Raw genomic sequence first — 72,089 nt, 5'->3', positions numbered from 1 at the left:
GTAGTACTTTCCACTCAGAAAGAAGATTTGCTCAGCATAAGAGACGGAAGCCAGGGGAGGGAAGAGTTTTTGAATTATTTCTAAAATTGTAAAAACATTTTATTTTGAAATTTTATAAATCAAATAGAGGCAGGAAGGTCAAGATTTCAATCTCAATTTTGTTCCCGAAGCCTGAGAGTCCCATCTGTGGTGAGGTTCCTGGAGTTGGAGCTTTAAGAAAGCTTTTCTGGCTCCCCAGTTGCCTATATTGTTATTATCCTTATCAACTTCTTTACCCTATTATTTTACACAACACCAAAGACTTCATTACCTCACAGATAAGCTGGGGTAAATGAAGATCTCAGGACTTAAAAAATCATAAAAGTCATCTATTCACATATAGTGTTTTTCAGCTCTGTCATAGTAATAATTTTTTGTTTAGTTATTTAATAAACAATGAAAATATTAACAATCATAAATAAATTTAACTGTAGGGATGGAAGTCTTTGTGAGAAGCTTTATTATTAATGATCTTCACTCAACCTCAGCTCCAAAGATTTCTCTGCAGAATATTTTATAGGAAATACTAGTCCTTTAAAAGCCTGGAAAGCCTAAGAAGCCACTGAAATCTGTAATTGAAATGCAAATGTAAAGCCCTTGGCACATCAAATCAATTTTGCTATTAATAAGAAGCGGAAATAGAATGTGACACGGAAAAGTCCTGATGCCCTACATAAAGGTAGGGTTTCCTAAGAGGCTTGGTGCAAAACAGAAATTCCTGTTTGCTGTAGTCACACTTCTAAATTGCCCCATTATCAGTGATAATGTGATGCAATTAACAGGCTCCTGCTTGGTTACAAAAGCCATTTTCTTCAAGGCACAAACCTCCCATAAGATCATAAAAAAAAAGGCTTTCCAAGCTCATGTCCACAGTGTCTGGCCTCTCAGTGCCCCAAACAAATTTCAATGCATGAGACGTGTCAGCTCTGTGTCTCGTTGCCCTGGTCTTACCCTGGCATGAGGATACCAGGGCCAGGAAGAACCTGGCTGTGCCCGGATTCGTTATCAACACCTGACTCTCATGATTGTGTTTCAGTGTTTGATCCAGAGATCATTGAAGTTAATGGAAAGATTCACCTTGACTTAATAATCTGTCCTGTAATGAGGGTGGGGGAGAGCAGAGAGGATTGACTTTTAAGGAACTGAATGATTCATGCTGTCAATAAATAAAATGAGTTTGCACGGTCAAATAAGGTATTATCCTGAAAAGTTTTAGAGGGAATTTTGCTTTCTATCTAAAAGATCTAAGGATAGAAAGTTTTGAATCAGCTGCAGCTTTTGTATGTTTTATTTGTTTTTCAAGAACCAGTCTACCCAATCTCATTTGAACTTAATCTGATCTACTATAATTTCATCCAGAGCAAAGACACAAAGCTAGACATTGATATGGATTTTCTGTTTCCAGTCAGAGTCGAGATGATTTACTTCCTAAAAAATAAGAAAAATGTTGTTTAACAAAACAGGATTTTATTTATTTATCTTTGATTGCAAAGCTGCCTTCTGTTGCATTGGTGTAAGAGCAAGGTGTGCACTGCTGTGTTGGTGAGAGTTCGGGCACAAAGGACCACGTCTATCTGTAGCAGTGGAGTTATCTCAGCCTTTTAAAGTTGCCGGAGAGTCAGCCTGGAGAAGTCCTCCCAGTTTCTGTCTCTTCCCCTGATGATGTTCAGGTCAGATGCTTGATGCTTGGCTGCCTTGTGTCCTGACGGCCCATACGCCTGAGGTGCATCTTCCCTCAGTTGTTGGCCATAATGCACCTTGAGTGGCAGGAGGGAGGCTGTGTTGCAACTTACGTCAGGCATGCGTATGTCTAGAAAATAATAAAATCTCTATAGAGTCTTATTTAAGATGCTGAGAGCTGGCTGGCATGTGTGACCTTAATGCACGAAATGCCAGCTTCACTTTTCCATCTTCCTCCCTTAATAGACAATAATTACATTAGTGGGAAATTTCAATCCAGGAGAAACCTGCTCCTCTGACACGAACAGAAGTGCTCTGGCAGTTTCAGCAGCTTTTGAATGCCCCTCTGGAAGCCTAATTCAAAAGGATGCTGAGCACCTTCCTCTGTGGTTGGCTTGGGTCATGTTTTCCCTGAGGATCTGAGGGAAATCCATGGCTTCTAGGGCATCAGTGTCAGAAAGGACAGCAGGGGGGTGTTGCCATGCTGGTGGCCATGTGCATGACCACCCCATGAAAACACCATGGCACAGATTTTCAGGTTTCACTATATACTGCTGGTGTGTACTCAGTCAGCCGGCATAAGCTGAAATCCTGGCTGTTACACTGAATCCAGCGAGCCAGGGCAAAGTTGACACAGCTGCGTTTATCCATGTGCAATCACGCCTTTCCTGGATGCACAGGCGTGTTTTAATTCTGTCATTTGCTGCTGGGGTGTTACCTGGACAGCACAGAAACAGCCTTTATTTATTGGTCCCGCTGATCTAGTGCCCAGGACTGATTATCTGATGATAAGGTTTATCTGGTATATCAAGTTTATTCGTATAAATTGCATAAAAGAAGTTTGTGATGGAAAAGGGGAAAGAAGAGGCTGAAAATGTCATTGTTTCAATCCTGTCATATTTCCAATATGAGCAGTATTTTACCTGGTAAATGGCTGTCTATTATGAACTGTGCTGCATGCATTTGCTCCCTCTTAGTACCAATTCAACAAACTAAATATCTTGCTGTGGGTTAAATGCAATGTTAGATCATGCTGTCTCTCAACAGAAATATATAAATGGGTGGTTATTTCACTGGAAAAATGATGCATGCTCCCAGGCCATTAGGGAAATAACACCAGCAAAAGTTCTATGGTATAAAATATATAGGAGCTGGGTTTGCAAGCCAATGTTCAATCACTGTAGCCTTGAACAGCAGGTTAAAGTCAGAGAGGGCAGTAAATCCAGCCATGGCTCTTTAACCAATAGAGCCAGAAGCATGGATCTTGTGCCAAGAAATAATTTAAAGGTGAGGAAAATCACTCCCAAAGCTTATTCACAGATAAATAGGAAAAAAATAAAAAAGCACACTACTATGTGTAGAGGTTCCAACCCTCACAAGCTGGCAGCTACGGATGTGGCTCTGAGCAGGTTCTGGGATATGAGTGAGGACTCAGGCACTGTGCTAAGCATCCTGCCCTTGCTCAGTACAGCATCCCAGAACAGCTTGGACTTTACAAGTCTTCATGATCCGGGGTTCAAATCCATGGGTGGAGATTTTTGGAAAAGTTAAAATCTGTCCCATTCCCAAAATATCCCTGAGCTGAAGTTTGTGGGAATAGGTAACATCAAGGCTTCTCCCTCTGTAAGTAAAATCTCTAGAATGAGTAAAAGAAGACCACATGGAAAAGAGGCATAAAGCAAAATTTAGCCCATCAGAAGAGCAGACCCATAGGTATCTCTGGGTCTGGGTCTTTTGCTGGAGATAAACTTACAGACAGCAGACAAGTGCCTTCTCTCTGACCTTACATTTGACCTCTCTTGCTGCCTCCAGGCCAGGGGACTTCTGGCCTTAGAGCTGTTTAAAGTGAGCTCCAGGTTGCCCGACACATCCCCACAAAAAGCATCCTACCTGGGAGCTCTACAGCAAACTGCTTTGCCAGGGTCTGTGCTATCCTTGACCACAGACCTATGGCTAAGCCCTGTGTATGTAATTAAATCAGCATTTTTGCAAGTCTAATTTGCAATGTTTTTTCCATGTGCTTTCTTTTAATGAAATATTTCCCTTTTGCTCGCAGCAAGTATAGCTATTCTGGAACCACTTAAATAATCCCTTTGCAATCAGTCTGAATACTGGTGCTAGGTATGAATGAAGGCCTTTTGGGGAAAAAGAAAATCCATTTATTTAGCTACACCTCATCAAAAGAACTGAGCTCAGTTCTTGCTTCATAAGCGTGCACACAAGAAGTATAATAATTTCCCTGCCAATACTGGGAAAATTCTGCAAACATGCACCTGAAATGCAGTGCAAACTCTGACCATAGAAACAAAGACAGGGCTGCAATATCCACTGAACACCAGCAAGGGGAGATGAGACTACTCCAAAGCACTCTCACTTCTTTCTGACCACTTTCTGACAAGGTCAGGCTTTTTGCTTTTGTTTGTTTGTTTTTGTTTTTGTTTTGTTTTGTTTTTCTTGGTTTCCCCTACAAAAACAAAACCTGTGGGTTGCACAAAGATTCCCTTTTGCACAGGCACTTGACAGCAGTTTAAGTGTAGCTAATACACAGTAAGAGTGAGCTTTGTTTTCTGTATTTCTGGGATCCTCATCCTCTCTCTGAGTGGAAAGACAGTCTGTCAGGTTGCATGTTTGGAGGCTGAATCTCAGATTATGTTCCCCATATATCCTCACCTCTCCATGCACATCGCTCATGGATGCTTGAAATAATCTTAGCACAGGGAATGGGCCTGTGGGTCTGCGGGGGCTTGGAGCATGTGTGCAGCCACACGTGACAATGCAGGGGTGTGCCACATGACATGTCCCTTTGCTGGGAACAATCCCATTGGGCACCCACTGGGACAGAGCAGACACAGCCCCAGCACCTGGCCCCACACCTCCATGGACCAGACAGGAGTCCAGAAGATGTCTAGAGGGTTCATGATCCATCAGCTCTCCAGTGCTGTATCAGTATCTCACATGTCTTGTACAAGCACAATAAGGCAGAGAAACTTTCAGTAAGCACTTTGTCACATGTGACAGGCTGCTCTGGGTCTGAGCCAACACTGCTGAGCCAACAGGTTGGGAGAAGACATCACCTGCTAGTGATGCATCTTTTCTTAAGGTCTAAAAGGCAATGAAGACTAGCACATAGACCAAAACCTGTTATATGTTTAGCCTAGTCACAGTTTTGCACAGATTTGAGTTTTCCAACTCAGATATCATGAAACAAGCTTTAACAAACCAGCTATAGATAGGTTTGTGACCCCTCTGTAGAGCTTATTCTGCAACAGTTGACAAAGACCTCTGGTATTTTCATCCTCATCAATTACTTATGAAATCCTGCAGGCACAGAGGGGCCTTAATGATTTGATGACAGCACAAAGTCTTGAATGTGTATCCTGATCTTTTATGTGCTAATCAAACAATCCAGCTTTGGCTCAATCCCTCATATCAGAATTGCACTACAAGAATATCTAATTCCATGGCAGCTTCCACAGTCTTCATTATTTGATCAGCACAGATTGTGTACATTATTGCAAGACAAAGAAAGCAATCAGTCAAGGTTTTATCTTTGTTCTCTTGCTCACACTGGTATCACTTCATCTCTCTGCATTTTCATGGCTGGCCCTCATAACAATAGCAATCTCACAATCTTTAATGTTCATGTCTTACAACAGTCTGGTGAGGTGTGACAATATTATTATTCCTATTAGAAGACTAACCACAGAGCAACAAAGTCTCATAATCACCAAAACTGTCCAAAGCCTTACCCCTGATAGCTAATACCCAGGGATATCAAGTAAAACACCACCAAGGTCACGTTACTTTCTCAAACAAGTTAGGGGCCTGAATACACCTGTGGTGGTACATGGACACAACTTCTCCAGGTCTCACCACGAGTTCTTTGTTGGAGCTGACAATAAGCCCAATGCCACATTACAGGTCAATCCATTGCCCACCAAGCCATTCTTGAGAACAGGTCAAGGTTAGCAAAATGTTCTAGTGTAAGGGAAGAAGGCATATATGACTCACCTGTGGCAATGCTCAGGGCTGGAGCAGCATACATATGGCCAGTGACTGTCATTAAAGGCTTTTTGCCTAGTTAGCATTCCCACTTGTGTGAAATCTTTGGGAACAAATGAAATTTTAGTGTTATCAGTAATTGTCACCATTATTTTAAAAGATAATCCCAGAGCCATATAGTGCCATGCTGCGTTGCTGAGGAACCTGTCTGTGTGGGGCTATGCACACACAGCAAATAGCTGGAAGGGTGAAAGAAGTTAATTGCAGAGGGAGGAAGGAAAAGAAGAAAGAAAAATGACCAAAAAAAAGAGGAATGGGATTGTGCAGTAAAGGTTCCACATGTGCTTCTGTGAGCTCTTTGCCACAGCTCTGTCAGATTCAGGGCAATTTCCCTTCCCCTAGTGGAATTCATCAGCTTCAGGAGAGGCCAATCCACCCTGCCAGACATTATGTGAATCTCACAGGAGGTTCAGTCCTGTGATGTACCTCAAATACTAGGCCCGGTAAAGTAACTGAGGAGCACACTTTTTTGTCCTTGTAATTTTAAAGAATTGCCTCTAGTGTCCTCCCTCACACCATTTCTTTACCTTTGTCCTCTATTAAGGAAAATCTGGGCTGTAAATTGTCAAGATAACACTGAGGGGTGAAGATGTCTGGAGTAAGCTCATCCTAAAAAAGCAATGTTTGCTTTCTGTCTCATTTTTCTGAAACCATTTGGTTTCAGCAGTGAAGCAATTAACCAGGGGAGGTAATCAGGCATCAGGGGAGGGGGGCACCGTGGACAGGGAGCAGGTTCAGCAAGTCAGCCCTGAAACAGGAGTACAGCTCCTCATTCCTACAAATGAAAGGCATCAGGGTACCTGTCTAATGGGACACCAGAGCTACCTTAACCTCCAGTTGTTCTCAGGGTTTGCATAAAGTGGCATGGCAGAGTAACCCAGCATCTATCTCAATTATTTGTATGGCATCCATGGTAATAGTAACTGAGAAGCCTCATGATCTTTCATGTATTTGTCCATACAGCAGCCAGATAAAGAGTTTTATCCTGTCCCTTATTATAGGAAGAAGTGCAGAGGAGATTGACAACATATCCTCAGCTATAGATTCAATACACGGGTGAGTTTGTATTTTCTAATTTGGACACATAACCATAATTTCAGGGATGTCGGTTTTACTTACTGAAAGCTTACCCAGTGCTCCAGGTGGAAAATACATTAAGATTTATGCTTGGATGTAATGCCAGTAATGCGAGAAGCATGGAAATACCTTAGCTGGATAGATGGAAGAGTCTTCTTTCCAGCAGGCATGTTATTAGTAAAGCTCATAGTGCTGCAGACACCCAAAACATGAAATATACTTACACAACCTCTACTCTGCCTCTGGCTGAATGGAGGCAGTACCTTGCCCAAGTTAGAAGTAAAATTTCCAGTAAATTGGAGAATTGTTCCCAAATCTTCCAAAACATCCAAACACCTACTGCATCTGAGCAAAAGCAGACAAACAGATCAATTTGCAGTTGGAGATACAGTGTCCAAAAACATTGCATCAAGTTTTTTGAATTCTCCTAGCTGAATAAAGCAGATTCTTGGTTATTAAATATTTATTAATTATCGAGTCCAGGTCACACATCTGGCCTGAATGTTTCCCTTGAAGCTAACCTTGAATATCATTAAAAACTTGGTCTCCTTGATTGAGCTATATTATTAAAGATGATAAAATTTGAGCAAAAGACATAATTAAAAGGCTGGTTGGTTACATGAATATTCCTCCCTGAAGTATTGTGATGACATTTCTTCTCTTAATGCCTGAGTGACTCTGTTGAAGTAGTTGACTATTGTCTTATGCATTAATTTACTGCCTGAGCTTGAGGGGGGGAAAGAAATGTAAAAAATGAAATCAATTTCCCCTTTCAAGCCCCAAATGTTTTCTGAAGCAACCTTACCTACTCTCTGAGGACTCTACTATACGCTAATAAAAAAAATATATATATGTGGGAGTCACTGGTTTAAATCCAGACATCACCCCACTGAGTTTTTAAAAGATCTTATCAGGAACAAAACAGATTTTGAATAGGGACAGGAACGCTCTGGATATTCCAGGACTAAACCTAATCAATTCTGCACACAGAAGATATAAGCAGCTCACCAAGCTGGTGTGTGTACAGAAACCAGCCCTAATTAACTGTATGTGTGAATTTTGGATTACTGAAAAAGCATGTGTTGTTAATTTAATAAATCTTCATTAATGGTGCAGGTAGAAGCGACCACCACAAGAACCATTACAAATTGACCCTTTCCAAATCCTCATAATCCTGCACTGGAGAGATATAACTAATTGGGCTCATTAAAAGTAAACATTGATTGACAGGACCACTGGGATCCTTAAAAGGGCTGTGCGGTCAAAGAGAATTGCTGTTTTCCCAATCTCTGGAGAAGCAGGTTGTTTGTTCCTTCTGCTGCGGTCCCCAAAAATAGAAGGAAACCTGCAACTAGTACATAAGGCAGCAAGGAAGAGTGTGGGGTTACATTTCCAGGTAAGAGTCCTAAAGTATGGAACATTTTCAGAATTAAGTCACATTCACTTCCATGTGTCTGGTGGGAAATGCATACCACAAATAAATACGGAGATAAGGGAATTAAGGACCTTTGAACTGTGATTGACTCTTGTTAAGACATTGGGACTGTTCCTCCAATGTTTTATGCTTTGTAAGTCATTAGCATCTGTGCAAAATGAGTGTAGGAAAACAAGGTCAAATCAATAGTGTATTACATAGGCATCAGTAATTACATAGCGGTGGGGAATTGGGCTTTGGGACTTTTCAATTATTTTCTATTGCAAGTGATGTTCAGACACCATTTGGGAAATCATGTGTTGGTCAGACAGTAGGTGTTTTGCTCAGTGTGGGTCAGCGTTATGGAGGTAATCAAAAAATATGGATCTTTCAGGCTTTAAAAAATCTATCAGTCTCTCAACCTCCATTTCTGAATCCAGGCCAAAAAAAAAAAAAAAAAAAAAAAAAAGGCTTAATACATAGATTGAAAGTATGAAAGTATTCTAGTATTCTGGCTGGAACACGTATGACAAAGTGAATGGTCAGACATTTCTTTAGAAATCTACTTCAACACACATCTTTCCTTGTGTAGTTTTTCTGTTTTGAAGTCAGCCTCCAGCATTTTCTTCCACAGAACATATAAGCTTATGTCATCTTTCTTCATTCCCGAGCTACATAGACACTTGAGCACTTTATTGACATCTGAAAAACTTGCTGCATGTCAAGCACATTCTGGTAATTGTTTATATAAATGTTGCTAATATGCAAAAAATGTATAATGACCTAGCGAGACCTAGTGTAGATCTCTCGGAAATCAGATACATTGAAGCATCTTCCAGTTCCCATGATCTATGACAACACACGAGTGGTTACTCTGGACCTGATAATGATCAGCAGATTGCTCAACTGCAGGTATTGCATGGTGTGTCTGAGCCCTCTGTATCACCTATTGCCTTAATTCTCCTGTATTAATACTCTCCTGAGTGCTCAGGAGTCCCAGGAGTTAGTCCACAGCAGCTCTGCCTCTTCCAGGACAGCCAAACACTTCCGAATGGGCTGCATTGGAGACATGGGAGGAATGTTATGTTTCGTTGCAACTTGAATGTGGTAAAGAAGTGGAAGTGTCAAAAAGGATTAGCGTGTCAGTGGTTAAAATGATAGTGGCATGAAGGGACTGAGGGCTGCAAAGCCAAAATAACAAGAAATTGTCTCTGAAAGCACTCCTGACACATCATTTTGACAGTTGTGCAGCTCCACATTAACAATAAGTTATATGGAATGGCAGACTTTTACAACAACCTTCTTGCCCTGGGACTGAGAGAAAATTTGGGATGGACTGAGCAGAAATTGTATTCCAAAACGTCTGTCTTGTTAAGGTCAGAGAAGTTTCTGACTGCTGCACCAGTGCAAGCTGATGGGATGGGGCTGAATGTGCAAATAGCACATCTTTTGCAGTTTTAGGGCCTTGCAAGATCCAGAGGTGTGAACATTAGCCACCACAATGAGGTTACCTTCAGCCTAAGAATACAGATTCACCTGCTGTGTGAGGGTCTGCACACCCACTGGAAAACATCTGGATGTTCACAGGTTGTAAGTTTGGAGACTCTTGCCAGGAGTTCACAAAGACCAACCACAGGCACCTGGCTGAAGAGGCCAATATTCCTTAGCTCCCTTTGGTGATGATGGAGGAGGAGAGATTTCCTCAGAAGTCAGTCCAGTTCTCTCTCAGAATTCAAACCTTGCATGAGAAGCACCAGGAAAATATTCCTACCTTGATCAAGCAGAAATAGCTTTCCCTTCCTGCTTTATTCACCCTGCTGCCCCTCCCAGGGATGCTGCTCCCAGCCGGCATCTGCTTTGGTCCAGGCTTACCTCTATTTCCTGCTCAGTCCAAGAGCAGTGGAGTTGTGTCTGATAGGAGCCTCACAATATTTGTGCTGCAACCCTGACCTGTGCTGTGCATCCCTCTCCTGTTTTGAATGGCCGGGCTTCAGAGCATTCACCAAGAATTCAATAGTCTTGAATACTGGCTGGGATAAATACATTGCTCTGACAAGCACCTTGCAGGAATCTGAAAAGGAAATAGCACAAAAAAAAATAAATAAAATCAAACATAAAAAGGTAAACACAGTCTTATAGGATTGTAGCTTGTGTTTATGCCTGATTTCTTTGGAGTTGGTTTCCTGACATGACAAAGTAGAGTGAAACTACGGTGTTAGATGTGCAGCACAGCCCATGCAGTGCCCAGACTGCCTGCTGCTTCATATATATTAATTGAGAAATCCTTGGGCAAATTGCCACTAGAACTACAACATTGTTGATAAACTCAGCAGTTGCTGGTACTCCAGCAGCATGCAAAGAAGCTGAACGAGACTGATTACGCAGCACAGCTATATCTGCAGAAGCTTGATTATATGGTTTGCTTCCTAATTAAACATCTAAACATCTATTTACCAAGGAAAGCAAAACTGAGGAATCTTCAATTACAGCAGGCTTATGTGGAATAAGAGAGTCAATGTGAAACTTCCTGGACTATAAGGACATTTTATGGCCAAGCTGTCTCCAAGAAGCTGGTTGGAGCTCACATGTGGTTTGGCACAATGAACACATCCTAAACTTTGTCATTCATTCATGAGCATTCATTCAGTTCAAGGGTGAACTGAAATCATGTGCAGAAGAAGCAGTGAAATGGGCTTCTATCCCAGCTTCTGTTTCATAACAGGACTGAGCAGGAGATGCCACAGTGTGGTGTCTGCTGGTGTCAGCACAGGGGCTGCTCAGAAAGGAGCAGTGACTTTCTGAAACAGTTCCTTGAAAAGGAAACACCCATTCTAGTAATAATTCCAGCAGATACCAAGGACCGAGTGTAACATGCTCACCACCTATCAGAGGCAAGGAGAGGTGGACAGAGGGAGAATTTCTTTTATAATTTCTTTTTTCCTGTTTTCTCACTACCTTGTTGCTCAATCAGACATTTGCAAGCATACCCAAACACAAAATTACCATATGGGCTCAGTAGGATATCTGGGGATGATTTTCCCCATCACAGCTACATATTAGGTCTCACCCCAATCTTTAGCATTTAACATCATTGTTTCTGATGTGAATAATTAAAAATCAAAATAAAGTGGCACTGCACTTTCTTCTGTGGAGGAGCTATGGCAGCAAAAGCATGTTGCCATGAGAATAAATGACTTTAAACTAGCCATCAATACCATTAAACATGATGATTTGAAGAAGAAAAAGTCTGGAAAATGCTTCTGATGGATGCTGAAGGCTGGAAGTTGCCACACTGTCATTTGCATTAAGGCTGGTACATTTAGAAATGAGATTGTATGATCTGATTGCCGTAACAGGGACTGGATTTAATGTCCAACTTATCCCCATGCTCCTAGGTCATCATTCAGCAAATCTTGAAGTTTGCTTCTTCACTATCAGTATTTAGGACTGTCATTTTGAGGAAAACACAATCTTCATAAATGGTCTTAATATCCTGTAGCTCATAAGGTGCTAGGAGGAAATAGTGACAGAAAAGTTTGAAAACAGAATAGATCACTTCATGTTGGAACAAAGAAAACATCTTGCTGGAGCAAAAACAACTTTTGATTTCATTTTCATTCTACTTGCATGAACCCTTGTCCCATTTCTTCTTCTTTATTGCTATTATTAGTTATTATTGTTATTATATTAAAATGAACTAAGTCACCTGCACAAGCCTGATACAGCAATGGAAATGGGATGGGTAAAGGGTTAATGGAGAGAAAGGCTGATCAGGATCAGCATAACTGACGGTGATCTTAAGAGAGGGGGGAGATTTGTTATGGGAGCAGTTTGGGATCCAGGGTAGGACTGGGTGAAGAAGATAAATCCTGAAGGTGTGTGACAGGCATAGTTCAGGTGAGAAACTGCTCTCCTCTGCCTTCTGTACCATTGGTTACTAAATATAACAGAAAAGTCCTGAAGCACTTAAATATATAAATACACACACATATACATATTAGCTATCCTTGGGTAATACCTGTCTTGTTTGTTTTTGTGTATGCCTATACCAAGCAGAGAGAGTGCCTTAGCTGGGTGCTCCAGCAGACTGTCTCCCTCCTCACCAGCCATCGGAGGTCAGCAGCTCATGCTATTCAGGTATGCATTTTATGCATATTTAAAAGCCAGTTTTGCTGTTAGTCTTTCTGAAATCATATTTAGTCCAATTTGAAGTAGAAACACAAACTTTGCACCAGCTGCTTTAAGATTAGGTTAGTATCCTCTACCAGACAATGCCTTATTTACCTGTATGAAGGAAAGCTAGTTCCTCTCTTACTGTTTTCTGTTTATGTGAGTATTTTGCTGTGTGATCTTACTCAAATTCATTTTTGGAAAAGCAGGTCTAAATTAGCACTTCTCATTGCACTTAACAGGTCTACATCCATTTGTAGCTGAGACCAGATGAGGATCTGCTGAATTGCTTCACCAAAGTCCACCTCTTACTTCTAACATATGATCTTACCTCCATTTTCCATATGACTCTTTGTTAGCAAAAAAAGACCACCGCAGAAACACAGCCCATCATTACAGTGTCTGAGGTACAACAGATGGCATTTGCAAAATTAAGGGGACAAGAGAAGCACCAGATGATTAGGACCAGACACAATCAATTCACGGGCATACACAGGCATACAGTTTAGCTGTGAATTTAGCGGTGAGAAGAAGCAGTTGCGCATCAGAAATGAAAAGAAATGACAAAAATAATTAAATAAATTACATGCTACTGGACTGTTAAATATTATTAACCTGCTAGCAGCCTGAAGTATGCAATATTAAGAGCAGTCTATCTGTGGCTTTCTATAAATGAAAAACACATGGTTTCAAGGAAACCATAGTCACTTAGAGTTATCAAGTTTATCTAAATAACAAAAACAGATATAATAGCATCTTAAGAGCAAGTTTCTCTAAGAATAAAGCAGGCCACAAATGGTTCAGTAATTCCCAAGGAGCTGGTTGGGGCTGATTGTGCTATTTAAGCGATGTGTCTCGGAGGTTACTAATGCGAGCAACAGTCTGCCTGCTGCGTTTTAAATTACCAGCCACTGCCAGCCCATTGTTTTATGCGATTCCCCCTCCGGAAAGATATATTTATTCATAAATAGCTGGCTGTTCAGTGAGTCTCCCTCAGCTTTGTCGGAGTCACTGCACAGTGTATTCCTGTAGCCAGCTTGCACCAAAAGTGCCCTATACAAGCTTGTGCGAGCTTTGCTCAGATGTACACAAGTGGGTCACTCTTGAAGCCTGAAAGAGGGTCAAGAATCAGTTGCTAAATGTTGTAGTTAGTCACCAAACCTCTGGTAAGAGAAGAAAAGCTACAGGGGTATTTGGAGGAGCAGTTTGTTCCAGGCTTCTCTCCTGTCTGAGGGCTCTGGTTAAAGACTGCCCTTGGGGATGTGGCACAGTTTGCCACAGGCTGGAGTCACAGTCATGGCACCAGCACAGTCCAAGCCTGACTGCATGCTGTAAAACACCATTGTCTGAGGTCATTTATTGCACACACACACACACACACACACAAAAAAAAAAAAAAAAAAAAAAGAGAGAGAGAGACTTTCAGCTCTGAGCAGATGGACCAGGAGCAGCACCAGAGCGAAAGGCCACCTCTCCGTCATCACAGAATCCAACAGAATCCAACAGGAAAGGGGATAAAGACAGGAAGGTGCATCCATCCCTCTTCTGACAACAGTGTTATAATTATTCTGATGACTCAGGAGTGACCAAGTAATTGCAGTACTGATGGGACGCTGCCAGCTGATGTCCACCACACTGACACCGTGTCCAGAGGTGAAAGCTACACAGAGCAGCAGAACACTTAACCATGGGATAAGTGTGCATGCCAGGAGCAAACCTTTAGGCAGAGAACCTCACAGCCTACACCAAAAAAAAAAAAAAAAAAAAAAAAAAAAAAAAAAAAAAGATATGATAAGACTAAGGTTAAATGTGTATTTTTTCTCTCTTACTTGTGTCCTCAGTTTGAGCAAAACTTGAAAGCTTTATAAGATGAAGACTTCAGCATACAGTGAATTTCTTAGCAGAGTTATTACCTCTGGTGCCTGGAGCAAAAGCGCCCCTTGGGGCATTTGACAGGATATAATGTCTGACTTGATGATGGAAGCAAAGAAGTCCTCTCCATGGCAGATTTAGTCTCTTGAATTTACTGATAATGCACTCTCCTCCAATAAATCATAATTCCACTTCACCCACTTAGATGTCTATTCTGTACGGTGCTGACATGCAACAAAATGTAAACCTCCCATAAAAGTAAAAGAAAATGTAAATTATAATTCAATAAACAAAGAGAGATTTCAGAACTGGGAAAAGGCCTTGGATTATATTTAAAACGAGCTCTCTGAAACAAAATTGCAGACAGAGAAAGATGTGCAGAGGTACCCAGGCAGGGCATGCACAGCCATGACCTCAGTAAGTCTGCAGCAGGACTTTGCTGTGGGCGTTCACCCCAGTAATTCCTCCTTGTCTTTCCCCTTGCAGCCCAACAAACTCACCGTGGGGAACTCAGTTCAGTGCAAGATCACTCCCACACCTCCTGACAGTACCTATTGAAATATCATTCTGGCTTTCAGGAGAACAAATTCTCTGCCCAAGCATAAGGTAGGTGTGATAGGGCCAGACAGAGGTGTCAGCATCCAAGCTGGTCCTTCCCATCAAGGGGAGAGGAACAGGATGGGACTTGTTCACTGCTGAAGTGGACATTTAAATTGGGGTGGATGAATTGCTCCTAAAGGCACTCCTTTGTCTCATTTAGCTACAGTGGGAGCCTGGGGGACAGCACTGAGGTGGAGGTGACAGCAAACATCTGAGGAGCTGAACGCCAATGGCAGGGATACCTGCTCTCTGGGACTGCCCACATCTCTCTGTGAGGACTCCAGCAGGTAACCAGGGCTCCCCGGTGCTCAGTGCATGGCTCCTGGAGCTGGTAGCTAGGGCAAGCAGTACAGATTAAAGGAAACCAGGCTGCTTTAATTCATCCCAGGGTCTCGGCTCTCCTTAAATCACCAATCTGTACAGTCAACCACAGCCTGCCTGAACATTCATATAAATCAAGCCTGAACAAAATATGGACAGAAGAGCTGAGTTTCATGCACTAATTCAAGAAGCAGCCTGGATGATAGAATGTGAAATTAAAATGCATCCTTCCCCCAGCTCCCTGTTTCACCCCTCTGTCCCATTCCAGCAGTAAACTCCAGCACAGCCAGCATCCCATAACTAGGGGCAAGGTGTGATGGGTGGACCCAGGCAGCACAGCCAAAACACAGAAATGTCCCCATCGCCTCCAGGCTCTTGATTTATGTGGGTGGGGAGCTGTCGTGTGAGACAGATGAGAGCTTCATGATGAGGGCCAGTTCTGTTGCGAGGGTCAGTGCTATTTCGATGGCTTCAAGATGCTCTAATTATAGTGCTGGGGTGGCTGGAGGCTGCCAGGTGAGGAACGGGAATATAGAGTCCTCCTGTGGCACAGGAACCGTGTCGTAATACTGCTTATTTCTTTGTTCTCGGTTGCTTAACCGACTCAGGGACAAAACCTTGAGGAAGGAAAAGCGACTTTAAGCTTATAATTGAGCCCCAGGAATGCTGCATGTATATATAATTAGACACTTAGGAAAAAGTCAAGGAGCCTCGTGTTTATTACGCTGGCTCCGTCTCCCGTGCTTTTGGCACAGGGGTTTTTCAGCTGAGCTCCAGGCAGTTGCCTGAGCTGTTAAATATCCTTCACCAGGATAAACAGCCGAGGAAGCCCTGCAGCTCACTCGAGCTCAGTGCCATTGGTGTCTCTTCCAGAGGGCTCAGGCAAGTACATGACTTTATATATACTGAGCTATTCCTCTCTGCTACCTGCTCCATGCTCTGCTTTGCCTCACTGCAAAACCACTGCGGGGTTGCGCTTTGGTGTTGCGGGTTCTCTAGCAGCTTTTCCCTTGGGTTTTATGCTCTGATTTCTCCTGGTGTGCTCTCTTGGAACAGCCAAGAGAAGCCTTTGGCAGTAGCTTCTCAGAGCTGTCCCCTGCCCCGGGGTCCCTGCGGGTTTTGGGGTGATCAGGCAGACAACCCCAGCACTCAGCTCTGCTGCTGGCTTCTGCAAGTTGCTTTGGTGCCTGCTGCCTCAGTTTCCCCTGCTGGGAAAAAAATAAATAAATAAATAAATAAAATAAAATAAAATAAAATAAAATAAAATAAAATAAAATAAAATAAAATAAAATAAAAAGGCAGCACAGAGCTAGCTGAAACAGGGTGAAACACGCTCAGGGACTTTGATGAAAACAGCAGTCAGCTATGGGAAACAGATTCCTTGCTATCACTAATAATCCGCCTCTCGGGACTGCAACCCCTCCCTTCCCTGCAGCAGCTTTCCCCATGCCTTGCTGCGCCAGGGTCTCCCAAATTACTCCAGAGATCCCCATGCCCTGTGACACACCTCCACTTCTCCTGTACTTAAGCAGCCTCTCCTCCAACTATCTTTTTCAGAAACTCAGAGGGGCACAATGCCTTCTCTTTTCTTTCTTTCTTTTTTTTTTTCCCCCCCAAGAAACTCCCCTTAGATGCTTGCTGTAGGCTTAGGATCCCTCCCCTCCTTACCTGCAGCAGTCAGGGCACTGCTGCTGGGAGCCCTGGGAGCACATCAAATGTCTGATAAATCAGTGATTTCCCTAGCTATTCCCACCTAGGGAACATGATGCTTGTTCCTCTTTTTTATCTTCCTTCTTTTTCTTTCTTTTTTTTTTTTCTGTAGTTGTCCAAACAATCACACCATGCGTTGTGATAGTTTCTTTCTTTCTTTCTTTCTTTCTTTCTTTCTTTCTTTCTTTCTTTCTTTCTTTCTTTCTTTCTTTCTTTCTTTCTTTCTTTCCTTCCTTCTTTCTTTCCTTCTTTCTTTCCTTCCTTCTTTCTTTCTTTCTTTCTTTCTTTCTTTCTTTCTTTCTTTCTTTCTTTCTTTCTTTCTTTCTTTCTTTCTTTCTTTCTTTCTTTCTTCCTTTCTTTCCTTTCTTTCTTTCTTTCTTTCTTTCTTTCTTTCTTTCTTTCTTTCTTTCTTTCTTTCTTTCTCTTCTTTTTCTTCCTTCCTTCCTTCCTTCCTTCCTTCCTTCCTTCCTTCCTTCCGCTCTTTTTTTCTTTTTTTCTTTTTTTCTTTTTTTCTTTTCCTTTTTTTTCTTTTTTTAATTAGAGTAATAAGGAGCTGGGAATCGATATCTGGTGTAATGCTAGTGCACTGGAGAAGTATCAAGGACACTTTGGGATCTGTTTGTTGTACCACTACTCAAGATGGAATCAATAGCCTAAAATCGGAGACACTGAAAACAATATAGTGTAAATGCAGCTAAAATCAGATACACTGATACCCTTTAATTCTAGCCAAGACTGTGTTTAATCAAAACCAGGCTAAATTTATCCCAGATGTAACTCCAGCAACTGCAGTAAACATCAGAGCAGAAAGGAGTTGAGCCCCTTTTCTCTTCCTTACTGACAAACAATTTATGGAAGCTGCAAAACTGCTGATGCAAGCACAAGTACAAGAGGGCAGAAATGCACAGCAGTCCCCTCTCAGTGGTCACCATGGCTGCTGGGCTTCATTCCAGTCTATTTACAAATTATTAAACATAGTGACCACAGCTTCATGTTTTGAAATCAGGAAGACAAAGAATCCATTTTTATTACTTTATTAACCTTTTTTATATTTAGCCGAGTAATAAAACTACTCAACTGTGTGTAGAAATCTCGATTAAAATTTGCCCTAGCTCCAAGAGGCACACAGACAAATGCTCCAGTAGTTATCTAAGTTGGTTTCCTGGTAAAAGCTTTGCTCTGCTATCAGATTCTGCTGTGCAGTACATAGATCCCTACTTTACAGGCAGCACCATTTCAGGAGGTAGTTTGAAAGCTTTCGGGCTCTCCCAATGATTGCTTTGCTTTTCTTTCACAGCAATTACAGCCCCTTCATTTAATTTCAATGGAAACTTTAGTGTTTTAGACCTTGCCCATGCAGCTGAATGATCATCTCTGGATCTTATTTCCAGTCCTCAGGAGGACCGGTTTTGATGACCTAGTCTGATTACAGCATCTTTGACAGCTTTAAAGGAATTTGCTCGGGGGAAGACGACAGCTGCTGCTCTGATGAAGGATTTTTCTGAGCAGGCCTCCCAAGCAAGACGTGTCAGCATGAAATGCTGCCTACGCTTTTCATCATGACCAACAGGTATGTCTAAAAAAGGTTTTGTGTTCTTGCCAGCTTAGGCTGGTGTGGAGAAAGCCTCTATCATAAAAACTGCTTCACCTGCTTTTGTCCAAACTCTGCAGCTTCTTGGCTTGCTTTTCCTTACATTTTATGTTCAGCCTCTCTGGAAGCTGAGGTCCAGACCTTTAGTCTTCTGTAAACTGGCATTGCTCCTTTGGTTTATAAAGTCTCTGGTGCAGGTACAGCCTCTTCACCAACATCTGTAACTCCTGTGTTGCCCTGGTCTTAAACAAGAGTAATGAAAATGAGCATATTATTTATGATCGATAATAACCACTATTAGGAGCAGCAATAAAGTTTATTTGCAGGCTTTTTTGAATAGAACCAGTACAAAGACAATATGGGAAGCTGCTCCTCTAGAGCCTGTTTTTTCATTAGTGTTTAGAATAACACAGGTAACAGTTCAGATCCACCCCCCCCCCCCAAAAAAAAATACACTTTGTACAGAAAGGAGGTGTGAGCCTCTCCCAGTGCATGGATCAGGAAAGCTCTATGTACCTTTCCTAGAGCCATTCCCAAACCCTGTAACTACCTTCCATTTTGCTCATGTAAAGTGTCTAGAGTGAATGTGTCATTATTTAGGTAGTTTTGCAATAGAAGATTTTGACAAGTATCTGAAATGCATAGTTTTATATATGCATCCTGGAGCAGCTGCTTTACCTTTGGGGAGAGCAAATTAATGAGTTCAGATACAAAAGGTTTGGTGAATCTTTTAGGTCGTGCACACTCCTTGGGCCAGAGCTGCTAGCGTATAGTCTGTTGGACAGAGCCAAGATTTGGGGAACTCATCCCCAAGGCATCACCACCCCTGATTTCATGCAAAGAAACTCCCCTGTTAACAGGTGGCTCAAAGGACTGAGGGCTGCTTCGTACATGGGACCACTGGCTTCTTCTCTCCAGGGCTAGTCCATCTCCTCTGCTAAACAATGCCTCACATCCAGCTCTGGGCTCACAAGTTTCAGTGACATAAACTACCAGTTCCACCTCCTTTAATTCCTCTTCTTTTTTTTCACCTCCCTACACTTCTTATTTAAGTTGTACTTCTCTAGAAAAAGGAGAAGCAGTGCTGTTTCTGTGTCTTGTGAGTGTTTGATTTCCACTTGGTGAATGCAAGGAGCTGAAGCTGAAGCAAGGAACATCCTTTCAAAGATGGCAGGGTTTTTTTTTGCTCCGCAAACCCCCACCTTTGATCAGCCTGACACTTAGTAAGTAACTCAGTAAGAAGAGATATTCTCTTATTCTTGTCTCAGGGGTGCTTTTTGGATGTTCTTTAGCTGAGGGACACTTTGTGCATCCAAGAAAAACTTACAGGCTTCAAGAAAGCCTGTCTCTCTCTATTTGCTCACCTATCAGAAACAGGAGAGGCACCCAGCATGGGGCTCACCCATGCTCTCCAGGAGCAACCAGGTCTGCAGCACTTGCTGCCACCATGGCAAGTGCCAGGTAAAGTCACTCAGCACATCCCAGAGGAACCTAGGCCAGATGAAGAGTGGGCAGGCTTCAGGGCTTAGAAATGAGAACCAGGTGTCCTTGTGCAGAGATTGCTGGATGTGAGGAAAATTCATTTAAAAGAAGGAAGTGTGAAGCAGACAGATACTTTCTTCACTCATGTACTGCAAGCAGAGTGTATTATTCAGAAGATTATGCTGTGTGTCGGTGCATTGTGAATGCCAAAATGCTGGAAATTCACTAGTTGTAATATGCTAGTGATAGCAGACAAGCCAGTGGGAATATGACAGATGAAATTACTTGGCTGCTTGGCAGAAGCCAGTAAAGCCAGAGTTCGAGAGAGCAGAGTGCCAACCTCACAGGCAGACTGTGCCCCTTGCATTAAAGTGACTTCAGTCACAGGAAAATAAAATTTATTGCCCTAATCAGGCAAGAAACTTGATATCTGTGTTTTGGATTCAATGGTTCCTTGCCCCAGTCTTTGTGTTTCTCATCACTTCATTTAACCAAAGAGCAAATGTTATACACATGCACTAACAAGTTTCCATTCACTGCAATATCTTTGTAGGTGTGTAAGTGGAAAGGCAGCTTGACCCAAAGCGCCCTAACAGATATGTTTTGCTTTTAATGGAGATTTATCAGTCCCACAGATGTGAGTAGCAGAGATGAAATCCTGCCTGGGTTCCACATGCAGAACTCTTAATTGGAATCAGCAGCACCCATGGTTGTACAATGGGGCAAGATCAGATCTCCTCTAATGCTCTTTTAAAGCTGATATAAAGATTTGTAGGGCAAGTATGCCATTCAAATAGAAGGAAACTGCTCTGTAAAGACTTATACCATCCCTTACTAATAGTATTTTTTGTTTTGTTTTGGGATGTCAAATACATCCATCAGGGAAGCTGACACAATTTTCCAGCTCCAGCACTATTAATGCAGCAAGTGACAAAGCTTGCCAAATCTGGAAGCATCAGGAAAAGGTATTTCAGTCCCATAGTCTGAAACTCAGGGCTGATGAGCTGGAGTCAGGAGAGCAAGAGAGGTCTTTTTCTGGTAAGGAGGAGTAGTGGCATCACCTTTCCATCATATTCACTTTAGAGCTAGAATGACTCTTTTGTGGTCCAAAAGGGGTCTAATTTTTTTCCAGCTCTCCAATACACAAGGAGAAATATCAGCCCTAAGTAGAGAGCATAAGGGCACTTCAGCCTCCATACTTGTCCTAGAAATGTTTGCTGCACAAGGTGTAATCCATGCATGAGAAAATGCAAGGCACTGAGCAGGTTTTGCTTGCATTAGGGAATAGCTATGTTGTCAAAATCATGATAGAACAAGAGCTCAGTTTCAGTCCTTCTCCCTTCAGACACCAGTAATTCACAATCTCTATAACTGTCCTGTGAAGCTGATTCCTTTCCTTTGCATTTACCTAGATTTAAAAGAAAAGGCATTGTAATGTCCACTCCTTCATTGAGGTGCCTGTTTGAAAGGCTTATACATTTGAGATTACGAAAAATATGCTGATGAAAATAAAATGCTCCATATTAAAAATAAAAATAAAAATAAAAATAAAAATAAAAATAAAAATAAAAATAAAAATAAAAATAAAAATAAAAATAAAAATAAAAATAAAAATAAAAATAAATGAAAAAGATGGTATGTTGAAAAAGAGTTGGTTCTTAGCAACATACTAATTTAAGGTGAGAGGCTTTCTGTTCCTATCGCAGACCAAATTTCTGATAAGAATTAAGTAGAGAAAAGTAGAAAAACAGAGAGGGCTCTAACTATTAACAAGGCAGCTAGTAACAGGCTGGTAAAGCTACTAGCAAGGGCATCTTCTCATAAAATCATCAAATGGCTTGTGTTGGCAGGGATCTTAAAGATCATCCAGATACAACCCCCCTGCCATGGGCAGGGACACCTCCCACTAGAACAGGTTGCTCAAAGTCCTTTATTTTAAGGATCTGATCCAAAACTGTCAGGGACCAAGGCTGGACCCAGTTCCACACTCGCCAGTCCAAGCCTGTCCTGTTCTTAGCCACCCTTCTGTAAGACACCAACTGACCTGGCACAAGCAGGTCCCCCCCAACACTCCTGCAGACATGCTAAAGGATGCTCTGCTTGGAACAAAACCACAATTGAAATCTTCAGCTTACTTGTGCAAAAAATAGCTGGCTTTCAGCCTGACTTATATATTCTAATGAGCACAAGTGTTCTTTGATCTACTGTCTGAATTTTTCCTTGTTTAGTTTCCTTGTCCCAGCTTAAATTGAGATCCAAGTGAATATAGGTTCCAGAAGCACTTGGCCAGATTTGGAAATTGTACCAATTATTCTTTGTTAAAACCGTTTGTTTTACTCTGAAAACACCATCCTCCAGGGTGTGGAGAGGTGGAGGAAAGAGTCTCACACGCTAATTACAAGAAATTAAATCCAAAACAAATATCAGCTTTAATAGACTTTAATATATTTAACATTACTGTAAAGTGTCTGCCAACGACAGCAGGATTTGACACTTGCTTTTTATATTCATCATGCAGTATCACCATCCAAGCTCCTTCAAATTCATGCATATTTCACTCATTTGGGCTTTTCTCATGCTTCGATCCATTATTCTCTCCAGTTTTCTGTTCTCCTTTCATGTCACTAATCTAATCTAATCCCCTTCCAAGGTGACACCACAAATGGAGCTCAAAAGCATTTACATCAGGGCTTTCAAATCATCTTATGCAGTGATGCCTGTGTCTAGGTGCTTTATGATTCCCTTGGCTTCTTCCCTTCCCACCGCTGTAAGTCCCACTCGCTGCCCTTCTCAGGACCAGTCTGGCATTAACAGCTTCCAGGTTTCTAAAATCCATTCAGAACAGACCATGGGCCTGCAGAAATCAACGGGAGCCTTTTGATATCTCTTGGATTTAGACAAGGCTGCTAATCCCCATTTTAGGCTATATCCTGCAATTATCCTAGTCTGATTTCTCTGCTGGTCAAAACTCACATGAGTAAATGAGGAATCATTACAGAAAGCCCCAGTCAACACAACAGAGAGCACAAAGTCATTGCTGCTGAAATAAAGCTACTGAAGATAATTCTGCTTTTGCTGTTTCTGGGGGTTTTTCTTTTCATTATATATTTATTTATTTATTTATAATTTTTGGCCCCTCTTTTTATTTCATGCCAGCTCAGCCATCCACCTGCTGGCTGTGGGTTCATGCTTCTCAGCCATCTCCTGGCTGGTGGCAGCCCTGCCATCAGCAACCACCCAGTTGCTTTAAGGAGAGGTTTCAGTTCCACTCCTTTTTGTTGCTAAAATATGATGAACGTGTGATAAAAGCTGACTCAGAATGACCTCACTCACTTCAGCTCTGTCTGTCTCCCACATTCAGCATCAACAGGGCTGACTGATATGGAAACACTGAGCTAACAGCAGTTATTAGCATTCGGTTACTTGGTAACTCTTATTCAATCAATACATGTTTTACCTTTTAGATCCCAGTGGCAGGATGAACAGAACGAAGGGGAAAACCTCAGGTGGAATAAACCTAATGGTTTATGGGATATTTCCAAAGTAAAAATGCATGTTGAATCACAAATAATGGCTTGGCTGTAATCTCAGGAGTCTAATTATGAAATGGATGTGGAATCATTCTGTAATTATTTAGAAAGTTCGTTTCAGCAGCACAGAAATTCTCTCTTTTTGCTATATATCATCACAAGTACATTGTGGTTGTTTGTAACATCTACCCAGAAAGACCCATGAATAAGAGAGGCAATTTTAAGAGATGGAGACAGATCCATGCCTTTATAAATCAATGGATTCATGCCAAGGATGAATTAAGACCAGGTTCCTCAACAGAGTTAAATCATTTCTAGCCAATTACAGCAGAGCAGAAATCAGTCTGCCCTGCACTTGGGACCTTCTCACCACAATGCAAAATCTTGCTATCTTGCTATGCATTTTGCATGGTGCTTGTGTATTTGCCCTGGAGAAGAGCTCAGCTGAAAAACCAGAGCAAGCTCCTGCACGCTGTAGATTTGGAACTGGTGCTGCAACCCCAGGTAGATGATCAGCACCCCAAGGTACCTGCTACATCCACAAACACAGCCAGGGTGCTGGCTTCAGAAGTAAATTTTGTTGTGTTGGATCAGACAGCTACATGTGATGTGACCATGACAAATCTAATTTTGGCAAATACTGGCAATCCATACCTGCATTTCCTGGATAAGTAGCCCCAGGTCTGCCTACCTGCTTCAAAGGGGAATTTACAGCTATAGGTCATTAGGAAAACTGCAGGGTAGAAATATATAAATGCAGAAGAGACTGTCTCTGTGGGAGAATAACCTTGTAGTTCCTTCATATAGCACCACAAGAACTGGAGATGCTGTGCTTTGGGCTGAACAAACTGCCCTTCCTGGGGGACAAACACACCGGGGTACACGGGACTCTGAGCATCACAAGAATTAGGGATTATATGAAAAGATAAACTGATTGCTATCAGTGCACCTGGCTACACACATATGACCATTCATTGCTCTGTCTCCATTGTGCTTCATGGCTGACTTTTTTCCAGTTCCTCAGAAACACCCCATTTTGGAGTGACCATCAGAAGACAGGCTAACCAAGACCCTTCTGTCATGGAATGCATATGGAAATGCACAGTCCAAAGGACTGATTTTTGTCTTGAGGTTGGAATTTATGCAGTGCTTTCCTTTCTGGAAGGTCTGAGGAGTAGAAACAGTGCCGTATGACACCTCATGGGTGTTCTGCACATTTCAGCAGTAAATCTGCTTCTCCAGAGGCAGAAAAAAGAAGAAGGAACACAGCTAATGATGCTCTGTGGGGCAATTCACCTTTTTATTTCCTGATGTATTCCCTGACTGGTGGAAAATCACTCTTGGCAAACACAAAACTTACCTTGCTGCCAAAAGGTGCATCTCTAAATTATTAATCAAGAGCACACAGAACCACGAAAGGTGGAATATTGAACAAAGGCTCAATTGACACTCTGGAAGTTGAAGAAGATATGGAAGACTTCCTTCTAATTTATTTATTCCTTTTCTGTTCTGTTATCCTGATATGCTGCTTCCAGTTACCATTGCACCCTGCACTGTATGGTATTACGTGATTTTGTTTTCAGATTGTTGGAGATAAAGTTACTTCATTATTAATATATATGCACTGTGCATATCCATAAATATTGAATATATATGTGTATGTAAACCTACTAGAAGTGTTAATAGTTAAGATAAACTAAGTCCATTATCACAATGAGTGACTATTTCTATGACCCTATTTGCAATAAAACCAGATTCAATGATATGAGAAAATTGCTAGGTTTCAAAATAATTGAACCAGGCCAGACGAATCCCCACAAAGGCATCATTTACAAAGTACTTTGCTTGTCTAAAATATTTATTCCTGCAGAAGGAAATGGAAAAAGAGTTCATATGGTTACACAGCTATCCTCTGAGCGTAAAATTGTTTTATCATGTTATGTTTATTTCCTAGACATCTTCCATTGGGGTGTTGCACGAAAATACTGGCTGTGCAGTTAGTTCCTTTGTGTGGACTGTTCGTACTTATTCACTGGGAAGTCAATCATGTTTTGTTCAGGCTTGTTTTATTTTTCTGCTGAGCAAACAGTTAAGCAACTCTTTTCTTGTAAAAACTTATTTGCATATACAATGTGAGCCATTCAAAGTCGGCACAACAGATATTTAACATGTCTTTGCTTTCTCTCTCATGTAACACTGGAAGTAGTAGAGTTTGTCCTCAAAAAGGGGGATTTGCTTATTAAGACTGCAGTATATTGGTCACGCTTAAGGGCTCCATCAGTAGTTACAGATCTTTTCAGTTTGTCTCGTATTAAAAGCCTGGATAGATTTTTACTATTAAATGGTCACAGCAAAATGCTTCCAAGCAATCTACAGACAAATAATTTCTCCCAGCAATTATCCACTGAATAAATCTGAATAATGAATATGTTCACAAAAGTCACTATGTATTTGTGAACAATTAGCAGAAAGAAATAGAGGTGACACTCCTCAGCTAACAATTCATTTATGAATTCTTTGTCCAGCTTTGGTTCTGACATGTGTTGCGAGAAATGAGATCAAAGCCTAGATGAAAAATTACTTCAAAAAGGAGGGCAATGTTAAGGGAAATTCTTCCTGCTTCCAGAGCAGAAATTGTTCCAGTATTGTAACTATTATTTTTTTACCAATGATTTCAGAAACTAGGAAAGTTATCTTCCCCGAATTCTTCACTTCATGCATGAAACTGTGCTTTATTCCTAATCTATATCCAATTTTAGGTGGTTAAATTGCAATCAAAAGCACTTAGCAGGAATGGATCCATCCCTGTTATGAGATTTGAACTCCTGACATCTTTATCCACTGGAACTTGAGTGCCCAGGTAACTACAAATTATTCAAGCATTTACAACTATCACTATCAATATAATTAACAGGTTGAGGAAAAAAAAAAAAAAAAAAAAGCAAAAAAAAAAAAAAAAAGCAAGAATGGTGCTATTAAATGATCATTCCTAACATTTAGATGGGAATCTTTCATTAAAATATTTATAAGATGCCTAATATTTTTTCAATCAAATTAATAGAAAAAAAAATGTACTTGAGGGGAATCTCTGGAACTGAAAAGAGTTCTGACATTGAAAAGTACAAATGAGCCATTTAGAATTAAAAACAGACAAACAATCAAACAAAAACCAACAACTTTTCTTCTGGGGGTTTTAAAGACAATCTCAAAAAATTCTGATTAAAAAAAAAAAAAAAGGCCTTTGTAAAAAGGCCTTTGTTTTCAATAAGATCAGATTCATTGAAAAAGATAAGAATAGGGTTTCTCATTCAGGTCTAAAAGATTTAAAAGATTATGAGCTCTTTGCCTCTGTTTTCAGGAATAAGAGGCTACAAAAGACCTTTTTTATGTGACTTGATGTATGACGCTAGTAAAAATGAATGAGACTATTCATGTAGGGTAAGTGAGAGGGAGATGAATATTAGGCTTTGACTTCCCTTTTCCCACCTCCACCTGTATTTTTGGCCACAGTAGGCATATAAAATCCTTCTTATATTATTTAGTAGCAAGTGATTATCATGATGGGAGCAAGGAGGAACCAGATAAGCTGGAGGGTCACCGTTTGAAAGGTTTTGTCACCTCTTTGTTTAGGATCTACCATGAGCAAAGTTTTGAAAAATGACTTTTCCCTACCAAAAGCTCAGCTTAGATATCCCAAAAATAACCGATGTGAAACACTTGCAGGACACACCAGAAAGGGGATTTTGAGAACGTTTTACAAGCCTTGCAGCTGTGAGCCGGTTACAGCATGAGGAAAAGCCCTCCAACACACCAATGTACAGGAAAGAGAAGGTAAGGTGTTTTTGTCTGGGAGGTTTTTAGATACAGTGCATTCAGTGAAATGCCCCAGGCCAGTAAAATGTGACTCCCTCCATGCTGACACTGCTTTCAGTGATGAAAAGGGAAAGGGTTGAGGACAGCAGGTCTTCCAAGCATCAAAGACCCATGCAGAGACTGGGTCTTGGTGCCAGTGGCCACATCTTGCAACCCTTGCTTCACAGGGTAGGTGAAAAATGATGGCCTGGTCTAAGCATGCACAGCTGTAACAGAGAACAACACTGGGGTCTTCTCTGCCATTTTGCAGTGAAGTCCCTTGTGAAAGGAGCAATGCCAGGGTCCCACCTTGAGACATTCCATCTAACTTGGAAAATTACACAAAACTGGATTTTTTTTAGACAGTTCACGGCAAATAAATAGCTCCAAGAAAAGAACAACAACAAAAAAATCCTCAAGCTTGTGCTTGTAGAGACAATAAACCACCATATTTCAGCAGTCATGGCAGGTATTTCTGGCTGGAAATTGTATATTTAATGATGACCAGCCTTCAGCATTTGACAAGGGGCTGTTAAAGCCTGTTGAACAGTAAATCACCTCTCTTCTCTATCAATAATCTTATTATAATATCTGTAGAAATGTCTAATGTTCAAATCTCACTTTATTACTATAATAATGGATCTAATTTGTAAGACATATAAAGTGAGGCCATAACTGTGCTGGAGGGAGATATATGTGAACCCACTACATCTATAACATTTCCTCATGGCTTTTGTCCACATAGTTCTGAACAAGAAAAGGATTAAAAGTAGTGCCACTTGCAAGTTTTTTGAGATCAGGAATGTTTTCAGGAAAGGAGACCAACATCATCATGGAAATGCAGTAATCATTATGGAAAGAACAGCCTCGACTTTACATTTACGCATATAAATATGTAGGTGTTTATCTGTGATTTGCTCCATTCAGCCTCTCTCCAGTTGCCAGGAAAGCCCTGCTTTCCAGCTGCACAACCAGTATTATCACTGTGTGCTATTTTTGGCTGCCGAGTACATTTCAAGCCACGTCATCCTTCCCAAGCCAACATTGGCATGAAGGGCGGAAACTCATCTTTCCACTCCTCTGTCATCTGCTGCTGCTCCCATCTGGACTCTGGCATTGCCTGCTCAGTCCCTGCTGCAGAGGGTTCTCCAGATGATTTTCCCTGGTCCTCCCCATTTCTTTGAGTGAGTGGCTTTCCAACCAAAGCTTTGTGTGGGAGGCTTCATGTTGGCATCCAGAGTACATGTCCCAAATATGTCCAGACCCACCTTCTGATCATAGTGCAGAGGAGCTCCTGGTAAGTAATCTCTTGATGGGTGATAGTGTCCTTGTGCCCAATGCCCAGAATTTTTCACAAGTGTCTTGTTTTTAATGTCATATTCTTTTGAAACTAACAGTTCGGTAGGTTTCCAGTTCTTGTCATACCTGTTAACACTGGGTCTTTGTCTGAGAATGTACCTTTTTTCTTTTTTTTTTCTTTTTTTTTTTTTTTTCCCTGACACTGTACAGCTTTGATTTCCATAGGTTGTTAAAGCCTAGTAAATATTATAAATTTCACTTCCTTTTTAAGGTTTTCCTTGGCTTGGTGCTACCCCACTACTTAGCTGTTTAATGTTTTTCTGTTCTGATGTGACATTGCTGTTGGGTGTTTGGAAAATCTCATATGGACAAAAGCGTCTCATGAAGTTATGAATCTCTTCAAATATAAGGTTTGGTTTCCTTGGATGTGCTACTGGAGCAGCCCTCTCAGACAAAGCTGTAACCACCACTAGTCTGAGCTGGGCATCTTGTGCTGTGCCTCCCCGAAGCTGCTTCCTTTTTCCACAAAATAATTAAATATTCATTATGCCAGAAAGTATGTGTGTGTGTGTGTGCGTGTATGTAAGGCTACAGCAGAGTGATTAGGGCACTCACCTGGTAGACAAGAGACCCTGTTCCCAGTGACTGCTCCAATGAATATTTAAGTATTTCACATTAAGTATTCATTGGAGCAAGGATAGGAGCAGACCTCTTCCATCCCCAGGGGAGCACCCAAACACTGGGCTGCAAAGCCATTCTTTCATTCTTTCTTTCTTTCTTTCTTTGTCCCAATGAATATTTAATTATTCCAGGCCAAACAAGATGGCTTCAGTGACAGCAACTGAGATTCCCTCAGTCCCACACATGCACCATAGCTCTGATGATGAAGGTGTGCATATAGGAGGCGTGGGTTCACAGTCCCTTGGATTTAGAAAGAAGTTGACTCTAGATCTCCCATACATTGCATGGGTCTTCCAGATTCTGATCTGCTGGATAAAATACACAGACCTCCACCATTCTGCCTCTGGTCATGAGACAGAGGTGTTATTGATGTTTGTATGACCCCAAGCTCAGAGAAAACATCCTTACCAGTGATACATGATGCTAAAATCTGGCTTAAAAATCCCTCAGGAGAAGGTATCAAAGCTGAAAACGTTCCTCACTCCCCTGCAGTTCCTGCTGTCTGTGTTATGTGTTTCCTGCTTATTGGGTTGGCTGCTGTGGATGCTTTTTTTAAACACATAATTGTCTTGTGAATTGTGTAGGAAGCCTAGGCATCCACTAGAAAGCCATGCCAGTAGGCTTGGTCTGCCCAGCAATGTCACCCCTAAATCCCTCTCTGGATCCAGCACATAGTGGTGTCTCTTCCAAGGCCAATGAGGTCAACATGTGTTTAGTAAAGGGCATATACAATGTGTGATGCACAGGAAAACCCATGGACCCTCCCTGGGCAGTCGGCCAGCCCCAAACTGTAGGTAATGGGCTTTAATCTTGCCTCTGAAGCCCAGATAGGGTGTGGATGAAGTGCTGAGTGTGGGGAAAGCATCCAAAGAGACAAGGTGTAGGGCAAGGCTATCTGACTAGATAAATGTAACAGACATTGAGGAGTAGAAGGTTAAAAGAGGAAGAAAAACATGGAGAAAGGGCTCATTTTTCCCCACTGAGTGGGGAAAAGGCACATGAGGAGAAAGAGAAGGAAGAGGTGTAGAAAAGACAACTTTGATCTTAAAGTAAAAATAAAACATGGAGAATTTCTGCCACCCACTTAGGTCTTTGAAAAGTAGAAAATTTGCCATCTGCTGCTCCACTTTCTGAGGACAATGTGTGTCTCTGAACTGAGATGCTTCAGATTTGCTTTGGGGGGGGTTAACTTTGGGAACATTCCTACACAGAACAGAGTTTTATTACTATTATTGCAGCCCTGTTTTTTTGTCATTTGGCAGAATCCACAGCAATCTGATTTCATTATCAAAGACTGAGTGTGGCTTCCAAGGAAAAAACAGAGCAACAACATAATTGTGATACCAAATGGCAAACAATTGCTTCTCATACCCATCAAGATGTCCAATCATGAGATTGTTGCATAGCTTCAGTTGTTTAAATGGCAATATCACATCCAAAACAGAGCAGCCTAGCTCAGAACACTTCAAAGGTGCTTCCAATAATGTGAATCTTATCTTTCATATCATATTTGTGTTCTACCCCAGTCTGTTGAGCAGCTATCTTCAATAACTGTTCACTCCAATTTAGAGAAATCCTTTCTGATACCTTGCTGTCTCTTTATCCAAGCTTTTTTTTTTTTTTTTTTCCTGAAAAGACAGCTTTAGTGTACTGAAGATCTATGACAATGATATTTATATTGGCTTGGTGTACATATTACAGCGATATGACTGTAAATGTCACATCAGATGTGTTTCATATCATGTCCTTCGAGGGATGTGGTAAAAATATAGCCACAAAAACTCAAAGCTCCACCTAGATTCATTACTCTGGTTTGAATGGCCATGTGTTGTTTTTTGATCAACTCTTTAGACAGACGACAGTAGCTGTCCTCCTTCAATATTGAGGAAAAGGACACCAGTGGACCAAGCTGTGGGGGAAAAACGGAAAGCAGAGAGAAGGGTTCGGTTTCGTGAGCCAGAAGAAGTTATTGAACATGGTATGTTCAAGCTATTAGGCTTTCTGGCATGACCTTTCTAGTTCTTAACCTTTCCCCTGTCTGTCCTCATCAGCCTCCCCCTCTGTTAGTAGTATCTGTCTTTCTGAGCTCAGCATGGAGCAGGGGACAGACACCTTCTGTGCTGTGCTCTGCAGAAGTGCACCTGGTCCATTCCCCTGCCTGCCCTGGAGGATCAGGTTAGAGCAGCCTCAGGCTGTTCTCATGGCGAACTTGCGGGACCACAAGGACCATTGTAGACCAAGGGTTTTGCTAAACACCAGGTCTACCCTAGAATACTGCTTTCATTCATAGGGGATCTCAAACAAACCAAATTTAAATGTGCTTACATCAATCTGGGTAACTAGAATGTAATACTGGGGAGGGAGCTCACCTTCTGATGTTTCTGAGCAGCCTGCATGGCAAGGGACAGAACAGTAAAGATCTGAGCCCGACTGGCCCACTGGGATTAAAAGCAGCCAGGATGTAATGTTTTCTGCAAATAAGAGTGCCCAAGGAACAACACAGCTAACATGACTTCTGGTCTTTCATTCATGAACCAAAATAACAGCTTGTAGGTAGGTCAGCTGGGAGTGACCTGAAGCTGAGGTCTAACACAAGGATTCAGTTTGCACTTCTGCACATGCTAAATGCAGATCATAACCAAATAATTGTTTTATTCTGGCTTTTACTAACAGACCCGACTAAGACAAATTGTGTTTATTGGTAGGAAGCTAAAATTGTATGGTTTTGATACATCTGCCAGCACAAACACAGGTGACAGAAATTTCCATGTCAGCCACCTGTCCGGACTGCTACTCAGCTTCTAAAAACAAGGCTTGGCATCCACTGCTGTGTCTGTATACAGACTTCTTGTTGGTTTTGCAGTGTACTGCTTCTGGTGCCTAGGAGTTAAAAACTGTTTCTTGATAAGGTTGTTGGCACAGCCTGGGCTTTCCTATACAAACTGAACACATGGGAAGAATCAGTGAGTCAGCCCTTAACTCTTCAAAGCTCTTTTGACTGCCCAGGAGCAGGATTTGGATGAGATGCAACACCTCTTTCAGCTCCCTGCCAGGGTCTGTGCCCCCAGATCAATGCTTGGCACCCCACAGTCAGTCCAGCTTGGGATGGGGTTTTGGCACCCACCAGCTCTGACCTCAGCACAGCTGTGCTCAAGCCACAGGAAGCTGCAGGGATAGGAAAGACTCTGACTCTTCCATGAGGACAGGAGAAATGTCCCAACTCATAATTGATATTCTGTGTTACAAACAGACTGTGATTTAGATGATTTGCTGTTTGTCCATGCAACGTTATTAAAATAGAGACTGGTAGGATGAAAGGTGCTGGCACCAGTGGAATTTTTCCATGCTTCCGACTTTTCATCCTGGACTGCATCTGGGCCCCAGCCACCAAGCAGAGGCAGTTCCAGGATGCTGTTGGATAAGAGTTGCATCTTACAGTCGGGTCTTACAGTCGGATTTGTTTTCTATATTTCATTCTTTTCTTAGCCTTCTGGTCTCTCTCATCTCTCTTCTAGAAATGATGCAGAGTAGGAAGAGGTGTTTTTTTTTTTGTTTTGTTTTTTTGTGAGAGCTGACTTCTGGCCATCCTGCAACAGCAGCAATCTCTGCTTATGAAATTCCTCATACAATATTTTTTCTCATTTTCCTGAAGTGCACCTATATCTACATATTTGCATGGGGTGGATAGATCCTCATCTGGCATAAATGCATTCAGCCAAAAGCAGTGTAAGGAGTTGCCCAGTGTCTGCAGGGTGACAGGCAGTTTCAGAAATACCATCCAGTGCATGCTTTTCTTTTATCTTCAGCAAAGAGACACCTCCTTTCCAAGTGTGTAAGAATATTTTTATTCTGTTTTCTAGTTATTTCCTGCTGTGACTACGTAGTGGGTAAGTCAAAGTTTCACATTATAACTTTGAGGCATTCATGGAACTAACCTGAGTTTGCTTTGTGGTGGCGGGAATGAACTCTGCAAATAAAACCTCCAAATATGAAGGTTGGCAGCTGTTGCTTTTTCTTTCTCAGCACATGAAGCACAGAGAGTTGATGAGGTCTGCTGCAGTATTTTAAACAAGACATCTAGCAAGACAAATAGTGGAAACAAAAATGAAATCCCTGAAGCTATTTTTAATTTAAATATAATTAATATATTTTATGGCAATGAAATAGGTACAGGTTTTTCACTAAGATATGCAGGGAAAGCACCCCAAGCGAAACAGTAGTTCTCCCTGCTGACTTTCTTATTTGGGGAAGAGACAATTCATTTATACACTGGCGGTGGGGTAGAAACAATAAAAATAATCTTTTTTTTTTTTTCTTTTTGTTTGCAAGGATGTTTGAGGCCAAGCAGCCTCACAGACCCCCAAGGAAATGTGTGTATCTGGGTGTTATTATGATGGCGATCATCTCTAGAGGTCTTGGCCAAAATCCAGCCCCTTCTGCATGCAGTGCAGTAAGAGGGGAAGGGGTACATATATCCATGTATATGTACACACACAGAGATGTAGTGGTGGGAGGCCAAAAGGAACAAGGTGCTGTGGGCGGGAAGGAGTCTGGTGGAAAAGGAAAGACCAAACATCCCTCAGGTAACAGTGGAAATGTAGGGCCAAGGCAGGACCTGAACCATAATCTCTTGAATGCCAGTCCAGTGCTCTTCTCACAGACAAGTTGCTTTTTTTCTTACGTGTGTGGACACATGGCTAGGGCTGAACATGCTGTTCCAACAAACAATTCAACAAATTTAAACATCTTTTTTTTTTTTCAATTTGTAACTTAGAAAAGAGCAAACACACACTCCAGCACACATTTGTAGCAGTGTGATTAAGCTGTGTGAGCATAGCTCAGAGCTATTTTTGGGTTGGGACTGTTCTTCCACATTATTTTTTTATGTCTCTGGGCTAAGCATATTCCTATGTTGAAAGGATATAATGAAAAAACAAGTTTTCATCTGAAATAACCCAAAAATTTGACATAGAAAGTAACTTTCATGAGATGAAAAACAGTTTTAAGCACTTCAAAGTTTTAAGCACTTAATAGAAACAGGCTGATTTGAAAGGCAGTCGAGCATTACAGAAGTTTCACTCTCACAAAACACACTCATCAGACAGGTTCCATGCTTTGAAAGGCAGGCAGCCACCCAGCCAAGAGCTGTATCATGTGGCCCGGGAGATCAAACAACGTAAATGCCACCCTCCAAATCAAAAAAAACCTCTGCATAAGCAGAAAGTGGTGAGTAATTCACTGGTTAAATACTTACATAAAAACCATTCATAGAATAATACCAAATAATCAAATTTATAAAAATTGAAGTCTGCTCATGGATAATTTGCAAACAGAAAGAAAGGATAAATTCAAAGGAATAAATTATTTGCTGCAAATAATTCAGTCAGACCTATTATGGGACATTGATTTGGTTTCTGGTTAGCTATAAAATGACTGCCTATTAACATTTTACCTTTTCCCAATACACTTTTTGATACATTATTATGGTTTCTTGCTTGGTTTTACGACTTTTTACTTTCCTCTCTGTACATCTGTATGACAATTTAATTGACTGCTGTGTATTCCAGGGCTGGTATTAGAAGCTAATTTAAATATGTTATAGCTAATGTTGGTCCTTTACCCATAATAATCCTTGCCACATTTTTATCTTCTTATTGATTATGTGCATATGGCAGGAAAATAGCTGCACACTTTGGATTTCTATTCAGGCGTGAATTCACTGCATTAAACATGCAGTGAATACTGCATGTTTAATACTCAAAGTGTTTTATAAAATAATACTGATGGTGCAATGAGCATGCAGCCAAACAAAGCAGACAGATCTGAACCAAACTGCATCCCAGATACCCATGGATGGATACACACATACAAGGGCTGACACCTCTAAATAGCTGCATGGACATCAGAGAGCTAAACGTAGCCCATTGACTTCCACACATGAACTATGCCTGACCTATAGCACTTTAAACATCCTTTAATTATATTTTAACAGGCAAGAAAAATGTTTACAGTGTCCTCCTGCATAAGAGCAAACACTGAGGATGTTCCAGTGTAATTAGCACACCTAGCACTTAGAGAGAGGTTAAGCCAGCCAGAGCTTTCTAAATGTGCCTGTGCCTTGTCTCAGATGTTTCTGTAATTAGCAGAGGCCCCAAACAGGCTGAGTTACCAGGGAAAAGGACAGAAATCTAGATCTCTCTTTATGGAACATTTGTAGGCATTAAATAATTAGGTAAGGTGGCTTAATATTCTCCTAGTAACCTAACATTTAGCTTTAAGGTATAAAAAATAATTGCTGGAAGGAAAATTGAGATTATGCATTAGCTATGGTAATCCTGTTCATATTGTATATAATTAAACTCTTTAAATGCACCATTAGATGAGGGCTTTTATACTCACCACCCTGCATCAGGAGGTGTGACCTGCTATCACTTAACTGGTGCCTAGAGAAGTATTCACAACCGGAGCCCTGTGTACCCTGCTGTTCCCAGAAAAGTAGGACAAAGGCATCAGTGGGGGGTCAGGTTTGGGAAGTGTTTAAGATGACACTAAAATAATGCTGCTTTCTTTTTCCTCCCCACCCCTTCTCAGTCCATGACAGGTCATCATCTGGCCTGCCTATGCTCCTGGGGCTCTCCTTTTGCGCTGTGCTGATCCTGGCTGCGAGTCTCTACTATACCAGCATGAAGCAAGACACCAAAGTCCTGGAGGAATTTCAATCCCGACTTGTTATCTTCTTTCTTCAGATAAGACACATCGCTCATAAATGCTGGACTTGGTTTATGAGGTAGTAGCGATGACCTCCATCTGCAGTGAGCCTGGCAGACATCTCAGAGCACTGGTAACCATCACGCAGCAGATCAAAGCTCCCTGTCCACTCAGTCCCCATGCAAGGAACACATGAGCATCCAACTCAAAGAACAAGAAAACCACCCCTCTTGTGCACTTTCTAGCAGCTACTTGTTCTCCTTTCCTTTTTTTTTTTTTCTTTTTCCTTAACATTACTGAATGATAATAATAGCACCAAGATGTTCCACCAAACTGATGCTCCATCATCCTTAACAGCAAACAAGTGTCTGAGTTTTGTCCCCCGAAAAGCTTATGAACTGCTGTTATGAGGAGCAGAGGCAGAGAGAGAAATTCATTGATCTGTGCAGGCAGCAGCATGCTGAATAAAAGTCTCCCGAGTCTCAGGTCAAAGCATTAAATACCAAATCATCTTTCTCCTCAAGTCTCCTAAGAGCTATTCTACAGAAGTTAAAATAAAGCTGAACTATTGCACAAACACTGCTCTGGTGGCCAAAGGCTTGTCAAGCTGCTACATTTATATACCTGAAATGATTGTTAGTAAAATCACGGCAAATAGCTTTCTTCTTTCCCTTCATGCATTTTTTCCTCCATGGGCAAGAGCTGACTCTTAATGTTTCACTTGACTCCCAGGTGTGAAAAAGAACATGAAAACTCATTTAATTGTAAACAGAGCATTTGCCTAACATAATACATAGCAGCATCAAATCCCAGGTTAATTATCAAATCAGTGGCTTAATCCTCTGGGCTTGATTCAGTCCATAAACCCCACGAGCTGAGCTTACAAGATTTATGGCGGTGCTTGTCTTCAGTCAGAGGTTTTGCTTTTATGTCTGTGTGTTCAAAACCTTATGTAAGGGTATTACGGACTGTTTATGAAGGTGTGGGGTCAAAGCCCTGTTATCTCTTTGTTGTAGCACCATACAGTGCAACCTCTCTGGAGCCAATCATTTTAATGGAGATCAGGCAATGAATGTGGAATGATGCTCTGGGTGTCTGAGAGGACATCAAGCAAGTGCAAGCTTATGAGCTTGAGCTATGTTTTCTTCCTAAACAAAAACATCATGTCACACTTTTCAGGCCTTAGATTCTAGTCAAGTAACACTTGATATATGCTTGGGTTTATTCAGTGTAAGGATGACAGCAGAGCCCATATGAGCTGAAGAAAAAGAAAAGAAAGAGAAAAGAAACAGGGCAGAGAATATGGATGTGATGACTGCACGACCTTGACTAGAACTCCTCTGCCTTTGCAACCCACTAAAAACAAGAAAAACTGATGATTTATTCTTAATTGACTTTTTTAAAAAAAGAGAGAACAATACTTCTCTGCCCCACCAATCTTGTCCAAGCAGCCCAAGGACTTAAACCAGGCAGAGGATAAAAAGAAACCAATTATGCAGCCTTCTTTCAGGAGCAGAGTGGGCAGCAACTTGTCTGAGAATGAGTACAAAAAAAAAAAAATGCAGTCAGAGACAGAAAGAAGTGGCTTCAGTAGCCCTTTTAATGTTTTTCCTAAGACGTCAAAGGCCACAGCAATTGCACCTGACAAGCTGCTGGCCTGGGACCCAGAGGTTGCTGCAGGAGCATTTGGCTCCATGGCTCTTTGCTCAAACCACTTGTGTATCCCAGCTCACAGGGTAAGTCCCCTGGTGCTTCCCTTCCCTTTCCCCACCTCAGCCCTGCTAATAAATCAGAAAAGTTTTAAACTTGTGTGCTGGTGAATCCGTGGTGGGAAGGTTTGGATTGTGACACACATAGGGCAAGGGGGTGATTGCAACTCCTGTTTTCACTTCTGTTTATGACCTTTTTAATGTTGCTGCTGGAACTCTCTGCAAATCAGTGGTGTACCTTTTGGGGTCTGGAATGATGTGCCCTCCTAGCACTCAGTACATACAAAATGGGGACCTTTTTTGGAGGGTCTGTTCCCACACTGCAAGTGGTGGCATGTTGTAATAGGAGGGCAAAGCCTGGGCTGACAAAAGCTGGGTCATCTTGAGAAGGAGAGCAGTACAGGGAATCCTTCCTGAGTGCTGTCAGCCTGGTTTTGGTAACTTGAAAACAAGCCAAAGAGCTAAGATAAAAAGGGATCTCCTCTTTAGGACTGGGAGGAACAATGTGAAAACAGTGTGCATGGTCACGTCTCTGTGCTGCTCCCCAGGAGATGGGCATGGGACCTCCTTTCCCTCAGCCCTGCTTCAGATGGAAAATGGCCATGTTCTCCTTTTTATCAGGTGATAAATCAGGGCCAAGGCTTATCAGTGTGAGTGAGGCACACTCTGAGAATGGCTATCACAACCGGGCTGTCAGGGAAAGTAAGCAGAGGAGCAGCTATTCCTGGCTCTGGGTGAGACAGTTTCGGGCACAGGCAAAAGCAGCACTTGAGCTGTCTGCAGAAGCCTCCCCGTAGCCTTGCTGGCCTCCTGGGTCAGGACTGTTTTGCTGTGGTCTGTCAGCTCCACGACAGACTGCAGAGAGCCAAAACAACACATTGCAGAGCACCACCAGATAGTTTGAAATAAATAAATATTAAACCCCATCCCTGGGACAGCAGTGTCCTTTTTCAGTTGAAGAAACTGAAGCTGAGAATCTCAAACCAATGTATCTGTATGACTGAAGGAAGCAGATCAAAAACTAGCCTGGGAACAGGGGTAAAAATTCTGACCTCTAGGCCTGCATTTAATTTCTGGTTATCAGGTTTGCTGTGGACTTACCTGCTTTATTTCCTCCTCACGCTGAAGCTCTTGTCCCCTTGCTTCACCCACGCTGCTTACACAGCCACACAGATGCACACACACACCCTTTTCCCACTCTGTCTTCCTTCTGCTCTTTATCCATCACACATCTATCCTCAGTGCTGTGAGCTGGGCAGGATTTCTCATTACTCTTGCTCGACAATTTTTTTTCTAGATGTGACCCCTTGGTGAGTCTGTGAGTTTGGAGGAGTTGAAAGGAGCCCTGAAATTATAATGAATCAGTCATGTTGGTTACTATTTCCCCTGATGGTTGTGCTGGCTAATATTTCCCTGCAGTACAACTCCTGAGAATTGCCTATAAGGAGGAAAACAAAAGGAGAAGGACCATATAATTTACTACAAATGGACTGAATGCTCACATGAATTCACTGTGGTGCCAGCGTGGAGACCAGCTATAAAAGTCAGGAATCCTGAAGTCAACTGGCTCTGAGCAATTATTTAGTCTGGCTTGGAAATGGTCGTGTTTTTGCCTCAAAGAGCTGGCTGAGGAATATGGAGGACAGGACTCTTGCAGCAGATTTTGAAGCAGACAGTGAGGATGTGGGCTTGCCATGAGCAGTGTCTGTGCTGGTGAGAGTCAAAGGGCCAGAAGGAAGCAGAAAGAGGTTTATGCATGAAAATGGGCTAGTGTGAGGGCCTAAGGGCAGAAGTGATGCCTAATATCCCTTATGTAATGGGTGTTAAATTCCCCATAGCAGGAATCAGCAGACCGTAGCAGTGTTGCTTTGACAGTGTGCAGTACATTCCTGCAGCAGGAATGGAGGGCAGCTGCCAACACCCTCTTCAGGCAGTTACACCCCATCAGCAGCACCTGATTGCACGAGCAGGTGAATCCATACTCATACAATTGCAGGAGATAGAAAAGGACACAGCAAGATGACACTAGATTTTTTTACATTAACCTTTTAATGCACTTGGCATTAGTGCTGGTAAAAGGGAGTTCCAGAGACTGCTTACAGTCCTACTCCTTTGCTTCTTCTCTCCAGTTCTGCTAGTCTGGAAATAACTCATAGCAGCAACTTTAGTTGACATTTCTGCCTTTTGCCACTTTGAAGCAATCAGAAAGGTTGGCAGCATGTGGCTAGAAAAAGAGTATTAACAGCTGCCCTCAAGAAATAACTCAGAAGCCTCCAAGATATTAGAGTGGACTTGTTCCTTATTAATTCTTTGCTCCAGGAGACCTGCTGGGAATCTTTAGACCCACCCCTAAAGAGAAAGTCTGGGGCTACAAAAAGAAAATTAACCAATTGGCATTTAGAAAATGAACCTGCTGTGCAGCCTGTGGTACCCGTGCAGCCTGTGGTACCCCACTACACTTGGTAACACGTTGACTTTCATCTGCATCCCATGCAGGCCCAGGAAAAAGTACCTTCTCCTTGCCTGCTGCAGCTTTAGGGCTCACTGCTGGAAGATGGTACCAAGAGGAATCAGCACAGAGAGGTTGGTCATGTCTAAGACCATGCAAGCTGCAGCATGGTGATACCAGGGAATGAGGGAACAAACTAAGATGTCACCACTGACTTTGGTAATTATTTTTTAACTTGCACACAGTAAATTCAACTCACTATCAAAAATCCAAACACAGAAATATTAACTTTTCAAGTAGTTTATTCATATATATCACCAAATCATAAAAAGCCAATGCACCGTCCAGCAAAAAAGCATCAATATATAAAACATTAAATCATTATCATTAACACTAGAGTATACCACTTACACTGAACCCAGTCCAGATCCTACTAAAGCCAAAGGAAATTTTGTCAATGACTTTACTAGCAGAAGGATTGGACTCACAATTTTTATTTGCCAAGTGTTTACAAATGGCTGTATTAAAATGCTAGTAAAAAGCTTTCCTTTTGAGACTGTATCAAAAGAATAAACCTAACTCCATTTCAATTTCTGTCAAATGCATGCAATTAATGCTCCAAATCAGCACTTGTTACACTGCAGAAGAGCATACAAAGCATGAGAAAGAAGATCCAAAACAGACCAGGCTCTACCCTCAGCTTGTGCAGACTGGCATGGCTCCAGCGAGGCTCACAAAGCTAAGCTGCGTACACCAGCTAAGGATCTGCCCCAATCCTGCTTTCAACAGTTAAATGAATTATGGAAACCTGGAGACTTCCAAAACAAATTGTGAAAATCTGCGTAGCCCAAGCTAAAGCTGAAAGCAGTGTCAGCACTGCCTGCCCAGGCTCTGCCACGCTGGATCCCTTGTGTCACAGCCTGAATGCTGAAATCCCTCACGGGAAGAGCACTAATAGTTCTCCACACTATCTATTTTTATTCTGAAGTATGGCACTCTCCTGTCCCTCTTGACTGTGCTTGTCCCTGATAGGAAGAGATGTGAGAAAAACGCCTGATTTGCCTGATGGCAATAAAACCCTGTGAAATTATTCCATAAATGTTTTTAAAGAAGAAAGAATCCAGGGAAAGGAGATGTCAGTGGAAGAGGTTTATTATTTTTCTTTGAATAAAAACCTGCAAAAGCCTGCAAAACTCTTACAGCAGTATATTTTAGATCATAATATATTGATTTCTCATTTGGGCTGAAAAACTGCAGTAGCTTTACTCAGAGAGTATTTGGCTATAATATGCCACCTGTCTGAGCTGGCTGTGGACCCTGTGCAGTGGTTCTCCCCCCAGAGGATGCCCTTCAGCACTGAGCTTCCTGAAGTCATTTGGCAAAAGGACTGCTTTCATCTCTTAAAAACTTTGGTGTAAGGAGGCTGTTAGCACCTGTAGAAGCCAAATGGTGAGCACACTTTCAACAAAGAGGATTAAAATCGTTGCAGCAGCCTAGGAAGTGTGGCAAGGGTTAATTAACTACATCAAGATCCAGCGTGTTGCAGGAGGATGTGCTGTATTTCAGGCACAAATAATTGCACCTCACAGTGTTAAAAGGGAAAAATAATTCCTTCTTCTGCAGGAGCAAGTGGGAGAAAAGCTCTGGAGTGTGTTATGTGGGATACCATGACAGATTATTTTAAAACATTTCCCTTCCTTAAAATCTGTGGATTAATATCCCACTTGTCTGACTGCACCAGGTTCCTCAAGGGAGTGCTGGCACCAGTCTTGAGAACCTTTCAGAGCAACATGTCAGACAAATCAGGCCTGGCTTGTGTAAAGGGAAGAGTTTGGCGTCGAACCCCAGAGAGCCCAATGAGAAAAGAGAAAAGCTGAAATGTTTTTTCTTATTTTCTTTTCCACAAAAAGTAAAGTTTGCAATTTCTCTTGCATTTGTAAACACTGTGCAGAACCTGTATACAAACTGAAGTCAAACTTGCCTAAATTTGGAGGGAAATGAAGGGAAAATAAGGAGTTTTGCCACAGGGCCATTTATCTGCCTGCGTGAGAAATCACCCAAGAGGTCAACTGCAATGATGGATCTTCATTCCCACCTCCTGTCAGGGTATCTCCACCCTCACTTCGCAACATAGGTGGGAAGAAAGAGGGATCGAAACCTTCTCATATTTTGTTTCCACTGCAAACAAATAATTCAAGTTATTTCAGTGAGCTCTTGCTGCCAGGTACTTTATCTCCTTGATAAACACCATAACCAACAAGCTAAAATGACAGTTTTTAGGAATTTCTAGCCAAGTAGAAAAGTTCTAACAGGAAGATTTGAGGGATATCCAGAATAACAGCATGGTGAGAGCATTTGCCATGCAGATGGAGGCTCATGCCTCCCCAGGAGGCAGGGAGGTTAAAAACCTGTGCCTTGCAGCTCCCTCCTGCAAGGGGAGGGCTGGGAAAAGAGGGCCACAGCCCATTTAATGAGTAGCTCCATGCTTCTGCCACTCCTGTGAAATCCTACTTGCCAGGTAACATAACTTTCCATGTCTAACAAGTCATGGTTGCTGACATAAATTTAAAAAAAAATAAATAAAATAAATAAAAAACATTATTTGACCCATTAAAAGGGCTATTCTCAAAGGCTTTCTTGGGTACCTATGCCCATTTTATAGGAACAAGGATCTGACAGGAAGTTAATGAGATAAATCCTAAATCCTTAAGCTCAAAATGAAAATAGGATTTAGACTTACATGCATTCTTTTCTTTTGACTGTTTTATGCAAGAACACTTCAATCAGTTATAGCAGCTAGGAGAGGTAGAAAGGTTTAAGCACTCGGGTGAATACATTCACATTAATCTATGTTTGCAGTATCAGTTCGATTACATTCTTTGGCATTGACAAAAGAAACTAAAGAGAAAGCATTGCTATATAAATACTCCTCCCAACAACAGAATGGAAAGATGCTATCAATTACATGCCTGCCTTGAAATAAAGAGTACTTGCTATATATTAAGTAAATCATTGTCTAACCTCCCAGAAACAAATGTTAAAATTTTTTGAGAGACTGCAGTTGTGTTTTTCTCTTTTATGCCAGGAGTATATCAGAATGTTTTCTTCTATGCAGTTGTTAGATTCAGAAATTGCATGGAATGTTATCGCTTAAAGCAAGCAAACAAACAAACAAAAACTAGAAATACTCTTAGGTTTGTACCTGTGAATGCTAAAATATAGTTCAGGTTAGGTTTACTCTTCCTTGTGGGGAACAAAAATAAAAATATATACTTCTGGAGGGTAGACCATGAACAGAAATAACTCTAAAACAATTTCAGTGCTCATGAAGCCATATGAGCATTTTCTCACTGCATGCAGGTGTGGAAACTAGCCAGGCAAAACCTAATTCTCCTCCCAGATTGCCTAAGCATAAGAAAAGGACATTTGTGGCCTCCAAAGCAAACATTCCAATGAGATAAAAATGGGCTATTTCCATCAGCAAGGGAAGTGGTCTGAGATGAGAATTTAGGGTCTGTATACAGAAACAATTCCCATTAGTTCAAGGATGTTCACATCCAAGCCATTGATTTAGAAGAGAAGACAAAAGTTTGTCAAACTCCAGATTAGTTTGTCATGGAAAACTGTAAATCTGATGAGTCTGAATGATTGTCTGGATATCTGTTAAATTAATAATTTAAACAACAAAAGCGATGCAATACATTAGAGATGTTTGGAAAATGGGGAAAATAAAAGCCTCTTTCACCCAAACACACAGTTTGCATGGACTTTCCTGCACTGAACATTTTGCAGGTGACATCATCTCTGAATTTGCACATTTTCTATTTCTTTTTCTAACACCCATTACACAGACTGATGTGTGATTTGAGGTTGTGCAGAAACCTTGTTTCCAGCATAAAGCCTATCCAATGGCCTGTGGCTCATACTTCCTTAGCAATGGGGCCACAAATCCTGAGTCCGCATCAGCCTGAAGAGACTTGTAGGCAGCAAATAATGTTGCCATTCTAACACATATCGGTCATTTGGGAGCCTGTAGTGAACAATTTCTGGATCTTGGGTAAAAGGACCCTTTGCTAATATATTAATACTGTAAAATGTGTGCTGCTGTTCTCTGAGGCTCTACCTCCATCCTGAGTACTACACAGGTTAAGTCAGCAGTGTGTTGTGTAGGTGAGGGAAGGCCTTGAAAGGACTCTGTTCCTTGCAGGACTTATACATGACATTACCAAGAGCCTGGGGAAGATTTAAAACCTCTGAAAACCCCCATTAGAAACCCATCTCAGCCCTTCGGAGGTTGTGCCCTGGCTAGTGCTTTCCCACTCTGCACACATCACACCCGCATCCACCTCTGGATATCATCACCTGTGTGTCACACTACACAGACCCTAATAACAGCAAGAAAAAGGCAATGCTGAAAGTTAAGGCACCCTAATGACTACTCCAAACCATGCTGTCTGTATCCATACTGCAGTATGGCAGTGCTGTTATTTCTGAAATTTATCTGTGTACATTGTACATACATGCATACACCATCTCTGAATCCTGACACTGAATGCTTTCATCAACAAAGTCTATCTACTTAAACACCCATCACCGGTTATTACAATACCCATTTTTCTAAGGGACCATAGAAACATTGCCATAGCATGCATATATCCTTAAGTTCTTAAAGTAAATCATCAGGCTCTTATTTTTGTGATTCCTACTGGAAGTTCACAGCTGAAAAATGCCTCCTGAATTAGTGGGATAGGATGTTATGAACATTTATGCCCTCATGAGGAAATTATGTTCCAAAAATAATTGGTTTTAATTGTTTCTCCATTACAAAAATAAATAAATAAATAATAACCAATATTGATCTAAAATCTCAGCCAAGATGTTTTAGTTTGGCTGAGATTTTTCTAACACAGCTTGCACTGCTGGCAGGGAATTGGTAAGGAAATTAACCACAGATGGTAGCCAGGACACAGGGAATATATTCAATATAACAGAATACTGGCAACACCCCAGTGTCTCAGAAAGCAGCATCCACTTGCTTTTGACTGCCTAAGGTTCAGCCTGCATTACTAGCAATTTGCCCAGGCCAAAATAAGATCCTTTGACTGTGGCTTTAACATCACAAGGAACATGCCTAGAAAATCAGAGCAGCCCACACGCTTCACCTGAATGACCCACAGCTTTGCTACGGGCAGCAGCAAGCAAGCTGCATGGCCAAAGGCCACAAAGATCTTTTCTCTTCCATCATATGAAAATAAATATACACAAACATAAATATCACATAATGTTCTTGTTCTTTGAATATATCTCTTGCTAGAGTGTTCCCAGATGCCTGTTTTTGGATATGGTAAAATAAACAAGGCATTAAAATATCACAAATATCAAAATATTTCACTAAGACAAAACACTACTGCAGCCAAACTCTACACTGCTTGTCAACGGATGACTCAAAGAAGAGGTCAGAATGGTACAAAAGAGAGATGTGTATACGTAGGTATACATAATGTTGCCATTCTAACACATGTTCAGTGAGTTGGCCTGAGTGTCCAAGCTTTAGGGGAAGAGTTGCAAAAAGCTAAATGCAAATCAAAAAATTCCAAGGAGGCTCAATAACTGCATCCTTGGATGGTTCCTTTCCTCCCTCCAGTCAGACAGGGAGCTGCTCACCACACACTGCGTTCTCACCTGCCCAGGGGCTTCCCTCAAAACCAGCTTTGCATTTAAGCATCAATTAAGCTCACAAGCTGGGTGCCAGCCTCACTCCACCTGCTCAGCTGTGTGAAGCTGAAGAAAGACCTCTGTCATGTGGGACTCAAGGGAGAACCTCAGCCTCTTTCATTTTACAAGCCAGCTCCAACGACCATGCTTGTATGTGCAGGCATTATAATCGCACTAGGGGTAAAGGAATTCATCCAGGTAAATGAATGAGACAGGCCGAGCTTTGATGAAGTTAATGGGTGAGTCTATACATGTACTTGTTTTGGGGTGGCATTTCCAAAGGCTGAAGTGAGGTACTTCTTTCCTATTGGCTTTTTCTTAGCAGTAGGAACCTGGCTGCCCCAGATGCTTTAAAGATCCCGCTTTCTGTCTATTGAGCTGCAGAACAATGAAGATAGTGTCACCGAGACAGTGTCAGGGTGATAAATTTTAAAAAATATGAAAACCACAGAAGCCAATGAGAGGAGAAACTCCAGACCCAGTGTCTGCTGCTTTTCATGGAAGTAGAAAGGAGGAAAAGACACAAAGACACAAGGAAAGAGAGGTAGAAGAGGCTGTCAAGCGACTGGACAATCTCACAATGAACAGCAGCATCTTCCTGCTCAGAACCTGTGACCAGGCTTGAGCCCTGGAGCCTCAGAGGAGGAATATGGGGGAGGCACTCACTGCCATCTGCCCGTCAGTTCTCAGGGCCCCCAAGCAAGACCAGTAACCCACATGTTACTGCAGCCTGTGTGATTGAGCATATACAGGCATTGTACTAACCAAAGCAGGAGTGTGATCCCATGCAAGGAGTTAGGCATGTACTGAAGGTATTTATGGCAGGATACATCACTGGTGAGTCTTAAATTCAAGGCAAGGTTGGAAAGGGAAGTAGTGTCTGTTATAGTCAGAGAAACAACTGGGGAAACAGAGGAAATAAGGTAACTTTCACGTCCTAAGCACTTCTTCCTGGTTAAAAGGGAAAGGTCATGCCCTGGCATGGGTAACTGCAGGAATGTCCTTCCTATTAGACAAACCAAATAAATAAAAAAATAAATCTCTAATAGTCCTGGTCTCTGAATTTTATATTGGTATTAACTAATGTTAATGCCAATTAACCCAATGCCAAATTAACTAATGTTAATACCAATTAACTAATCTCTGATTCCCCCTTTAGGAACTTTTCCTTTTATTTCAGTCCCAACTACAAAAAAAAAAAAAAAAAAAAAAAAAAAAAAGCCACTTTTGTAAAGCTTTCAGAGGAATTGCATTCCCCTGTGGGTTGAAATCACAGTGAAAAACAGAATCTCCCTGCAGACAGCCATGACCATCTGGGGCTACGAGAGACGTTCACAGGGCCATCACACTGCTTAGATCACATGGCCTTTTTTTTTTTCCTAAACCTGAGGGAACAATTTAGTTGTTAAATGTGATGCTAGATTTTATGCCCTAAAATCCTTACAAACTAAGGGATTTGTTATGACTTCAAATTCAGTTTCAGCTACTTAAGTGGGTGCTTAACTTTATGCACCAAATAGTCCTCAGAAGACAACAGTAAATCTACATGGTTGTGCTTGTCCAATGCTTGTGCTCTGATGGGGAGGAAACCCCCATACTGCTTACGAGGCAGTATAGATGTACATGGTTTGCACTTGTTTTGCAATAAATTCAGTGTCAGTTCAAGCTCATCTGACACAGGCAGTGTTAGGGTGCTCCCTGAAATTCTTCTGCTGCTTAAACTTAACTTCTTGCTTAACTTTCCTGCTGAAAAAGGTCTACCATGCATCATGCACCAGGGTATAACTGCCTAATTCTAGCACAACTTTACTTCTCTGCCATGCAATCTCACACTCACCTAAGTAATTCCTAATTATCAGACCTACTTCTCATCCACCTTATTCACTGAAGTGCTGGCCAAGCAAAACTGAAAGCAACAACAAGGTCACAAGTGAGCTTTGTGAAAGTAACAGTTCTCCCTTTTCACGGCAAAATTCATCAGCCCTGGATCTCTTGCCCAGGAGTGGGGAGAATGGGTCCATTCTGCACTGAGTACCTATAAAATAGCTCAGCTGTTCATGCTCTTTGCTATGTTGATAGATATACACAGATACCACAATGCAAATGTTTACAAAAATTTGCATATTCTATATGAAATAAATAGCACAAGTAAACTCTAATACTCAGAACTAAATAGTATACAATATTAGGGACCAAGTTATGCTTATAAATGCACAAGCATTGCTACTGTGAACTCAGCTTAACTGCTTAGTACGCAAGCTTCAGGAGTTGCTAGCTAAACTACACTTCAGGAAGCCATAATAAATGATGGTCATGCCAAAATCTAAGAATAAATAAAAAACACAAACATTCTCCTCCATCCCTTCAAATGGTACACAGCTTTTTACAGATAACATAATGGTTTCATGAAATTCGTTAAAACTGTCTCATAGTAAGTATCATCTGGAACACAGGTCTGTATGTTCTAAGCAAACTCAAAATCAGAGTGGGAACAATAGGTTTGTCAGCACAGTGACCACACATAGCAAAAGCAAAGACAGCAAGAGTCTGTACTTGGACCAGAGCTACATCCACCCAGAATAAAGTGAGAATGAGAGCAGCTTTATTAGCAAAAGGGAGGAGAGAGAGACAAGAGGGACCGGACGCAGCTCCAGTTATTACTGTTGTTGCAGAACAATATGGAGGAATAGCATAGATTCTGTAGCCTGGTCTTGCCAGCACAGTCCTCAAAAAACAATCACTGCCCCAAAAGCCAGTGATAACACAATGAAATTCTGCTAGCAACAGCAGGTTACAGATTGAGCTGCTCCCTGCATGTGCAGGACAGAAAGTTTGCTATGTCAATGGCACATGGGGCAGTTCATTCTCTGTATCCTCATATGAATATTCCTACCGACAATTTTTCATTGAGAAAGTGGGTGATTCATAAGTACAACTTTTTTTCAGGAAAAAATGAATCTCTCACACTTAATACTCTGACTCAACATCAGCTTGCACTACTGAATAATAGAACCTAGATCCTGCCCTGGAAATTTGCTTATGCTTTAGATCATGGCACTTTTCTCATCTTGCAAAGAGGTTCGTGAAGAGGATCTTCCTAGCAACAGCTCCTTCTCATGGATCAGGCTATCTAGCAGGTCCTCCTGTCTGTAGTTGTGATAAACCTTCAGGAAAGCCAGTATGGTAATTCCCAGCCAAGTCAGCCAGGCAGCCCAGAGACCAAACTAGAGAAGTAAAGAAATGACAAATATCAGTACTGTTTCACAAAGACAAAACCACCTGTCCAGGTGAAGATCAAAATCTCACCTAGACGAAAACCCATGGAGTCACGACAAGATATGATTTGTGAGCTTCTGGCCCCACTTCTCAATCCCGTCAAGATATTCTGAGCTTAAAAGGAAATAAAGCTTTAAGTAGTAGGAAACTTGATACAAAAAATACTAGGTTTGATCATGAAGAATTCTGCATAATCCACATGCAGCTGCTGAACTTCCCCAGCATCTGATGTTCTGGCCATCCCAAAATTCTTGGGATTATTTCTCTTCCATTACTTTAGAGTTGCCATATGTCTTAATACTTTTTCCAAAACTTTCTTCCTGAATCCTGTGGGCCTCTCACTACCCCCAGAGAAATATAAATTTCAAGGTGTTTCCATCCGGAATATTGTTGAGAAAATCCTACCAATTGAACTGTTACTTTCTGGGGTAAGTGGTTCACATTAGCAGGAGCTCAAACTGCAAGAGAAACCCAATCTGACACATCCTAGTTCCTGGTGACTCATATATATTTGGCATATGATACCTGAGCTTAAAGCCTCAGATCTGCAGTAAGTCCCATCACTGACTTAGTCACTCTTGTTTAACTTTGTAGAAATAATTACATTTTGATTGGCTCAGGTACTTGAATGTTGGCCTCCCCCGTCTCAGAGGAAGCTCATTTGTAGTAATGTAAATTTCTGCTTTCTGGCAGAAATTCCATTTTAATTTCATTATACTGTTACGGAAAAAAAAAAAAAAAAAAAAAAAAAAAAAAAAAAAAAGGTACTTAAATTCACATATTTCAGTTTTGACATACTGCTTTTTTATTATTTCAAAAAATAAAAATAAAAATGGACAAAGAAAAAATCTAGCACTTCCGGGAAGTAGCAAAGCTGTTTACTTTAATAGCCAATTTAGATAAATTAGGGCCACTGTTATGTAAATGAGAGTTTGAGTTCCTATATATCTGATGCATTTTAGTAAGGCCCTGCTGAAGGAATTTATTGTACTCACAAGGAAATAAGTTTGCATTTGCTGGTAAATCTAGTCTATTCTTGGATTTTTCATTCTGCTGATTGAATGAAACTTATTTGCCCTTCTTAGACAGACCCATTCTCATGCCTTCATCCAACTCTGCTTACTACACCCCGGTTATCAGAAAACAATGCTGAAGGATTTTGCTCCCTGCTTGGTTCTGTTTTCAAAGTCTCCCTCAGGCTCCCCTTTGTCACAACTACATTCTCTTTTGAAGACAAATGGTGTTTCCCTGCAGCTGTTATGCTCCCAGACTCCTCATGCTTGGGTATTTTGCAGAGCTTAAATGATGCATCGTTCAGGCTAGCTCTACCCAGGTCTGGAGGAATGTGGATTAGAGTGGAGATCACCATCTGGCAGGATATATGTATAGATTATCAGCTGTCCATCCTGATATCGCAGTATGAATTATTCAAATTGGCTACATGCAGGTGTGTCTGGGATGGGTGTCTAAATGCCATTGCTGGGTACAAAACCCACAAAACTAGCTCATGTCTAAGGGTCACAGTTGCCTTCAAGGAGTGTCCCAAGAAAGGTAAGGCTTCCTCCCATGAGGGACAACTGAAAAAGCATGTGTATGGGTGCAGCCTGCATGGATGGGGCTATCCTCCTCAAGGGACTGTGTTAGTATGTGTTCACATGCTCAAGTGCTCAAATCTCAGCATTCACTGGTTTTGAGTGTTGACTCAGAGCTGGCATATTCAATAATAATATGACAGTCTCAGAGGTCTAATTCTCAAAGATCAGGAAAAAAAATCTTTCTAAAAGATAGCACTATTTCATTATTTTCAGTGGACTGATACTTATATGGGCTCAGGGGTTCTTCTTTTTATCCCAGCCTAAACCAGGACAACAACAAACTCATGGAAGAGAAAACTAACAGCCCCACAGTCTGCTGCAAGTCAGCCATTCTCTTCTTATTGCTAACAGCAATAAAGAGCTCCAGGACACTCAAGTGTCCAGGACACCCAAGCATTCACAGAACTCATGCTTTGCAGAAACAATAAATTTTCCATGATGAGTAAGAGTCAAGTTTTGACATATCTGTGTTCAGAACTATCTGTTTTGAATGTAAAATGCAAATGTACCCATTCACGATCATCTTGATTCAGCACATACTAAAGTCAGTGGAAACATTCCCATTGATTTCAAAGGATCGCATTTCAGCTCCAACAATCCCAGATCGATGAACAAATGGAAAGTGAACTGGAAGAGAACTGTGGCCTAGTCTGACCTACCTGTGCAATAGCAAACTGGTCGTAGAAAGCAGAGTTTTCTAAGTTCAGTTCAAGATCTATATCCTGTAATTCTTCACAGCTACCCAAGGAAAGCATTTGGAGGGAAGAAAGAAAGTTATTTCAGAAGTTCCAAATAGGCAAACAAAGCATAAAATGAAGCAATATCTAAGTGTTTCAAACAATCACAATGGCACATTCTATGATTCTATATTTAAGTCATTTCACTAATTAGGTTGCTTGCAAATCTTCTCTAAAGCTTGAGTAAAAGAATCATGTAAATACTTTATTTAAAAAATGATGTGTAATTATCTAAGTGATAACACCAGTCTTCCATAAAGTGGAACTGTGATAGTTATTATGAAAACAATATACCTAAGACCCTCTTCTCCCACTCCCCCAGAGCCTCCCACATATACACATCTGGCATCAGCCCAGCTTGGTTGCTTCCCCCTCAATGAAACAAAGTGTATGAGCCTCCGTTACCTTTTGACATCTGACATCACCAGGGAAAGCCTCAGAAGAAGGGATTGTATGGGTGTTTTTGTTTCGGATGCTCCAGCAAGGAGACGGTACTCTGATGGTAAGATAGAGGCTGCCTACAGATTTTACAAATAACTTGGACTTTTACTGGTGTGAAAAAAATCCCAGGATTTTGAGGTTGTCTTTCTATCTCTTGGTTGATTTCTGCAGCCTCTTCTCTGTCCTTTTCAGTGCTGTCGGTCATCTTGGGTTCTTATCCGAATATTCGATTAGGTGTTTTTTGTAATGGAATTTTTAACCGAATATTCGAATAATTCGATTAGCGTTGCAGCCCTAAACAGAACATTTACTATGGCATTTTACAACATATGACAATGTGCAATATAAATGTATGCTTTAAGTAGTACCTTTATTCAATATCATATGACATAAAATGTCACCTTTTTATTTCTCTTCATTGTTATTTGTTTGATACATAAAATTTACCTCAACCTATTAGTTTCCTATTCAGAGCACAAGCATCGTGAGATACAGCAGAACATTTTAGTGCCTGTGCATTTTGTGCCCTGTCAGAAAGTATCAGACCTCTATATTTTGCTCTTAAAATTCTTTCTGTACTGTGGCTTTCAGGGTGTGTGCAGCACAGCGCTGAGGCCAGGTTTTGGGTAACGGTGTGTTGTAGCACAGGCAGAACAAGGGACTTGGCTGCTGTCACACAGGTCAGTGGCAGAGCCAGGACTTCAAGCCAGGACCCTGATTCCCAGGACACCCTACCACCTCCCTCCCTTTTTCGAGCCGAATTTCCAAATACAGCTCTCTTTTGGAAATGAAAACTTTGGAATTAATGGTTTTCCTTTGCACATGTTCGTGACTCTTAAAAAGACCATGAAACATGATGGAAAACAGTTTGTTTTGTGGGGAACTAAAAGGAAAAAAGTTTGGTTTGCTGTTTTTGTACCAGATGAAAAGAATTTGGACTTCCATATTCTCCCCTTTGATTACCTTGTGTGTAACAACTACAGTTTGTAACACCACTGTACATCTGTGCATATATGAAAGATAAAAAGAAGAAAATATATTCTTCAATACTAACCTATTTGGCATGCTTCCTTTTTCGGTAATTGCATCACACCACATGTTAAATCCTACACTCACTATAGTGCTAGCAATAAACGTGATAAACACCACAAAGGCGCTGATCAGCAGATTCAGGAAAGCATAAAAGAAAGAGCTGCAATAAAAGGGAAGAAAAATGTAACTCATAAACAGCTGAAACACAACATCAGCAGTCTCTCTAAGCAGCATACACCAGACAAAGATATCAGTTTCCATTTGAAACACGTCTGCTTTAATTAAGAACATCTAATATATTGAAAAACTATGGCTTATGATCTTGAGTTACGTTATCTTCTTTTGTAAGCTCTTTGGATTTAGATTTATTATTTTATTTAACCGTAAGAGGATGTGGCTTTAAATCATAAATACTAAGTGGCGATCGTTCATACACAGCACGGCTTTCATTAGTTGTAATGATGAAAATCACCATTGTTAAAATAAATGTCATTAGCTCAAATTATATAGTAACTGAAGCTAAAATTATTTCATGACTAAAATGATAATTGGGACCAAAATTGCCTACTAGAGGGAAACTAAAACTAAAAATAAAACAACACAGTACTGATAGTTATAATCATTTTAAGCAATGTAACACAAGGTACTGGCATCATAGGACACGAATCTCAGTTTTATGGGCAATTTGCAGAGCAGGCCAGTTTCTCCTGGGACATCTCTGGCTTTGGTGTCAATATGTTATTTCTGCCAGCCGAATGTCGGTTTACATCAACCCAGTTAGTCTGCATAACCAGAACCAGCTCTAGGCATATACTAGAGGAGGTAAGGGGTGGGATGCTCAGAGTGGCACCATTAGGCAAAGGAATTGTCCAACTATTTTCCAGCCTCACGAGTTAGTCTTCTAGAAGGATGGACTGGGATTCACTGAAAGAAGAATGGCCCTGCCTAACTCTGCCACTTAGTTCTAGTTTGTGAAAACTTTCTCATTCATCTGGCCAAGCTCTTTGGTACTTGAAGCTGCTCTAGGTGGCACTTGGAAAGTCTCACTATCTAAAAACTGAACATCTACTCTAGGTTGGAGAAAGACTGTCAACTCCAGGAGGAAGGTCATCCGGTTCAAGTTAGATTGTAAGGACAAATATAACAAATTGTCCAGCAGTGCACCTCTCATTGTTCTGGGGATAAAAGGAGTCTACTCACCTCAGAGAGCAACAACAACAAAACAAAACAAACAAACAAAAACAAACAAACCAAAAACAACAACAACAACAACAACAAACAGACATTTATTTCCACAATTCTCTCAATACATTAAAAGTTGAGAATCTTTTTGAGTCAGTGGCTGAATCCTAGCAATGTTCTGGGCTGGACAATCTTAATTTCTACAGGTTACACATCCTAAGGCATATGTGACCTTGGGAGAACTTCTTTAAAATTAGGTGAGGCAACATTCGCCAGTTGGGCTAGGAATTCTGTTCCTGGGTTGACGTGTATTTGAAGGGATTGTCTAGGTTCTCTCAAAAGTGTAGCCATCCGATCTCAACACCAATGCAAAAGAAGCAAAATCATTCACTTGCCAGATGTGCCCTTACAGACTGCAGTTGGAGCTGGATGATGGGACACCTGACTTGTAGAGGAATGTTGACATCAATCCTATTCTTCTCCTTCAGCTTCACTGGACTGTGAACAGATCAGCTCAATGCTGCAGAGCGCCAGGGTCACCCACATAGCAGATGGAGCTGGTATGAGCACACCACAGTTATGTGTGGTCATTGTCCCTGCCCTGATTTCATATCTAACCTAGGTTTTAAGTGTCACTAAAGCCATATCTACTGTGTGCACCTTAGTACAGTATGCTGGCCTGAGACACAGAAAAGACTTGAGCTGTCCACCAAATAAAATCAGGGGTGCCACTAGAACTAATAACTGCTCTAGAAAAGGAAAGGTTCGCAGGCATATTCGGTGAATTATCCCAGGTCCCTGTCTGCACTCCGCTTCCTGCCCTGCAGTACAGAAGTTTGCCAAGGTCCAGACTCTGACTGTCTGCCAGCAAAGCAGGTCTCAGAGTCGCTCCCAGTTTGCACTGGGCAATCACCATCATCACCACCACTGTGTGTGGGGATTCCTCAGTCCAGGGCATCTTGGTAGAGAGCCAGGGCAGATCTGGCTCTCTGCCTCACATATTTTTCTGCTTAGATCAGAATTTAAAGTTACACATTCCACATTGAGTGGATGTCCCTTAATGGTAAATGCCCTGTAAAACACTCGAAGTAGAAATTGCTTTTCAGCCCTCATTGTGAACTGTCTTAGTTGGGCCTCTATCTTGCAGCTGTGTTGAATAGTTCCAGGCCCAGATCACAGCACTTGGTTTTCCTACTCCTGCAGACAACTCCAGCACAGCCTGCCCATGAGGCAAAGGGTGCTCAGACCCTTCTGAGAAGGATAGGTGTCAGTCCTAATTATCTGAAGCACATAAAGACTAGACACCTTGCTGGGATGCAAGTGCATCAGGACAGCTCACGGTGGAGCTGGCCCAGCAACAGTGGTCCTGCTCAGCAGCGCCAGTAGGGATGTTGTCCTGGGGCTGCCCCAGTTGCCTCTGATCAGAAATGGCATTTATAATTTATGGTGAAGAACTTGAATCTCTCCACCCAAACAGACCTGCTCTCATGCCCATATGAAGTGTTAATAAATGGCTGTCTAAAATCAGAGCAGCGTGTGTGTAACCTGCTTTTCAGAGAGACAGATGCAGACCTGGGCATGGGACAGACCTGCCCTCTTCTGAGGAAGCTGCTATTTTAAGCAAGTTCCAGTTCACCCTGTTTTACCCTTCTCTGATGCTCTACAGCTACTCCAACATATAGAGTTGCTCTGCTGTTGCTCCCTGCCACATAGCAGCCTCCTGTCCCCTTTCTTGCCTGGAACAACTCTGCTCAGCATTATACAACTGCTACTGCTCAGCCTAGGGGAAGGAGCCTGAATGCAGCTCCTGAAGAGACAGTTTTCAGAGGCCTGCCCAGCAGTTTAGGACTAAATAACTACATTTGGAAGTAGGCCAAACATCAGACCTAAATTTCACTATTTCACAGTGTTTACTGCTAGTTTCTTAAAAATTAAATAAATAAATAAATAAATAAATCTGATTCTGAACAGTAAAGCTGAAAAAAAAAAAAAAAGTATCTGGATATCTGGATTCCACTAATCTTCTATAGGTATCTGATGACCTGAGGAAACTGAATTCAAATGTAGTAAGTCCATGGTTACACTTAGCTCTTCTAAGGTAAGTATTAATGTGGAAATAAACCTCTCTTCTATACTTCCTATAGGGTGTTTTAGTATTAGGCAGCTTGAGTGTGGTGAGAAAGGGCCAGGGAAACACCCCAGCTACCCTGTCCCAAGTACTACCACACCAGGCTGTTGTACAAGCCCAGGGTTAAGAAACAGCCACTGACTCAAGAAACTTCTAGTCCAAATAGACCTGGATATGAGTGATTTACCCTCCCTCTGGTAAAGGAAAATGGCTTTCATAGTCTAGCAAGCCACCAGTGCATGCTCCTGCCTTCCCACCTCCATACAATTGGGTGCTTGGAAGACCCCAGAGCACCCACAGGTTGGGTCACCTGTGCCAGGGTTGTACCAAAAGCTGCAGGACATCCCTGGAGAGCTGAGCACTGAGCACAGAACTGCTGAGCTGCTGCCCCGACCACCAGGCCCTCATTCCAGATCTGAGGCACCCTGGTTTGTCTGAGCAAAGGAACCGACTGCTAGAGCAGCCCTGCCGCAGTGTGCTCAGCTTCACTCTCATGTCGTAACCAAGCAATCACTGTTCTCTGCAATAGTTGCCATGTCCACCACAAAAGCAGAATAAAAATAGGGAGAGAACCACCGACTGCTCCCACCTGCCCCCCCATCACGCACAGCTGCATTGGCTCAAGGATTCCCAGATCTACAATCAGGGGAAGGCCTCTTCCTGCCAGGATGTGTAATGGGACCACAATCAGGAGGCACCTGCAGTCCCCAGCCTCCAGCATCACCCCACAACCTGCAGCACCCTTCGTGCCCACCATGGCTGAGCTGGCCAGACACTGCACCCAGATCCCAAAGGGTAGCAGGAGCACAGCAATGAATTTGACCCCCACCCCAAACCCATCCTCTGGAAGGGGACACAGACTGCAAGTACACATGGGGTGCGTGTGCAGGCAAAACACCCCCTCACCCCAAACCCCTCTGGGCAACAGGACACAGGTGGTGCAAAGTTCAGTGCTTCAGCCCCGAGGCTGCTGCCACCTGCCCCAGCCTGCAGGAGGGGCTGGCACCCCCTGCCCTCCCCAGGGGTACTTACTCCTCGTGCCCTTTGCAGAGGAAGAAGAGGGTCCTCCAGGCCTGCACTGTGGCCAGCAGCAGGGAGAGGAGCCCGGTGAAGATGCTGAAGCGGCAGGCGGCCTCGGGCCCCCACTCCTGCACGGTGAAGCGCTGCCGCTCCACCGTCAGGTTGGCGTTGAGCCACATGCCCTCGGTGAAGAGCAGGCACCGGCCGTGGAAGTCATTGCTATTCTCGGACAGAGGCACCACCACGATGAAGCTGAAGAGGAAGGCCAGGAAGTAGCAGATGCACTGAGCGAAGAGGAAATTGCTAAGCGCCATGTCTGCAGCTCCGCGCAGGCAGAGGGAGGGATGGAGGGAGGGATGCAGGAGGGAGGGATGGAAGAGGGAGGGATGCAGGAAGGAGAGATGCGGGAAAGAGGGCTGCCGGGGGGGAGTGATGTCGGGGGGAAAGGATGGAGGGATGCAGGGAGGAAGCCTGCAGCAGTAGGGGGTGGGGAGGGAGGATGCGCAGTGCAAGGATGCGATGCGATGTGATGCCTCCGCTGGCACCGCCGCTGCCGGAGCTGTCCCCTCCGTCTGTGTACTGATGGCTTCAGGGCTTGAGCAGGGAGAGAGAGGAAGAGGTGCTGCGAGGATTCCTCTTCTTTGGGAAAGTCTGGCTGCTGATACACCCTGGCACCCAGTGGGTTATATAAATCGGCGTCCCCCAAGCGAGGCTGGGTACCACCAGGGTGTCCCCTTAAGGACACAGACACCTGTGTCATCTGTGCTGGTGCCTTTGAAACACAAAAAAAACAGCCTCATCCTGGCTGCTGGATCCCTGCGGGCTTTGGCCCCTATTTCAAAAAACTTAACCAAAACACTGCACAGACACTGACATCAAGTGACCACCCTTGCACACCTGCCCCAGATGGCACTCAGACCACAGCCTACACAGGGGAAGTGTCCTGTCATCTCTTGGGTCCTGTATCTCTGTTTCTCCAAACCCATAACTGAAGCCATGATGTACCTCAAGCCAAAAATCTGGCCATCAGCCTGAGCTGGTGGCAAGAAGGGTCAGCGTGCATGGGTTCCCACCCCAGGAACTGCAGACCCAGCAGTTTTAGTCCCAGACCAGCTCTTGTCCGTCTCCACCCCAAGACATTGTAAGTGGCAGCAAGAGCTCACCAGAAGTGGAATAACTTTGTTGAGGCTTGATGCCAGCTAACCCTGAGCTCAAGGAGGACATGGAGCTGAGAACACCAGCCCTCGCTCTGGGCACAGCAGTGGCACTTGCAGGGCAGGGACAGTCAATGCTCACACCATTCCCAGGGACAGAGACACACTCAATCCCAATTTCATTTTCCCATCTAAGTATAACTCCTCTTCCCAGCATAAGACAGTGCAATTCTTCTCCAGTTCCAGGTAAAGCCATTTTCTAACCCAATTTCCCAATCATATTCAGCCTGAAGTGAAAGAGCTCTCAGCCACTTCTCCTTGCCAGGGCTGCTTCTGCTCACTGTAGGCACTGTCACACTTCCCAGGTAGTGTTTAGCAGAGCAGAAGAGGAACTGGGACACTGATTACACCTCACATGGTATTTCAGGCTTGTGCTTCCATCAGGGAGCAAATCAATTATTCTTCTGTGCTGCGAAGAGGTTACAGTACTGAGGCAGAGGCTGGGGGGATTCTCACTGCGTATGGTCATTCAGATTCATTGTAATTTATTTGCAATGTATATAACCTTGAAATCTTGCTCTGTCCGTACAGGGAGAGTTGTTTGCTTGTTTGTTTGTGCAGAACCTGCTTCTTGAATAAAAACTTTTGTCAGTTATACCCCTGTTTGATGAAATATGACAGGCCACTTTTCTGATCCTTACCCAACCCTGATCATCAGAATTTGTATTGCATTTTTTGCAAGAAGGGTTAAAGAGCACTGGCCTGACCCTGTGGGGATAGACATGTACTCCTAACAGAAAAGATTTTGCTGATATTTCGGTCTGGATGTAAAGAGGAAAGTTTATTGCTCTTATCCTTACTTCCAGGCAGTGCTGGGTTCCCAAAGGGTTTTGTCCTTTATCTGCAAAGAAATCAGACCTAGGCTGAGCTGGAAAACTCCTTCTTTGAAACCTGACACATCACATTAGCCAGATAGTGTTTTCTGAAGTTAACTTGGGAGGTCAACAGCAACATAAAAGTTCGGTTATTCCTTACAACGGAGCCCACAGAAGGGGCCAGCAGATGCCAAGGGCTCTTTGCCTCTGGCAAACCCAATGCTCAGATCTCACCACCAGCAACCACAGGGCTCTGCTGCAGGAGGGCTGCTGCAGAGGTGAACGTTAGGGTCGCTTGCAGAGCGCATAGAGTTGTCCTTGCTGGTGAGCCATCTCAAGCTAACATTTCTGTGAGAATTTCAGAAAATACAGCTAGACATTTGCAAATATTAACAGACATGTAAAACACTGCTGCTCTTCGGAGGGTGACAGCAATTGGAGCGCAGTGCTTGGTGGGGTGGAGTGGCCACACACCAGAGTGCACAAATGGGTAGAATAACCTGTCACTGCCACTTGCCTGACAGCTGCCTGAATTCCACACACTCTTGTCTCATGTAAATCCTAAAAAGAAAAAAAAAATAGTTTAAAAAAAATGACACTAGGCAGGAACTTAGAATCTGAAACATGGCATTGTTTTAGTGGAATAAATATGATGGTGTTTTATATAGAAGACTTAAAAAGGTTTTGTGGCCTTAAAATGGTGCAACTGAGGGAGAAAGGTACAAGACAAGGTGAATGATCGTTCATTCTTTTTCATAACACAGGAAATGGAGGGCAGCACATAAAATGGCCAGGCAGAAATTTTAAAACAGAGGAAAAGATGAACATTTCTCACACAGCACATAACTAATCCATGGCACTTATCACAATACACTAAGGAGGCCAGAAATAAATACTATTTCAAAAAGAGATTAGAGAAACTAATAGGAAAAAGCCCTTCAGAGCTCCCCACATGATGCTGGGGAAGTAACCTGCAGCTCAGGAAGCCCCTGACCAGCAGAATGCTGGAGGGTACAACCACAAAACTATTGCTCTGCAAATCCTCCATTCCTCTTAAACCAAGCGTATGCAGCTGGCTGTCACTGGAGACAGGATCCCAGGTGAGAGGGTCCTTTGGTCTGACCCACTGTGGCCATTTCAGGTTCCCATGACAATGCCAAAACATTGCCACCTCAGTGCCAGGCAGACAGCCAACTTGGATAAATCAAGATCAGATGTACCAGATTTGTCTGCATTCCCTTCAGCCCCATATCTCCTTCTAGTCATCTAGCTAATCCTCTGTGGACCAAGTACCACTCTATGAGTTGGACTGATGTGGGATGACTGATGGGGACTGTGGTTCTGACTCTGCTGCTCTGCACTCCCCCTGAAGTCATTAATTATGCCATCTGACATGAGCACTGCTCTCGAGCCGATATTTGTGATGTAAGTGATGAATTTCCTCCCCTCCTGATAGCTCATTAGGACATGTTTTATTATGGGAAAATTTGCTGAGAAATTAATTATTCAGGCAAAAACATTGTTGCGAGCAACTTTATATATTTATATATTTATTTTACCTTGGATATTTCATTTTTGTGGTCCAAGAAAAATAATAGCTATATGTTTAGAAGGTGGCTACCATCTTGATACCAGTAATGTGCTGTTTACTTCTGGAGAGGAGGCACACAGTCACAGCAATATCTCTGCAGAAGATGCCCAGGGAGCAATATGTCTATATTCAAGGCAGAAAAAAAAAAACAGTCCAAATGGATGCTTTTGTGACAGCCCTTCAGTCACCCAAAGGCAACTTCTCCCTGATTTACTCGAGCTCAAATGGCTGCCTCAGCCCCTTTTACCAAATAGTTTAACAAATGCAGCTTGCCCATTAAATGCAGCAAACCACCCACAGGCTCTGGAGTCTGTTTTGTTCAGACTCTCTGGTCAGTTTTATTATTATATTAATCCATTATTATTATTCCACAAGCCTTGACCTACAGCATTTGTCCTCAGAGACTAATAGAAATGTTTGAGGCATCCTGCATATCCTCTTATGGTAGTCACTGTAAATGCCACTTTTTGGAAGAGGTTTCTCATGGTAATCACTGTCTTCAAGAAGGTGACTGCCACCAGTTCAGAGGGATTATAGACAAAGCACCCAACTGTCAGCCACCTGTCACATCTGCATTTCTTCACAGCTACTGCAGCATCATGAATCTCTCAGGGCATCTCATCTGGGAATGTTTTGACATTGTGCTTTTTTTTGTGCAAACATTACTTTTTTTAAGTGCTTCTATTCTGCTTGGAAAGCTGTCTTGTCTGCGAGGAGGTTATGGGCAGATAGGGTGCCATGTTGACAGGCATTAATGAAGCAGTTATCAGGAAGCAACTGAATGCCATTGATGTGTCCACACACAAAAGCCTCGGTATTTTGATACCCAAAGGAAAACAAACATATCCAACCCTGTTCATGTTCCGATTAAAAATGTTAGAATGTGGCTAAAATATACAGGGAAAGGAAAGGAAAGGAAAGGAAAGGAAAGGAAAGGAAAGGAAAGGAAAGGAAAGGAAAGGAAAGGAAAGGAAAGGAAAGGAAAGGAAAGGAAAGGAAAGGAAAGGAAAGGAAAGGAAAGGAAAGGAAAGGAAAGGAAAGGAAAGGAAAGGAAAAGGTATTCTTGAGTTTTTTCGAGCATCATTAACCCTAAGCTCTGAACTACTGCATGCCAGACCTCACAGAGCACCTCTGGGGGCTGTAGCAGCTAACAGGAGCACACTCCCTAAACAGTATTTTCTTTGGTTACCTGCCTCTCCTGTCCTTGGTGAGAGGACAAGAGTACTGACAAGGAAAGTAGGACAAGCTCTAGCAAGGCTCTGGTCCCAGGTTCTGCACAGATGCAGAGAGGACCAAAAAAAAAAAAAAAAAAAAAAAAAAAAAGCTTCAAGAGCAAACGTACATTTTCTTCTGTCACCAAAAACATGTTAGGAAAACACAGAAAACTTTTTAGAAGAACAGGAGGAATGAAAGGGAGGAAAAATTACAAGAAGAGAGACCAGCAAAATAAGAACTCATGAAGTCCAAGCAATCAAAACCCAGCCAGAAGATGAATGTAACTCTGCCCCACTTTAGATTAAATGGAGTCATTACATATTATATCAATATCTGACATCTGCAGCTTAACCTGTGACTGTTGAAGACTGCAATATCATCAGATACAGGGGTCAAGCAGTCACTGAGGTCTTGTGCATCTGAGCAGTGCTGGGTCTGCTCTGAACTCTGCACCTCTGGGTCTGTGCATTCTGCACTTAAGGATGGGGGGCACCAAGCCAAACCTGAAGGAAAAGTTATAGCCTCACCAGGAACACAGCAGCAAAGTCCTTTGTGTTGCCCTTCCCCTCTGTAACTACCTAGGGCAGAAGGTACATTTAGCAGGGACAATTCTTATGACACACAGAAATCCATCAGTCTTTTTGCAGAAGCAAATCTAACACCCAGAGCCTGGTGTGGGGGGTGCCAAGCACCCACAGTGCTGGTGGTCCAACTCTGAGTCTTCTGGAAATGAGGCTGAGCCTTTTTTTCTGAAGATCAATTAAATGTTTTCCAGCCTTAATAAGGCTTCGAAAGAAAAAAAAAATAAAATAGTAATAATAGTAATAGTAATAATAATAATAATAATAAACCTTCAGCCTCTACTGGTTTTGGTTTTCTTCGTAAATCCATTTACATGTGCAGCCACTGACTAATTTTTTCTTAAGCTCAAGTCATTTCGCTGGGAAATTCTCAAGGTCAGCAATCAACAGTCCATCACAAAGACAGCTGAAAAGCAGCAAAAAAAAAAAAAAATCCTTCTGTAAACTACATCATGTTTTTAAATGAGTTATTGCTATGATTAAAAAGGTTTTAGGTTGCAGGGAGAGACATATCACAGAGTATCTTTGCTGTTTATTCTAATTAAATTTAAGTTGAATGACATTTTAGGAAAAAAACAAACAAACAAAAAAAAAAAAAAATTGCAAAGCCTTGCCCAAGTAACTCGGTGCCACGTATCAGCTCAAATGGCTTCAATGCTATCATACTGATTTAGACCCCAGGACATTCTGCCCCACCTGTCTGCAGCAGTTTCTATTCCACACACATAGTCATACATACTAAGAGCAGCTAATGGATAGCATGCCAATTAATAGCATGTACTTGCTTTATGTGTGACATATTGTACCATGCATTGATTTTTAATCTGCTCAAACTAGCATTTTTCATGCAGAGTGAAAGTCTGATGTGAAAAATAGCCTCTTCATTTTCCCTGACAACTATTAACACTGAGCTTGTCTTCAGTGCTCATGCTGTAGGCAACTGCTCCTGCCAAAAGTAAATGCAAAGACTGAGGAGAAATCCAGTTTGCAAAATTAACCTTTGTCTCAAAAGTGAATAAATCAGGACAGAGAAGCATACACTTCACTCCTGGAGACAGGAGAAACTTCACTGTGCCTGTTTACCTCTGACAAGGCAGTGAGCAAAAATTCTAAGACATTAGGGGCTTTGCAACTTTCTGTGGATGGGACAACTGTAATGGGAAAAAGTGGACTTATAATGATTTTGAAGCCATAAACTAAAGCTAAATAGAAGGCCCTGTTGTCTTTTCCACCACGTGATCATGTCACTGTCTGCATTGAGCATCCTGAAGACATGCTCTATCAACCTGAGTTAAGTCCCACCACTGAAGTTCATATTGGACAGGTAGCTGTGGGAGCTGGCAGCCTGTGCCTCTAAAACAGCAGGCACAAAGATTTAGAGGGAAATGAGGTGACTGTGGCCCTCAAATCCCCCCAGAGTATATCATGGCCTCATTAATCACATCGCCTATATGTGAGATAGAGACAAATGTTCATCAGCTCAGTTCCTCAGATGAAGGCACTGGCACTAACCTAATTACAGCCAGCAGGACATCTGACCTGCTACATTGTCTCTTGAGGCCACTGAGAAAGGTGTGGAAATAAATAACAAAGAGTCCCAGATCATTATATTCCTGGCTTGGTGCAGTTTTCAACTCAGCAGATGAAATTGCATAAAGCAGGTGGTTTTGCAGAGCTCCATTTCCATATTTCAGTCCAAGGCCAAAATACCTGCCCGTGTGCTTTGGGGAGTTTGTAGCTAAAGCATGTTGGCTGGCCACAGCTTACCACAGACTTCACTGTTCCTGGATATAGGGTATGCATCCATTTGGTTATTGATAATGAAGATAAAACTGGATATATCTATTTTGTTTTGAAATTAATAAACACATGGATAAGAGGACTCCCAAATGTCCCCTAATGTTATCACTTTCTTATCTTGCAATGTTACAATGTGCTTGCAAAATATAGTCCTGCAGAGATTTTGGAAATGTTAAAGGTTCAGCTATTGACTTCCCTTCCCATTAGGTTTGTAAAGTACAGAAATCAGTTATAAAATGATTTGGTAGGCGTTGTATTTAAAACTCTGTTCTGAGGGGATAGTATATGGAATGTATAAGCACCCACTACTTGGGTAAATCCCAAAGTCCCCAGAAGACACTGAGCAGGTGAGGTGCAGCTGTATCATGTCACATCGTTGCTAACAGCCTCAAAGGCTCTGTAGGCTGCTATCAAAAAAGGGTAAATAAAAATAAAGTAAGATAATGATTAGTAAGTCAGAAACTCCCATGTGAGTTCAAAATTAACTACTTTCTAGGTTCTAACACAGAGGTCCCACCTTGTGTCAGGGACATATGCATTTTACAGTGATCAAAGCAGAGTTCTGAATACTTGACATAGGAGATGAAATACAGATCTGTGATTTGCAAAGTAAAAACACAATAACAGCAATAACGAGACATCAAAACAGATCTTAATGTCACACTCCTGGGTGCAACCATAGAGATACCTTATTTGTGGCAGAGATGAAAAGACAGGGAATAAAAAATCATTATTGTAACAACTACTTTAATAAGTGAGGTGTGTTTTTTTTTCCTGTTTCTTGTCATGTTTGGTATTCATTTTCTTCATGATTGATCAAAAACTGACAAATAATGTCTTTTATTACAACGTACTATATAAGCAAGATTTTAAGAAGTGTCTTGGGGTGTTTGGACATCACACTAGCGCTGTATCTACACAGACAGTAACAGACAGTCCTATTTGAACCTGTACATACTTTGAGCTTGCCATGACTAAGACAAATATAACTAATATTTTCATTGGCAAGTATGCTGCTAAGAGAAACAGGAGCTACTAGCTAGGATACATTCATATATGGCTTGCAGAGCAGTGACAGATTGTGTCCAGCCTGCTTGACAAAGGAATGCATGTCTATCTGTGTCCTTTTCTGTTGGTACATCTTAATGCCTATCACTCTTCAGAGTGGGGAAACTGAGCAATATGCAGAAATAAACACATCTGGAAACTCATACTGAGAATGAAAAAAATCAACTCTCCCAAAGCCAATAATTTTGCCCCAAAGATTTTTCTCCACTGCTTCAGTAGCCATCAGCCATGCTGCAACCCACCTTCTGTGGGACCTCCTCTCCCTTCTGCTCACCAAATGCACTTCCCACAGACAAAATAGTGCAGGAAACACAGCAAACAGAACAAGCATTAGTGAGCATGCTGAAAGATGTCTAATCGACATCAATTTATTCTGCAAGGGTCTGAAATGTCCACTGGCATAGTGCTAATCTGAACAAAATCATTGTAATCAGAGGACAGCCAAATGCAGTACAATCAAGTTACAGGACCATCATTCTTGGATATTGGAAGTTGACTTTTAGCTTTGAAATGGTAGCAAAACATTTGGATACAGGGCTCAGCCTCCATCACCAGGAGCTCCCAGCTGCTCTGTAGATGGGTGCAGCTGGTACATCCCTGCCCTGAGCACCACGGACACAAATCAGCTGGAACCTTTTGGTCCCAGGGCCAAAGATTTTTCCCTGACAGTTTTTTTTCATCAATCCATCCACATGTGAGTGTTTCTTCCTTTTTCTTTCCTTTTTCTGTCACAGATTAACTGAGTGGCCACAGCCAAATCACTTCCCTGCTGTCACCCACTGACATTTTTTGCTGGATTCACCTGTATTGGTAATAATTTTGGGGGGACATTTTCAGTATGCTCACACAACACCTGGTACAATGACCCCTCCTATCTTCTCCTGAGGATTATAAAACGATAAAAAGGCACAAAGAAAAACAGCTGTAACTTAAGTGTGCATAAGTCCTGGCTAGCCTAGTTGGTAAAACATTTATCTCACAGATTTATCTTGAACTTCAATATCAGAAGCTGTAAGGCTGTTCCCTTAATCTTCCCCTGTACACACAATCTCTGCTTGATCCTACCTAGGGCCAAGACTCCAGCCTGGCAGAGAGGGAGAAGAGCAACCCATTAGTCAAGAAATTGCCTAGGAGCAACAAACAATGAGATATATTTTTTTTAAATTGCTTAAAAAAGGGCACAGTCAGAGCCTCATTTATGTTGCACAAGGACTGTTGCAGGGTCTGGCCAATGCTTGCTGTGGGACGTCATCAAATTGAAGAAGGCACAAAATTTTCAGGGAGAGCTCCAGATGGAACTTCCTCACATATCAGTTGTGGTGGAAGGGGGCTGGCAGGCAGAGACTTCCTTTAAGGAACACCTACAGGACCTTTACCTTTTGTGAGTTGCTATTTCCAACTGCAAGACAACCTCCAGGAGTAAGGCAGCGGTGCAGCAGATGCACATGAATTGTCACTGAAGCTAAAGTGATGTTAAAAGTGTGTGGGTTTCAATCTGAAGACTGAAATTTCATTGACTTTATCTGGTAAGGTCTTCCTTTGTTTTCCCTGCTTATTTTCCCCTGGCACTGTGTGATCCATGCCCACGAGCTGGTGAAATACCAACGGCTGCACTCACTGTGCAGAGGATCCCTTTCTACATGTGCTTTTTTTTTTCTTTTTCCAGACCAGCTTTCATGTAAATTCTTGTTTAAATAAGTGCTCTACCCCCAGGAAGTACAAAATTTGTCTCTTAGTTAGGAAGTTTCTGCACTTTGAAAACATGCTATATAAATGTGAAATATTTTTTATTAACATTTAATGGAGAATTAAGTGCAGTATTGACACTAGAAAATTGACTGTATTATTTTTATGCTGTGATATGCAAATATACTCATTGTTATTGCAGATTAGCAGAATGAAATTGCTAATGTTTTTTAATAATGTTTATTATATTCCTCTGACAAAAATACCCATTAAAATACCACTTAAAGAGCATGAAGACAGCAGATATCTGAAATGAATTCTGATTTTTTTTTTCTATTTAAAAAAAAAAAAAAAGATAAGTTTTAAAAATTCAAATCTGCTTTTTTCTGGTTTTACAAATAGCCCACCAAATCAATATTTCAGGAGACTGAATCAATATTTCAGTACACTGTGATATAAAGTAAAAAAAATTGGTCTATTAACATCTTTTTATTAGCGTGTCAATTGCAGTGCACAAAATTTGCACATATGGGTAAAGAAATTGTTTCCTGAAAATGTGCAAATTGCTACTTCACTGAATGTAAATGAAGTGCTAATTGCTCTTTGCAAACAATATTTATGCAAATTATGCCCTACTGCTTACATAGCAGTGTGGATTTTACATTTACATTTCTTGCCTTTTTTTTTTTTTCCATCCATTTGACAGTGCCTGGACATCAGGACTTGGGCTATTACTCTCTTTTTTCAATACATTTTATGGAGATATGAATGAGTGAAGAATGGGAAAAGACCTGCAGACGGTAATATATCACGACTTAGAGGGCAGAAGATCTAAATCTGTTCTGTTATTGTGGTTCATCACTCACTAAGCAAACTATTTGCAATAAATTATTCATATCAGTTTTTTTCTTTTTATTCTGTTTGCCTTTTGACCCCAGATATGTAGGGAAAATCTCCACTAGAGCCATTAGAAAAAAAAAATCAAAAGTATCTTTCATGAGCAATCCTTTCTCTGTGGGATGTTCTTAAATAAAGAGTCTGGGAATTTTTCAGCAGTCAGTCCTTTATTACAGCTCATCCTCTGTAACCAAATACTTCATTTAAGTAACCAGCACCCACTACATATTGCAAATTTTATAGTCAGCAATGCTGTTGCACATACTTTCTGCTGGAAGCTGAAGCATGGTGATTGAAAGGTGGTGGCAGGTGATGAGAGACCACTCTAAGAAACCTCTGCTCTTCAAAATATACAGAAAATAACAAAGTAATAAACACCACTAGACCAAGTATTTAATTAAAATGAATACATTTAGACTTTGGGTAGTTTTGTTGATTCATTTGTTTGCTTGTTTTTCTGATGTTAACCTAGTTTTATTAGTTTGTTTCTTCCTTTTTTTTACCCCCTTTAATACATCATTAATTCTGACAAGGCAAAGTACCTTGTCTAGAATAGTCCTAAGAAAGAGGAACCTTTAACTACTTAAGGAATATATTTTGAAATATTGATAAACATTGACTGCAAATTTTCATCGTGAATCCTTGAAACTTCCCTATATACTTATCAACATATCATTTCAGGAGGTGAAAATCTTCTCCACTTGATATTAATAAATTTGCCTTCTGTGGGGTTCAAATTAGCCTTTCACAGTTCAGTTTCTTAAAATTTGTTCTGTGATATAAATCATGATTTTTTTTCAGTTTTACAATGTTTTTATTGGTTACTGGAATTTCAAGATCTCAGATTTCAGATCTCAGGGTTTCAGATGTCTCTGCTATTTTGCACCTTAAAAAAAAATCAAAGGCAATTTTTTTTCTTTTAAAGTTTCTTTCTAGGTGGAATGGATGGGACACACTTCCATAGCACTGAGGAGTGCATAGGACAATGCAATTTAAAAATAAATATTGCTGGAGGAAGGGAATAAATATGCCTGGGGGAGCTGGCCAAGACTCTCACAGATGATTTGGATTAGTTTTTATTGCTCTCTGGAGGCAGGCAAACTGTCTTCCCTTGCACAGCCAAGTAGTCTGAGTTACCCTTTTTAGCTCCATTGCTATTCCTGCCTGAGATTGGCCGTGTCACTCATGTCCACAGGATAAAATGTCAACTCCTTCCTTGTTTTGCTGCAGTCACAGGTCATGCTGCATCCTGTGGCCAGTAGGTTCACCCCAACCCAGCCAGCCCTCCTGAGCCACTCACCCAGCAATGGGTTTTCAATGGGATTCCCTAAGAGTTTCCTTCCTACAGGGACGATCTGTCAGGCACAGCCCAAGTGTAAGCAGAAGCAACAGTTTCACAAAACAGCATGGTGTTTGCAGCTCCTCCAGCTCCAGCTGAGGAGCTTCTCATGAAATATCAGTCAGGTCAGAGGGTGCTTGTGTGCCATTCTTTTGCACAAGTCAGCAGTGTCATTTCATCTGGGTTGGTGTCAATGAGTGACAAGTGAGAAACAGATGGGAAAAACACATTCCAGATGTACTTCTCTCTCACTCTCTCACACACACCCATAGCTAACTCCTGGAAAAGTGTCTCCCAGCATAGACACTAAGTCAGAGTTAGGTTAACATGGTATAACAAAATCTCCAGGCTTGGAGCAGGGGGCATAATAAAGGCAAATATGGTGCAGCAAATCATGAGGGCACTGCTGTGAAATGACCCTGCACTGACTACATCTAATCCTAATCCCAAGAGAAAGGAGACCTTAAAAATTAGCAAGATGTCCCCAGCCGATCAGCAGGTAAACACCCATTTGAAGAGGAAGACACACAACAAGGGAGCTACACTAATTCACCAGAACAGACTGTGCTGTTGGGAACTCTCACAGCTTTTAATCTTAGAGCATCTCTGAAGGTTTCTCACCATCAAAAGCTCTTCTTCTGCGAGTGTTTTCAGACCCACTCATTTCTTTGCCTCAGGAGTAATGAGAAACAGCAATCATCTTTCTTTTTTTTTGCAGAGCCTTTCCATCTGGGATAACTTGAACTTCCCTAAAGAAATATTGTACGTTTTTCTGTATTGCTGGTACAGTTCATGAAATACACCTCTTCTAAGACAAGCATGAAATCTCTTCTTCTGGCCTTAGAGTTTGCTTCTCTATCTCTGGAGCTATCCAGTGCTTAGAAACTTCTTGGAGAAATTCTCAAACATCACTCAAATTCAGCTCTAGCTCAGCAATCAGAATTTCCTAGGGCTTGGATATTTACCTGTGATCCTCTGGCTCACTGAGCTGCCTCACACAATCCACTCCTGCTCACACCATAAAATGTCTTAATACAAACACCCTAAAATGTTGTAATTAAGCCTATCCTGAGAGAGCTTTATACTGATGTGTTTTATGTTGTGTGCAGGAGCAAAATAAGTCCTTTTCCTTCTGTCTTCCTTTTGATGTTGAATACAGACTGCTGCCCTTTTACCTGAAACTGGGACTAGAGATAGGCAATTGCTTCTTTAGCAATGGCTGGACTTCAGTTTTCAGTAGTGCCTCCAGCAAAATCATTCCGCACAGGCTCTTAGTAGTGACAAAGCACAAATGGAGTTCCCTGTATCTCATCAAAACCTAACTCCCAGGAATACGAGAAAAGGAGTTCAATTGCTGTAGTTTACCTCATGCTTGGAATTGGCTTGGCAAGCCCCAGAGAGTTCTCCAATTGCTGCTGCCTTAATTTTCTCCAAAGATCTTGTGGCCCTGGTGCTGGAGGTGCATCTTCTTGTAACATATTCTACCTTTTGTTGAGTCACTCTATGCTTATGATCACATTTTTAATTTCTCCGGAGAACATTTATTAAAGCTTATTCATTTTCAGATCAAGGTGTGTTGTGAGTCTGGAGCCATAGGCTGCCATCCACGGAGAGGCAAAAGATGTATCAGACTCCTCAGTCCTTTAGTACCCAACAAAGTTAATTTTACAAGCAGGGCTGGGGACAGCTTTGGTGCCAGCAGGACACGGGCTGGGACCTGCAGCCTGCACAGCATGTCCCCTCAAGCTGTAGGGCTCTCCAAACACACGCTTGCTGCCCAGGCAGATCAGAGCCATGGACACCACGAGCCTGATCTGCAACCCTGTGCACAGCAAGCACAGCTCTGCCTGCCCCTTGGTCCTGTTTCAATAAATGCTTAAATTTGAGTGTGTCCTGTGTCAAACGCTCATCAGACACTCGAGCACTCTGTATAATTGGGGTCAGCAATAGCCTGCTTTCTGCATGGATACAGCAGCTTGGGGCCAGGGAAATGTTATGAGAAGAGAAGTGGCTGCAGCCTGAGGGAGAGACACTATTAGCATCTTCCTGCCAGAGCTGGGCTCCGGCTGCATCCAAGTGGTTTGGACAAGGTGAGATGAGGGCGAGCAGTAAAACTCTGGTGGGGCTGAGCAGGCTCCAGGACCAGGGTCAACCAACAGCAGCAGCTCCCTAGGGCCTCGCAGCCAGGTCTTGTCCCACCAGCCCAACAAGGGAGCAGGGCAGGCTGGGGACAGCCCCCCCAGGGCATTGGGCACCTCCACAAGGATGGAGGTCAGCCCACTGTGGGTTCTGGCCTGAGGGATGCTCTCAGAGCATCTCTGAGCAGAGAGGCAGAGCAGGGCTGCTGGAGCCAGCCTCATCGCCCTTCTCCTCAGGTGGGTTCATACAGTGATGTGTCCTTTTCACTTATTTTGAACAAGAAATCTTGTGTTTGTACAGGAACCTTCACAGTACACAAAGTGCTCTTTCTTTATTGAAAAGTGTAAGAATATGAGAATTTACCACAGACTC

The 72,089-nt window shown here is 41.9% G+C and overlaps 2 protein-coding genes and 1 long non-coding RNA gene across 3 annotated transcripts; 2 read left to right on the top strand and 1 right to left on the bottom strand.

Moving 5' to 3' along the window:
• Positions 1-18,361: 18,361 nt before the first annotated feature.
• On the top strand, positions 18,362-27,334 carry LOC309878542. The gene is made up of 3 exons (XR_014317574.1): positions 18,362-18,515; positions 26,308-26,408; positions 27,272-27,334. It is a non-coding gene; the product is annotated as an uncharacterized lncRNA (long non-coding RNA).
• A 1,187-nt stretch (positions 27,335-28,521) lies between these two features.
• On the top strand, positions 28,522-43,777 carry LOC309878733 (nutritionally-regulated adipose and cardiac enriched protein homolog). Its single transcript, XM_082761613.1, has 4 exons — positions 28,522-28,697; positions 31,232-31,358; positions 33,241-33,267; positions 35,972-43,777. The coding sequence occupies exons 1-4, from the start codon at positions 28,644-28,646 to the stop codon at positions 36,169-36,171; spliced, it is 408 nt and encodes a 135-aa protein (XP_082617739.1). The 5' UTR covers positions 28,522-28,643; the 3' UTR covers positions 36,172-43,777.
• A 5,228-nt stretch (positions 43,778-49,005) lies between these two features.
• Positions 49,006-57,686, bottom strand: TMEM179 (transmembrane protein 179; the record flags this gene model as incomplete). Its single annotated transcript, XM_082761718.1, has 4 exons — positions 49,006-49,185; positions 51,492-51,570; positions 53,065-53,202; positions 57,385-57,686. 4 exons carry the CDS (start codon positions 57,684-57,686, stop codon positions 49,006-49,008), a joined length of 699 nt encoding a protein of 232 aa, XP_082617844.1.
• Positions 57,687-72,089: the final 14,403 nt, after the last annotated feature.

The sequence above is a fragment of the Aythya marila genome (genome assembly GCF_965140915.1).
Source record: "Aythya marila genome assembly, chromosome: 5".
Taxonomy (NCBI): Eukaryota; Metazoa; Chordata; class Aves; order Anseriformes; family Anatidae; genus Aythya; species Aythya marila.
The sequence above is the reverse complement of the archived record's forward strand: the minus strand, read 5'-3'. Positions and strand labels throughout refer to the sequence as shown.

Excerpts from the sequence above, each read along its gene's own strand:
- LOC309878733 (XM_082761613.1), top strand. The coding sequence starts at position 28,644 with ATGTCCCAAATATGTCCAGACCCACCTTCTGATCATAGTGCAGAGGAG. Across the intron at positions 28,698-31,231 it reads ATAGTGCAGAGGAGCTCCTG|ACAGACGACAGTAGCTGTCC; the intron begins GTAAGTAATCTC and ends TCAACTCTTTAG. Across the intron at positions 33,268-35,971 it reads CTGCTGTGACTACGTAGTGG|TCCATGACAGGTCATCATCT; the intron begins GTAAGTCAAAGT and ends ACCCCTTCTCAG.